This window comes from Gordionus sp. m RMFG-2023, chromosome 3, assembly GCF_954871325.1.
Source record: "Gordionus sp. m RMFG-2023 chromosome 3, tfGorSpeb1-WG-v2, whole genome shotgun sequence".
NCBI classification, from domain to species: Eukaryota; Metazoa; Nematomorpha; class Gordioida; order Chordodea; family Parachordodidae; genus Gordionus; species Gordionus sp. m RMFG-2023.
In genome coordinates, this window is record NC_088777.1 from 8,444,799 (window position 1) to 8,510,874 (window position 66,076).

A 66,076-nucleotide genomic window follows, 5' to 3' on the forward strand; every position below is an offset into this window, starting at 1 on the left:
TAATCTAAATCTAATCTATAATATAATTATATACTAGCTAAATAATTAATTAAATTATATTTTTCGGCTTCATATTATGGCTAATGTGTTTTGCAATAAGCATCTTTATAAAAAAAAAAAATTTAAATTGTCTTTTTTTTTATCAATATAATTCCAAACATGATGGGAAAGCATTTCCGGTAAAATACGAATTTAAATTTTTAAATTTTCTTTCTTTTCTTTCTTTTCTTTCTTCTTTATGCAGGTGTAAATAATCTAATTATTTAAACTAGGGTGCGCTAAAGTTTTAACATTATAAATCACTAAAATATATTCAATAAAATTTACTAGGATTGTTAAAACGGCTCAACAACCGATTTTTAAAAGCCGCTAACTCAATAATTTAATTAGAATAATATTGCCTAAGGCCTTGGGATTTCGCTAATGGATGTCCAAACCTTCGTTCCATCTATGAGCAAGATCTTCGGGCGTGCATAATACTTTTTCTTGATAAAATATCGAGTTTGTCATTCTTAAAAATCGGCGAAAATCAAGCCATTTTAGCTACAAAAAGATTTACCGTACTTTCAAACACCCCAATTTACTAATCATTCCTAATTAAAACACGTATTAGATAAATTTAAAAAAATATAAATTACCTAACTGCTTGTAAATTTGCAAGTAATGAGCGAATAAAGATATCGGATTTTTTACGAGGAAAGACAGTTTATTATGGAGTCTAAAAAAAAAATTTTTATACAGAAAATATATAAATCTAAAAACAAAATTTTAAAAGTATTATAATCTCACATTTTTTTTATAGGAAATATTATTTAAAGAAATTTCACTTTTTCTATCAATTTTTTTTTTAAAAAAGGCAAAATTAAATCACAAAAATTGAAAATGAAAATTTGATAATTACTATTATATATATATTTTTTTAAATATAATAAATGATAACAATAACATTTTCCTTTGTATTGTATATACTTTTTTTTTATTTAACAATTAATAAAAGGTCTCTTAATTTTTTTTTAAATATATTTTTTCAATTCACGATGAAATTCGTATATCGTATATACATAAACTAATATAATATTATCTAATATATTAAAGTAAAAATATAACCTTTGTAATCAAAAGGCAATTTTCCCAAATGTAACTAAAATAAGAAATGATTCACAAAAATACCAAATTTTCCCTTTTTTACAGAAAACACTTTATTAAAAGTTTTATTTTTTTTTTGATTTTGTTTACTTAGCAAAGTTCGATCATTCTAGCCACAAAACTCACCTTCACCTTAATATAATTTATATTTAAAATATAAAAATAGAAATATAGAAAAAAAGAAAAAATCTTTTTACTTTGATAAAGAATTACCGCTTAAGTTAAAAGTCCGATATTTATGGAAAGATTGCTTTCTTTATGTAATTGTTTTGAGGTTGATTTGATTTTTTAAATATATCAGGCTTTGTGGATGGCAATCAAAATATTTAGGTTAATGTTGGAACAAAACTATGAAAGATTCAATCTACAATGATAAAATTCAATCAAAAAGAAGGTTAGGTGGAGACATGGATAGAAATTTAAAGAAATATATATAATTTTTAAAAAGAGTTACGTATATTTATAAAGGATAAAAAGAAGGAGAAGAGAGGATTTGTTGGACAAAGATTTACAAAAAATTCTGCAGTGTATAAATATAATATTTAACAAAAATAGATGACATATTTTTATAAATATATGAATATAAACTAATTGATTTAAATTTTTTTTTTTAATTCTTAGTTATAAAAACAAAATGTACATAAGTAAGAGAAGAGGAGTTATGTTTAGTCAAAGTATCACTGTTTACAATTGTTTTGGAATATTTTGAATCTCTGATCTCAAAGTGACTAGACTCATTTACGTGTTTTATTTATGAGGTATGATGCTAGAGGGCCTAGAATCAATCATACAATTCAATGTTTGATCAGGCAGGCACACAAATATAACTAACCTCATTCTAATTAAGAACACATTACAGGAAAGAGTCTAAAGGATTCGGAAATTAAAAATAATTATCACTTTATATCTTTAATTTAAGACTCGTGTATTAACTCACTTGACAAATCCTTAGATTGTCAGAGGTTTAATATCAAAAATTGGCATCCATCACTCCCTGTCAACTTGCCAACGGTAGGATTTCAGTGTAAACCGAATAGAAAGAATTAGACTTTTTATATGAATCAGTAAACGGGTTAAATGAGAAAACTACAATATTATGAAATTTCTTAAATTCAAAGAAGAATGTTATAATAATATGGGCCTGTCTGCAAATAATAAAAATGATGAAAATAAATTTTAATCATTTTTTAATAATTGTAATTTTATCGTATCTTTTAAAATTCAGGGTTAAACCTTATCTGCCGTTAAATATAACCTCCCTATTCTTTTATTTTAACAATACATTGCAATTATTTTTAAAAAAAATATAATGTAAAATCTTTTTTCCATAACATTTTTTTTGTGAACGAAACTAAATTTTTAAGTTCTTGCATGTCAATATATTAGCGATTTAGTATATTTATGGTTAAAAAAAGAAAAGAAAAATGGACCCTTAGGTTAGACATGGCCAAATAAAAGTAAATATATATATTAAAATTTTACCAATTCATATAATATGACTTTATAATATAATACACAGTTTTTTATACAATTTTAAAACAATTTTTTAAAATTCTATTACAATCCTTCAATTTTTGTAAAAAGTAAAAGTGTCATATATATAATTTTATAGATTATACATATTTTATTAGGATTATCCCAATTAGCAATTAATAAATAATTAGAAATTCTACATTAAGATTTATATATTTCAACACCTTAAATCTATGAAATTGGGATTTTTTGAACCGCAGAACAGTATTAGATGACACCACAAATTTTGCTGTTTTTTTTTAAACTTTACTTTTAATAAATGTTGTTTTTTGAACGCTGCACCCTAAAATTATTGCTTACGAAAATTATATTTAAAAAAAACGGATTTAGACGTTTAAATTTTTCTGAATTTGGTCATATAATTACATTAGAATTTTTATATTCTATATAGAATTTTTATGTTTTTTTAAAAAAACTAATATTTTATTCCGATTTCACGTTACCAATAGGTGGGTAGTAAATAACCTTAAAATGCTAAGCTTTGACAATCGTTTTTTGCCCTCCTTAACCGCATTTCTCTACATAACGTGCTTATTCACATTCAAAAAATCAAACTCTTACTATTTCAAACGTTCAGGTTTGGTCAAAAACGACGAAGATGACGGGTAATATAATTTACATTTATAACGACATGTTGATATTATAAGGTAAAACATCAATGATTTTTATATTCTAAATATAGTATTTATAAAAATGGAAAGATATCAGGCAATAAAAATTGTTTAAAGGCCAAGGTTATAAAAAAAAAATTATTCCTATATTCCTTGAAATTGAAATAAGTAAAAATTAGTCTATCCTTTAAAAACAAATAATACAATCAATCTTAATTGATTTCATATTAGAAGAGCAGCCAATTGATCATAATGATATTAATAATCCCGGCCCCGCTATTATGATTGTTAAATGGCTCAAAATGAGTCGAATTTTTAAGAATGGCTAGATCAATACTTCATCCAGAAAAATATTACGCAGGCCTTATCATTTTGCTCATAGATGGCACAAAGGTTTGTACATTTATAAGCAAAATCTCAGGCTTGAGTAACATTCTTTTCTGGATACAATATATGAGTTAATCACAAAATAGAGGCTGTTTACCAACAACACTAGTCAGAGTATTTATTAAAGCGACTTTTACTTATATAATCTTTATGTATTCATGTGATCCCCTACTTGATCGTAATATACTTTTCATTTTTTAAAAAAATTTCATAGCTCCAATAATAAGTACCCAAGCTTCGCTATCAAATAAATAATTCCTCTAAATGATGAACTCATATAAGTCGCTTTGTAAATTATTCTAGTCATTCTTTAAAAAAAGCAACTTATTTTGAACCCTGCTGACTATTTTTATACACTTTTACTCTCCGTGACTAATAGTGTTATAAAAAATCTATTTATATTATTTACAAACGCTAAATAATTTAGGATATCTAAAAGGCACATACCCTCGGAGTCTGAAGAATGTCAATACGGATTGAAGCCTATGACCGAAGATGAATGGTTGTTTTATATGAGCGGTTTAATAGCTAGGGTAAAAAATGCCTTGATGGAAGCCGAAATGACTCTACACGATGTGGTAATATATATATTTTACATATATTTAATTCGTATGGTACATATATCCTTTATAAATCAATTAAATATTGTATTAAATCCTATAAATCAATTGTATTTTCCCCAACAACAAGAGTATAGTAAAAATATATATATATTTGGGAAATCTGGAAAGTCGATAATTCTTTAAGTATTAAAATATATAATTTAAGCCAAAAATAAAAAGTATCAGAAATATATCAATTTTTCGAAACTAATATAGATTAAATGTATCATGATAAGAATATCGGTATATATAAATATTTTAAAAAGTATCGCGGCCACTTCGATACCTATACAGTATCGTGATACTATAACAACCTTGTATAATTAATAGAAATTTGTTCTGACCTGGAGAATAAATTTGTCGAAATTTTAATAACCATATCTTTTATATTTATTAATATTACATCCTATGCCAAAAAATTGGCTAATTTTGCCGTTTATAATTAATCCTTTTGTAATTTAATCACATCACTAAATCTTACTATCAACGCCAATTCATGTTTGTTAATATTATATAGGAAAAAGATATAACAGTTCCCGATTTCGTAGATACAATTCATATATATGAACTAGATGACGTTTTCCGTTTTACAGAAGACCCTCCAAAAAAGGTGATTTTATTTATTAAAAAAAATGAATTGCCAATTAGATATGAGTAATTTTTTTAATTTATATTTATTAAATAATATGATCTAAGGAATATATGGGGAGACTGGAGCTAGTCAAACTATTTTTGTAAAATCGGCTATAACTCCTATGTTTTTTTAAGATATTTATAACTACATTCTAAAAGATTATTTTATAAAAAAATTTATGATTATTTTTGAAATTTTATTTTTTGTAAGTGAAAATTTTACCCGACATGCCCCAATAGCGGGGTTAGGCAAACCTCTTCAAGGGGCTGCCTAAACCATTCGTTTTTAGCCTATAATGAATTGTAATGCATTTTTATTTATTAACAATGATAAATATAGAATAAGTTTATTTGTTCAAAATATCAATATTTTTAAAATTGAAGCTAATTATATATAAAAATTGAAACTTAATTTTGGTTAATTTAATAAACATTTTGACATAAAAAATAACGTCCTTAAGGAGAGATTATGATTACTTAGCATAATATTAAATATAATGCCCAGCCATGAAAATTTCATTCCAATATTTTTTTTGATATTCATTGACATATGGTAGGCTAATATTTTTTATCTAAAAAACAAAATATAAAATAATAAAATTTATACCTTTTAAATTGAAAGACATAAAATTTTGTAAGTCTGGATTAGATAATTAGCCATGGTTCCTTCTTCTTCGTCTGTGAATATATTCTTTTGATTATTTTGGCCTACACTAGTGAGCCAGTTTATTGATATCTTATAATACTCCATGAAATTTCATCTAGGAATACTTAAAATAAAAATGCCAAAAAAATATTAGATTATATTAATTATAGCTTAAATTATACAAAAATAATATTTTAATTTCTTTTGCCATTATCATTTAGATTTTTAATACAAAATCTTGCTAAAAAATTTGATTATATTGTATAAAAATTACATAAAATTATTGTGATTTTATCTTAGAAATAAGATAGATAACTGCATTGACATTTACTTGTTAGTTGGCTAGTGGTCATGTTGATTTATAGTCTTCATATTTCATTTTAGCTTAATTACATTATAATATAAATTCATCAAATTTTAGTATATTTCTAGAAAATCATTAATATAAAATGAAGGAGCATATGTATTTTTTTGGGATTTGTATTTTCGCACCATATCAAATAATGTAATAATTACAAAAATATCATTCAAATGGATTAAAGTGCATGGTTTAGCAAGTCCTGCTAGCTCTAAATTGACTAATCATGATTAAAATGATATCTAGATAAAGTAAATACCCATAAAACTTAATCAAATTATAAAAGTGGATTAAAACTTAATAAAATATAAGTTATTATGAATGATTATATAACTTTATAAAAATTAAAATTCTGCATGTAAAAATCGTTTTTAATAATTAATTATTTCAAAAGATTTTTTGACTATATATGTATACTAAGAAATATTAGGAAAAAATTTAAACCTTATAGTTTATTTAATTTTAAAATAAGATTAAGTGGTTTGCCAAACCCCAGATTTTAACTAACCCCAGTCTCCTTTAATTTTTCTAATTTTAAATGGATTGTAAATTATATTATGCATACTATTTTTCTTCTTATGACAAGTATCACCATTTGATGATAAACTATTTCAACCTGGTTTAACATATTCTATTCAAACACATTATTCTATTGATCTTATTGCTCTTAATATCTATTTCTATCCAATTATTTAAATTTGGTCATTCTCTCACATTGCTTATCACTCATATTTCAATTCCTTCCTCTCAATTGATAAGTACCAAAGAACTTATCTTTATATTTTTCCCTTTAATATCGATATCATCAGCGTCTACATGACTGAAAATTGAGGGCAATCCCCCAACAATGCCCCTACCAGATCTAAAATATTTTCGGTCTCTTCGGTTGCTATATTTGGCAATCCGTTATATTATAGTAACTACATAATATTAATAACAAAACAATTCATAATACCAATAAAACCCTAATTAAAGCTCTTTCAGACATCATAATTTAGGATAGAAATAACAAATGACCATTATTTATACTAAATGTAATATAAAAATAGCCGTATGTATAAATTCAAACTGTACTAAAAATTTTATTTATAATTTAGTCAACCTTATAATCGAAATAAATAATCATTAATAAATTAGGAACTACCAGTTGTATTTGTCTCTAATCTACAAATGGCATTTATTTTTTCTTTACCCTACCACAGTGGCATAGTCAGAATATAGCCAAGGAGGAGTATCAACCCCCAAAATCTTACGCCACTGCCCAACCCAGCCTATAGATATCTACTACTACCCCCCCCCCCATTTAGTAAAATTGGAAGCAAATGGTTCCTACCACCCTCCTATTGTAGACACTGCATACCATCCTATTTCCGTTCCTATGATCTATTGTGAATGAATTTTTTTACATACTCTTACAGTTTAACAGCCTTGATAATTATTTCCCTTAACTACTATAAAAAACTCTTCCAATATTTGCTTAAAACCTTCTTTTTTTTGTAGACCTCACTTTCTAGATCAGTTCATCATAGTATAATCTAGTGATCATTGTCCTATCATCACCTTTATTACTAACTCAATGACAAGCACAAACCTTTTAAATTCATCACTTATTAAAATATGATTATAATTTTTATTACTTTTTTCATTTCAATAGGTGAAATCATTTCCCATCGATCTATAATTCCAAAATATGCCCTTGGTTAACTTTTAGTTTGTCGATATTTGTCATTTTAAATATTACGACCTGTGCAATCTTTAAGTCGATGTAGTATGTCATAAAATTTTGATAATGGTGCTCATATATTATTCTACATTACGTAAAATAATTTATACTATTTTTAAAACAGAAAATAGAAATGATGTATTCAATATTAAAGGCCTTTGTAACCTTAAAATCTCTTTGGAAAGTGAGCATGTTAACGAGGGATGAAAGTGTCAGCGAATTTGAATTGTCGAATCATTTTATTCATCACAGCCCTATAAAATCTAGAGATAAACCATACAATCTTATTGATAATAATAATAATAATAATACGATTCCAGTAAATGATCGAAACAATTCCAATGCCAAAACTGACAAAGTTAATGCCGTAAATAGTAAAGGTGTGAAAAAAATAATGCGCTACGACAAAACCAAGGTGAGGAGATCGACATCCTTTTTCTTGCATCAAACTTTTATGAATTTGGCCTATTTGATATGTTACATTAAGTCATCCCTAGTCGCTTCTGACAAAATGGTTAACGCTGATCTACCTTCGAATCTCATGAAATACGCTTATATAGAAGAGCGGAGTCAATCTAGTCTCAGGGATACATTACTCATGAAAAAATATATTAGTTTACTAAAATTCATAATGAGAGAAATGGTAGTAAAAAAACAGACATTGACATAATTTTACACACTCTTTCTCTCTCCCTCTTTAATAGTATGATCTTCTTTTTTTTTATAAGAAATTAATTATATATTTTTTATTGTAAATTTTTTTATTAAAAAAAAAATGCAATATGAGCCTATGAGCCAAAAAAAAATTATTATAGAAAGACTATATATGTATATGATTATTTTTAATTAAAAAAAACAACTTAGTTTTTCATTTTTAATCTGGCACTTGAAGGCTATTTCCAAAAATAAAACTCGTCTTAGTTTAATAAACGACCATAATTAAAAAAAAAATTATTATAAATTTTGAAAAGTCAGATTTGGTCCAGTATTTAAAGTGCCTTTACTTCCATCTCTCTGACCTGGTTTAAAGTCTCGATTTAAGAAGGTTTTGCTGTTAAAAGGAATTTGATAATATACGTTGAGTTCCCTAGCTGATTTAAAACTGACGTTTCATTTTTTTTTTCTGTAAGGAATATGATATCAATCTCGAAGTATTTTTTTGGTGAAATCAATAAGTTAAAAGTATTTACATATTATATCAAAAAACATATGTATGGCAGTTAAGTTAAGATAATAACTAAATAGCTATGTTCTGGTTGGGCCTATTTAAAAAAATAATAGTATTCAATTTTTATTTCAAATTCATGAATACGAACATTTTCCATCCAATAGAGGATTCGAATATAAAAATAGTAAGTGAATATTTATTGATTTATTCATAAATATTCAAATTTTTGATAAATAGTTGACCTATTCGTAAATACTTGAATTATATACATAAATATTCAAATTCTTAGAAAATATTTATAAAAATGTATTTATTTCTATATAATTAGTAATAAACGTAAATATTTAAATTATTCGTATACACTATGTTACAATTTAACTGATTCCAATTTTTTCTTAGCAAAATTCTATCAATAGGATCCAAAATTATGGACAAACTATATTCGAATTTTCCCAACATATAAATTTATTTTTTATTTATTATTGAACTTTCATCAACATTAAATTAAATTTGAGTCAAATGTTATTCTTCAAAGCTGATGTTCAAATTACCCGCCTGAATACAAATTCTAAGGCGATGATCTCACCATTCATTAATTGCACAATGACCAAAACAATTATATTCCTCCAGAAGTCACATTTTGAGGTGGTCAACATGATAAACACGTTCTTGATGAGTGTTCCATACCTTGTACTCGATCGTATTGAGATCAGGGCTATTGGGGGGGGGGGGCAAAGAGTAGATTAAATGAAATTTGGAGTTTCTCTATAAAGCAGATCAATAGTTTTTCTGGCTCGGTGAGCTGGAGCATAGTTTTGTTGGAATAGGAAGAATTCACTGCCCGACACTTTTTAATGTCAATATGCCCATTGAATAAAACGTTACGATAGTATGCGGCATTAATTTTTATCCTGATCGATAAAAATGAGCTCTGGGCAGCCTTTACTTAATACCTCTACTAAAACCATGACAGATTTAGAAATGAACAAGTAAGAAGCATTCGAATGACTGATTTTTTTCTTATTCTGAAAGGTACACCTTATCATTTTACATAATTATAGGTGGTGTTATTGTTAACAGCTTTTCCTTCCATGAACCATAAATGAACTACCTCCGAGGGTATTTTCCTAGATGTTGTTTGGGCATTCTCTTATTCGCATTGGTTAGGTTATGGGCTTATTTCTTTTTTAAACTGAATAATCAGATGCACTGGAGTTTGCGATATACCCGTTTCTCAGAATATTTGACGAATTGTTTTGTTGATGTTTATTCGACCTCATGGCTCAATACGACTGTTTCAATAGAATCAACATTCTCCATAGTAAGAGCTTTGCCTGATCTACCTCATATAGCATTTTTGCTGTACTGGTAGCATCAATTTTTTTCGTAATCAATCAATTCAAGGCTCCGACAGAACGATTTCTGTTAGGTCAAACACCTTCTGGCCCCATAATGCCTTTTTGCCATAAAATTTTAATTAATTAAACTCAGGTACCGTTAACAATTTTTTTTATATTATAGTCTGCTTAGATGAAAAGTTTAATGAAAAAATAAAAAATAAATTTTTACATGCTGAAAAGTTCGATTTTGTTTTTTCAACTTTTAATGGGAATATTCTTGGATCCTGATGATAGAATTTAATAAAATTTGGAGATTTATTTGATAAATTTATCCCTCTCTTAATTTATAAAATTTTACTGAATTAATGAATTAATAGATTATTGCTAAAAAAAATGGTATCAGTAACACATTATATATTCAAATTCTTAGCAAATATTTGTAAATATTTATTTATTCTTATATAAAAATTTTTAAAATATTCCTAAATATTGAAATTATTCGCATTAAATTATTATTAAATATTAAATTTATTTGATCCGAATTATTCGTATATTACATTTGGCTTCTAGAAATTTAATCTTACCAAGAGAGTAGTAATAAAGCGCAGCGCCGAATGTGTCTGTATATAAAAATCTTTATATAAATAACCGCGCATAAATATAACCTAGTTTGTTATTCTTTTCATCATTATTATAAACAAATAACTTAGTTATTTCTGAGTAGCACTTGTGGTTCATTCAATGATATAAGATAAGAAAGTGTTTTCAGCTTCGACCTGGATTTAAATCGAGGAAATATTGGGGATTTCTTTGAGTCTAACTACATATTTCTGGGCTACGGGGTATTCTATATTGCAGATCGAATGTTAGCAAATGAGTTAGGGTCAGTAATATATATAAAAAATAGATTTTTGGCATTTTAAATAAAATCTGAGGTTTAAATTGCCATAAATGTCCAGCTGTACCCTATACTTCTTTTTTCTTATTTACCATGGTTATTTTTTAAGAAAAAAGCGATATTTGGCTAATAAATGATTCTAACAGTTGCGTCACTAAATGGGGGCGCAGGGGCTCAAGCCCTCTGAAAAATTTGAATAGCCCCCTGAAGCAAAAAATTTTTTTTTAAATGACTCCTTAATATCCCCTTAAATTTAAAATAAATTTTTTCATTGCCTCCTGAATGATTTCTTATAAATTTAATTTTATTATTTAGAAATTAATAAGACTCTCTAAATTTTTATTAAATGAATACCATTTCAATTATTAGATTAGATTAATACATATAAATTATATTTTCAATGTGTAAGTTTGCAATCGAATTCTGTTAAAAATAGAATATCAATATCACTAACCAAATATTAATTTAGCTTTAATAGTTGAAACTTAATTTATTATTTAATTATTTTATAATCCTAATTAAATAAATATAATCATTTATTAATTGAAAATTAACAAATTTAATATTATAATTAGCCGAGTAAATAAACATAGTTTATAATCCTCTTTTATATATAATTGGTTATTATATATCAGGTAAAATGCCATATTTCCAGAAGTATTTGACGGTTATATAATATATTACAGTTAATATTAATAAATTTTACTAATAAATGCTTTTGATAATAAATATAAGAAACAATTTGCATTTCTTTAACGCCATATATTTATATAAAAATATTATTAACTTATTATTCATCCCACAATAGATGTAATATATTAGATATCTTTTCTTCTCTTTTTTTACATGTTTTTAGTAAAGCAATTTTTTTCTTCTTTGAAAAACATGACTTAATTTTTTAATATGAGTATATTTTTGATATTATTATAAACTACTATTATTTTATGATATCATATACCAACTATGGTGAAACAATAATATATAAAATCGTAATTGCTTTCATCATATCACTCTGGTTCTTATTAAAAAATATTTCATTTCTAATATGGTATCCTTGCCCTGTAAATAACTTAAGGCTTTAATATATTTGCATAATTTTTTCTAAAGATTTTAAGTGTTTTTGCTTTATTAATTTATCAAACATAATAAATTCTGATATGAGTTATCATCGTGAGTGTCATGGCAAGGACTGCAAATTAACCAGCATCTATTATTTGTGTGGCTATATAATTTAAGATTATTACTACAGCTGCTGAGATCAAATGATTGCATATTTTAGATAAGCAATATTTGTCAACTGAAGAGGAAGCTTTAACTACCATATAGTTTTATGATTTGGATTGGTCGTTTATATTCTTTTTTTCAAGAATTGTTGATTTGTTTAGACCTATAAATTTTTCCTTATTATTAGTCCATTTTATAAAAAATTGTCTAAAATGGTAGCAGAGATTTATATTAGTTTAATGACTTTTTCTCAATGCAAGTGGCTAAGAATTATGTATATTATATTATATTGTGGTTTTAAAAAACCATTATCAATTTATGAATTAACCTTTTTATCATTGTAATTCTTTAGACGCAAAATTTTTTATATCAGCAATCAAAAAATTCAATATTGTATTAAAAAATATTATTTATAGAAATTTCTTCTATTGTTTTCATTTTTACATGCTAGTTTATTTTGTATGCATAATATAATATATGAAAAATATGAAATTCGGAATAATTGTTCAGAAAACAAATTTTTAAAAAAGTATGATATATTAATATAAAACCCGGCCGAGGGCTGAACAAAAGCGGGTCGAAGGCCCGCAATAGGGGGTATGGGGTCGAAGCCCCAATAAAAAATTTTTAGTTGAGCCTCCTGAGATAGTAAAGGCTAGCGACGCCCTTGGATTCTAATCATATTTAAATTTATTTTAAAGGTTAATGCTCTTTATAGAAGTGATTCCTATAAATAATAAAAAAGGGTAATGATTAATATCGTTGAACGTTATTTATATTTTAAATCTGTTTTATTATAATATTAGATAGCGTGGATATTTTATGCTTATATACCAAAAAATTTGTATTTATGAGTAGTGTCTGTGGCTTAGTCGGTGTGTGCATGTATCATTAATCCATTCGAATCCAGCAAGGACCATATTTTTTCCATAACTTTGTATACCATTACTCTAATAAAATTAATGTTAATATATGCTCTTTTAGTCAACATCTTCGTTAGAAAAATAGACAATAGGCCCAAATTTACCCTCTATTCACCAAAATCTTTTTTACTAGTACTAACTAGGAGCCTACACCTACCTCCTTAAAAATAGAGAAGAAATGCCTCTTATCATCCCTTCCCCAATCCATGTCATGTAAATATATATTTCCGGAAAACTGAAATGAGGAATTTTAGTTAAAATTTATTTTATATAGTTAGAGCTACGCTTAGATAGAAATATTTCTTAGAGAAAATTGTTTAATCTGTTTTTTGGTAATCAATCAAATATGATTTTTTTAAAAATATTTAACAATGCGAAGAATGTTATTGCATTCAATATATTGGATAACAGTAATTATTAAAATATAAAATATTCATTTTATAAAGAGAAATTATAAAAAATGGAAATTTTATAATCTATCCAACATTGATTAAAACTCTTAGACTTGCCAAACTTTAAGTTAGGTTTTAATAACACGAATGTTAAAAAGTTTCTTTGCCTTTTTTGCTCTATGAAATTACTCAGGCAGACTTAAATACGCTGAAATAATATATACTATATAAGGGCAACAGTTTGAAATTCTAAGCCCGATGGAAAAGTCTATATTGATTAAAATAAATCTCGATCGAAATTGGTGGAAAAAAAATTGAAAAACGTAATTACTAAATTAAAATATTTATTTATAGAGAAAATCTAATGGATGTAAATATCCCGGGAAAATATAATTACGGAAATATCCCTCGAAACTTGAGGAAAAAATTGAAAAATAAAAGGAAGCCAAGAAAAAAATAGGGTAAATTTAAATTAAATATATAATGTGAAATATTAAATTTTTTTTCAGGCTCAAAAATAAATAGACTATTAAAATATCAATGTATACTAGTAGAAAGCCCGTCAAAAATGACAGGGATGAGTAAAAATTAGATGAGATTTTTATTCATTTTTTACGATAGATGTCATGCCAGGTTCAAGCTCACAATATTAGGAAGCAGCCAAGATTTTATAATTTTTAAAAAGTTTATCAAGCCCAGCTCAACCCTTAATAATTTGTATAAGATATTCCCAAGTCAGGTGCAAGCTAGTATTAATTTTGAGGTTCCAAGCCCAGTCCTGCCCATTATAATTTTGAAAATTTTTTCCCGCCTTGGAGATAGTTAAATTTTTAATATCATCACATGAACGGGAAATATCTGATTTACCAATTAGTCTAATATGGAAAAAAACATGTAAATTCCGTATTAAGGGAAACTGGAAAGGCCTGGGAAACCACTTATTAGAGAATCATGACAAATAAAATAAAAATAACCGACTTGTTGTTTTTCAGATAAATTTAATGTATGTCTTGCATTTCTGAAATTATTTGTCAAAGAATTTGCTAAGGGATATAAATTTTTTTATGTTAAGTAAAAAAAAAATGCTGTCTATTTAAATTACAAAAATGCCATTAAACACTAATGAAACTTATATGCAAATTATTTGTATATTTTTTAAGATATTTTTTTTTATTGACATATAAATTTAGGATAATTTTTTTAAAAAATAATGAGGATTATTTATGATGTATTTGATAAAATAAAGAGCAAATCCTTGTTGACATTTTAATTTTTGATGGAAAAAGCGACAAAATAAATCTGGGCGGTCGTCTGGAGAGGAAATAATTAATGTATAATTTTATATCATTTAGGGTTGTATATGAAAGTAATGACGGATTAACAAAGCAGTGACAAAACACATTACGTCCTGATAAAGATAATATGCCTATGCCTTGGGATACTGGTAAAAGAAGAACGCAAAACGATATTTCTTTCAATGTCAGCATTGGTATACCCCTCTAAAATAGAATTATGAATGACAATGTTAATTCAACCATAAAACGGTCGTAAGTATTGTTATAAAGGCCACGACAGAACTACTGCATATTTTTCCATTAATAAAGTTGATGAAGCTAGCCGTACTGTACATTCAAGTTTGCTCTAAATATTCATGAAAGTTTCTGAGAGAATCGGATAAAGTAATATTTATATTAACTCCTAGTGAAGTGAATGATAGTACAGAATTAAAGGTTTATATTTGTTAAAAAATAGGCGGAGGTGGCATAGGGATTGTGGTAGTGGTGATAGAAATATCATTTGGAGAACTGGGTGAATAAAATAAACATAGATATAAAACATAAGATAAAAAAAAAATAAATAAACCTCCAGATGAGTTCATTTCAAGCGTACCACACTCTAGAATAAGTAAGGCGTTTGTTTAATCGTCATTATTTTATTTTTATCTTTAATAATAGATTCATCATGTTTTGTAGCAATGTGAGGGATTAGGGTTAGCCTAGACAATTAAAGAAATCAGGCAAAAATATAAATAAACTATTGTTGAAATTAAACAAACATTAAAATAATGTAAAACCGGTAGATGGGTCAATATTAGATGCATATTTCTAGTAATTGGAGGGCTATCAAAAAATTTTTGGGGGACTTATCAAGCCTATTATGATATTCTAGAAGTTAAAAAATAACATGATGAATTAAATGTTATTAAGATTAAGGTTAATTAATTGTAAAGTAATTAAGAAATAAGATTAAAGGGGGGAAAAAGGGAGGTATAAATTATCATATTATAAAAATAATAAAAATTAAATTAAAGGAATTGAAAAGGTTTTGAGAAATAGTGGTTAATAGATAAGAAAGAGTTATTTATAAGGATTGGAGATTATAAATAGGTTAGGATAAGAATATTTAAATATTTGAATATACTTGGTTATCTACTTAATTATTGGTTATGAAAGAAAAATATGAGTATAAAAAATTGTAATGTAAGTACTGACAAAAATTGTGAGTATGTTCAAAATAAATATACAAGTTGAGTATCTTGTAGAGATTTCATTAAGTAATTGATAATATGATGAAAATTGATAAGGTAATCTAAAAAATAAAGAAAGGATTAAGTGAAATAAAAAGTTAACCTGAATCTTGAGAAATGAAGTAACATTGGAAATGTGAATTATTTTTTTTATTCACATCATTTATTTCATTCATATTTAGAAAGTTGGAATATTGTTTATATCAATTCAAAGACGATTTTTCAAATCTCTCAATCCATGTTAGGTATGTGTACACATCAATTCTCTAAATTCAATTCATCTGTTTGTATAAAATAAATATATACCGATGACATGACGTAGCAATGACATGACGTAGCGATGACATGACGTCACGATGACGTAGTGAGGACATCGGAAAATTATAATATAGATATGATCTAATTTCATATTTTTTATGGTCATATTCAGTTGAGGAGACTCCAGATTAGATCTTGAACATAAAGAATTAACATAAAATGGAATTACTCTTATGGGAAAAAGTTTTCTATGATTTTTAAAATTTCAATTCCAGAATAAATAAATATCTTCAATGTAAATAAATAATTATTTTTATTTTTTTATCTAAATTAATAATGCATATATATTATTAGATCGACAATTTATTGATTAAATAAAGATCTATTGTATATATATAGGAAAGTCAGCTGTAGCTCCATTATGTAATTTCAGGTCGACTAATTGTCTTATCGGTCATTATATTAAGTTATTTAATTGACGTGAAAACCACAAAATGGCGCTAAACTTTCTCCGATGCATATACTAATTATATGCATTTAAAACATGAGTCCAATCTAATAGTATATACACACTATTGTTTTAAGCATAACCTATATAATATTTTTACTTTTTTTCTTTTCTTTTTAGCTTTCCCCTTTTCTGGTGGTAAGATCCTTCAAGATCTCTCTAAACGTTATGTTATTCATGCTATCTCTTTTATCTAATTTATATTTCTTCATATTGGCTCAGAATTCACTTATAAATGCATAAACATAATTGTATGATATGACCCATAATATGATCTATCTGGAGGTCCAAGGTATATTCACTTGCAAACTACAAGCAAATCATTGTGCCATAGTAGACATTAAACATAGTAATAGTGTATATTATTCTGCTTTGTCTTCAATCCATTTATTTACTCCACATCAATTATAGTTTCGTACGCCTACAGAATTTTTATTTCAACCTAAACTTGCCAGCTGCCCGAATAATTATAAAACCATATGGAATAAATCGCAAACATAAAATATTTATTTAATGTTATGCATTGAATTTAAATATACACCATTAACTTGATAAATGAAAATATATTTAATTCTATTTACTATAATATAAAAATTAATATATAATATTTTCCGCCTCCTAATATTTTTTAAGAATATATTTTTCTAAATTCATTTTATAATTATGATGAAGGGGAAAATTTAAAGGAAATATAACTTTAGATCTCTTTTAGGCACGGGCAAGGTTGCCAGGTAAAAAGGATTCATTGTGGTAGATTTTTGGAAAAACCCCCTTTTCACGGCGTGGTTAAAAAGAAACAAATTCCTAGCCATTAGGAAATTAATTTTCTAATATTTATTTAAATATAGTAGAATATTTTTCTTACAATGATGATAGTTTATCATTGTAAAACTTATTATGACCGCTAATTATATAAAATCCTAACTTTCATTGGTTTTCATATAAAGCATAAGAGATTTAAGAACAGGGGATTCTGGATTCAATGGAAAGAGGTATTGTAAATATTTTTTTAGGCAATAAAAAATATTTTTTAAAAATTTTCAAAAACATGATTTTTGAATAAAATTCAGAATGTGGAAGTTTTTTGTGGTTTATTTCCGAAATATAAAAAATGTAGAATTATGGTAGTTACTTTGAGTGTAACAGATGTAGAGCTGACAACCCTGGCTATGGATAGAGCTCTAATTAATAAGAATGTTGCAGGATACGAGCATAATATATACCACGCCAACTTACATTTCCTCATGCCTGACATATCCAAGGATCTAGGGCATCTTATTACTTCATAGACCTATAATTAATATTTTTTCGCCATCGACAAAGACACACCATAAATATAATCAAAATTATATCCGCTGTATAATATATTCATTTTTGGTATTTCAGTAACTTATTAATATATATTACTCTTATTTCTTCTTATCATATTTATTTAGATTGGTTTATGTAGTAATACCAACTACTAATTATAAACAATACGACCACTGATTTATATTTCAATTTATTTTTAAAATCAAATTTTTTATTTTTATTTTTCGAATGTTCGATTCTATTTTTTAATATACAATATACATAATTAATCATTTATTAATTTATTACATTTCCTTCAAACAATTTAAAGTTAGATTTCTTCAATAAACCTCTTTGTAGGTTTACGGTTTCTTGATGAGCAACGTAATGTGGTATTTGTATTTGTGTTTGTATTTGCTTCATTCACTGGCACAACCATTTCTGTAACTTCCAAAGAACTTTCATGATTTGGGATAACTAAACGATTTCTTAACTGATCTGCATGCTTCCGTAATGTTTTCCCGGAAGATTCAACAATATAAGAATAAAGTCCTATTCTTTCTTTAATTACTCCCTCTCTCCAACCATTGGTATTTTCATTATTTAACCATATAGGTTGTGAGATTTCAAATTCTCTTTCCTTTGAATGTAAATCATGATGAAGGCTTTGTTTATCATTAGCCCTTACTATTTCGTGTTCGGCATTTGGTCGGATCCAATCCAGACTTGTTTTCAATTGCCTCCCAAACATAATTTTAGCAGGAGATCTCCCTGTGGAACTATGCTCTCCCAATCGGTAGGTTGTTAAAACCTGTGTCATAGCTTCTTCGGGATCGCTAATTGAATCTCTCGTTGCATAATACCGACCTTTCAAAGTTCGTACTGTACGTTCAGCTAATCCGTTAGTTTTTGGATGATAGGGTGCTGAACGTATATGACGTATGTTATTTAAATCACAATACCTACGGAATTCTCCTGATAAGAATTGTGGTCCTTTGTCTGACACACTGTACTTGGGTATTCCAAACCTAGCAAACCATTTATTTAGTCGTTTTATCATAGCATCAGCAGAGGTATTCTGCATTAGATCAACTTCTAACCATGGTCTATTTTTCTGGCATCCAGAACATATTTTGATAAAATTTTCTATATCAACATCACATCTGGGCCACCAACAATACAATCTAAAAATAGATTTCATTACATTTTCCCCAGGATGTCCCCAGTGAATCATTCCTAACACTGCATTTCTTAATTTATTAGGAATAACCAATCTCCCATTCCATTCTATAATATCACGATTGACAGAAAGCTCTTCCCGTCGATTATAAAAATTAACTATTTCTTTATCTTTATGACGATCAAAGTTTCGCCAACTTTGCTGAATATGTATTGCTACTTTTTTTAATATTAAATCTTGCTTCGACTCTTTTCGTAGAATATTTTCTGACAATTGCATATCATCTAAATTAATACTTCGAATATCCAAAGCATGTTTAGAATCTTGATTCTCTTCCGAAATTTCTTGGTGTTTATTAATCAAATCTCGAATTCTAGGATCTAGTGTTATGCAACATTTTTCTTTTTCAATATTGTTGACCAAATTGCGTACTTGTTTAATCATAACCTGACGAGGCATTTCTAAATTGAATGCTATAATCCATGGTAATCCGAAAAGAGGCACCCCAGTTGTATTCATTATTACCACTGGTAGAGTCCTTGTCTGTGATCCAATCCTAACATTGACTTGGGTCTCGCCCTTGACGTCTAACGGATGATCACCATATGCAGTCAATGGACTGGTTGGCCTAATTTTTGGTCGCCCAATACTTGTCCATATATCAATTCCTATCAATGACGCTTGTGCACCAGTGTCAAAATCAAATTCAACATCTAACCCATTTATCTCTGCAGTTAGTTTTGCTCGATTCTCTCGATTTTGTTGAATCTTCCAAATATTATGAATAGAATCACTTGATGACACTCTTATATAGTTTAAATTCTTTGATTTACAGCAAACTGCAAAATGACCAATTTTTTTACATTTATTACATGCCGCATTTGTAGCTGGACATCTCACTTTTCGGTTATGAATAAAACCACATTTATAACATTTAAGTTTATTATAATCTTTATCATTATTATTATTGTAGTTATTATTCTCTTTATCAAATGTATTATTATACTTGACTTTATTATAGCCTTTATCAATTGTAGTCGTCGTTTTTATTGGATGTTTATAATTATTATCATTATCATTTCTTTTGTTATTAACATTTATCTTATTAACAACTGGCATATTTTTATTTGCCATTTCTTTATCTGCTCGCTCAGAAGCTAATGCCAGATCAAGAATAAATTGAAAAGTCAGTACATTATTATCTCTATCAAGACCGTCGGGATAACATTATTATCTCTATCAAGACCGTCGGGATACAAAGCTCTAAGATCTCTTTCCAATCCCGGTATTTCCATGCCAACCATAAACTGATCACGTAAACGCTCTTCAATATCATTAAGATAATGACAACGCTTGCCAATTTTTCTAATTTTATCTGCAAATTCAGTTATGGTTTCAGTTGTTCTCCGTAATCTAACGAAATCAAATCTAGAAGCAAAAGCTGTTGACGTCGGTTTAAATAGTTTAAAACATATTGACTTAATTTCCTTAAAAGATAAAGTTTCGATCGAATCAGGATAACAAAAACGGTCCACCAACTCAATATTCTTATTGCCAAAAAATGTTAAAAATATATCTTTATATTGACATTCAGATGGGCTTACGTTTTTTAACCGAAAACTGGCTTCCCATTGAGAAAAATATCTGTGAATAGAAGTATCCAACTCGAATTTATCAAATTTAATCGTAGATAAATCCGCTATTTTTTTTGAATCTCCATTTAAGGAATTATTTTCTCCATTTAAGGAATTATTATCTCCATTTAAGGAATTATTTTCTCCATTTATCGTCGCCATTTGTAGTAATACCAACTACTAATTATAAACAATACGACCACTGATTTATATTTCAATTTATTTTAAAAATCAAATTTTTTATTTTTATTTTTCTAATGTTCGATTCTATTTTTTAATATACAATATACATAATTAATCATTTATTAATTTATTACAGTTTATAAATGCTTATGTTTACCTTTTTTGTATTCCTAATTTATTTATAGCGTATTAAAATATATTTAGATAAAAATAACCGATTTGTGAAACATGTTACACAAATATATCATAAAAAAATTATGAAATATGTAAATATTTCAATTAAATAAATTCTATATTTTTAAAAAATTATATTTTATCTTGTTTGTAATTTCAATCGAGATTTCATAAATTATTAGCATGTCAGATTATGTTGAATCAGAAGCTGAACTATCTTTAGATGAAGATGAATTAATTCATCCACAAATCATAGATAAAAATTTATTAAATGATGAGGATGATTCAGAAGAGGAGGAGGGTGAGGATTTGGACAAAGATTTAGAGGATTTAATAGGTTTTTAGAAAAATTTACGATATATTTTATTATCAATAATTGTTTTGGAATGAATAAATTAATCTTAAGACGATAATGAAGATATAGTTGATAATCATTCAGACCTTAGTAGCACAGATGGGGAGAATCTTGAACATAAAAAAAGGAAGAAGAAAAAAAATATTTCTGATGCAGAATTAGAAGAAGAAGACTATGAGCTGATTGAAGAAAATTTGGGAATAAAAGTAACTTATTGCATGTATATTAAATTGTTTCAGCATTTAAATAAAACCTTAATTGCTATAATTTTATATATAAGCTATATCAAAATTTTTTTAAAAAATATTATTGAATCAGCTCTTTAATAATCAAATTGTTATCAATAATGTTTAATTGTAATAGATTTTAAAAATAATTTTTTCCTAGCCTGAATGTGCTCAATCTTTAACATTTATCTATTTACTATTATATGAAGATCATAAATTAGTATTAAGATACTGTTATTAAATCCTAATAATTTTTCTTTTATTTGACTGTTCCAATGCCTTAATATTTATCACTAAATTAGGTAAAAAGGAAAAAATTTAGAAGAATACGGATGGATAGTGGAGATGAAAGTACAGGCCATCACTCAGACAATGAAAAAGGGGCTAAAAAAAGTGACTCCAGAAAAATTATTGCCGAACAATTATTTCAGGTAATATAATACATTAGTTTTCAAATTTATCAATTAGGTATTCTTATTTTAAGCCAATATACTCATAATTATATTCATATTATTACTTATTATAATTTAACCAGATACCTGTAGGTAAGAATTTTAAGCCTGGCCAAGATTTGAAAAAAATCCATTTAAAAGCTTGACCCAGAATTTTTATATTTTTCAAGCCTGGTAGCCAGACCTGGAATTTTATTTTTAATAATTTTTTTTGGCTCAGTATCAAATTCTTAAATTTTTTAAATTTAAATAATTTTGTAGTGTTTTAAAGGGGAATTGAAAATATGCACAGTTAATGATATTAAATACACTATGATATGATTTCAACTGATTAATAGAAACAATTTAAATTTATTATATAAAAAGCTGGACTTAGATTTTTTTCCCTCGTTTGTGTTGGGTTCAGGGCTGGGCCTCTAAGTTTCTGATTTCAACAATTTATTCTTAAGATAATTTTTATTTCATTCTAAATATAATTTTTTCTCTCTTTTTAGTCTTAAATGCAATATGATTAATGCCAAAAATAGTAGTGACCAAGTAATATAAAGCTTGTTATAAAGATTTTTTCATCAGTATTAAACTATATAATTTGAACCCTCCATAAATTTATAAGTGGGCTGATCCATGACAAATTCACCAAGAAAATGAGATATACTTTGAAAAACAAATGAAACTTGAAATGATGTTATATAGAGCCCAACTTAAAAAAGATAAAAATTATGTATGATACTATAAGATCAAAAAACAATAGAAATATATTCATTTTTTTGTAATTTATAATAAAAACGAGTAAATGTTTATATATTATTAAAATCCTTGAAACATTTAGTATGAAGTGTGATTTGACATGTTTGGCATATATATTTTGAGTGCTGGCAATATCTGCATCTACGTCTTTTTCCATCTATAATTTTGGATAAATAATTTCCAGATGAATCAGTAAGGTTTTTGTTCTGTAATGCAAACTGGCTTGTGTGCCCTGTACTTAAATTTTTTTCCATTTTTTATTGGTGTTCAAAGGAATTAGTAACTTCTCGCCTAAATGCAAGCAATCTCTTCTTCCCATCTCAATTCATAAATTTTCCACGTATTTACCAAAGCTACATCGATAAAATTGTTGAATATTGGCCACCACCCTTTTTTTCTCTCTTTTTATTCTATAGTAGATATGGGATTATCACACAGATCAACTCCATCAATGTGTTTGTTATAAGCAGTGATCATATTTGGTTGAGGAATTTTTATTTTAAAAGATATTTTCTTGGAATACCTCGTCACCACTATATTATAATTCCAACAAACTATAAATATTTCGTTTAATTTTTCGAACCTATAATCATAATATCCTCTTTCTTTTTTGCTACAGCATTTATAGATTCAACTGGGCAATGCTACATTCTATTATCCCTCACAGTTCCAATTGTAAAATATCCCATTTGTTTTAAGTATGACAAAAGTTTTGGGGTATAGAAATTATCAAAATATATGATAATTTGGTTTTGTAAGGCCTAACTTTATAAAATCTATCATGTATATGTTTTTAGTATTGTCTGTCAAATGAATATTATATTTCAAATTTAGTAATTTTAATTGGGTCATTGTATTCCGGATTATTGGAATAGAAATATCACTATTATAGACAATACATCTTTTACTGTGGGAACGAATGATATCCAGTAAATAATAGAATTTCAATAAATCTCTTAATATCTGGGATGGTTATACATTATTAGACCTATTCATTTGTTTTGCATAAATATTACTTTGATCTACAATTATGGAATATAAGTCTTCGCCTAAAATTAAAAATATCTGATGGATTTTTATTATGCAAATTGTCTTAAAGTTTTATTTTATCTTCATTTTCTCCATTGAAAGGGATTGTAGAATATAACGTATCTGTTTTCTCCATTTTAAATGGCGAGAAATTACAGAATAGCTTCTTGTAGCAGATGGTTCTGGAATGTCGTCATCAATTGAATTATAAATCTCCAATTCACCGTATCGGAAGGTAAAACTCCGTCATTTGTTAAGTCATTTTAGAAACGATTCATTTAAAAATTTTAATAAAAAATTAAATATTTATTTTATAGAATCTTGATTTTTTAATTAGTCATCTATTATTTTGATAATTTTGATTGAATTGACAAAACATGTTCAGCAAAGAGGGTACAAATAATTTAAAATTTTTATGAATAATTTTAATTTACGAATATTTATGAACCGAATATTTGCGAATAATTTCATATAATTAGGTCGAGATAAAAAATTATAAAAGAAACATATTATTCGATTCTCAGGGGACTCAAAATTATTTTCAAAAGACCTTTTTTTGGGTATAAAAATTTTTTTCAAAACTATCAGGGGGCTCGAGCCACCTCCCCTCTCCCAACCTTAGTAATGGTAATAGTTTTAAGTATAATATAAAAAAATTATAATTCATTATGTTAAATTTGATTTGTTTGAATTTTTTAAAATAGGTTAATGGTGCATATATGCACCCAGGCGCCTAACCAATCCCATTTCAAATTTGACTGTTTTCATAAATATCATTTTAAGCTAATAAAAATTTTACCCTCCACTTCCTCCCCCCCCCCCCAATCAAAATTTTATAAATATTTGAATATCAATTTTCCAACATAAAACTTATTTTTTATAAATAATTTTATTAAAATTTCCTTTCCTTACACTAACATTATTACAAAAATATTAATAAAATGGAAAAATTTTAAGTCAAAGAGATTGAAATCAAATGGTAATTTAGTTTATTATTATATATAATTATTTTATTAAATTCAAAATTATTAGTAAGTTAGAATTAATAAGTATTTTTAATATTAATTATTAATAAATATCTATAATTTTTTTAAATATTTTATTTACTTCGATTTTGTAGAACAGAAGAAATAGAAATACAAAAGTTAAATAAGGCTGAGCATGAAAAAAAGTAATGTGTCTTCAGAAGCGATTACTAAAAAAACTTGTTTTTTAAATTATTTTCTAGTAAATATTTTATAGTTTTGTTAAACGCCTCGTTTTGAGCCGATTTTTAAAAACGGCTAACTCAGTTATTTATCCAGAAAGATATTATGCAAGCCTGAAAATTTTGCTCATAGAAGGAGCAAGGGTCTAGACATATAGTATCGAAATTTCGAGGTTTAGTTAATATTTTTCTGGCGAAAATATTGAGTTAGCCGTTTTTAAAAATCGGCTCAAAACGAGCCGTTTAACAACATTAATATTTTATACACACTACTATTTGTATTTTCAATAAAAAAATTATATTCTACTTATATTGTATGAGATTTTAAGCTGAGGCTAGTTTTAAAGCAAATTTTATAAAAAAATGACATTAAACTTTATTTCAACTTCACATTTAAAAAACTTTATTAAATATACAAAATAGGCTTGTAATATCCATTAGCACGAATTAGTAAATAATAGTTACAAATATAATTATTAAATTATGAATAATTTAATGGAATAGCTAAATTCCCCCCCTTCCCATAAGAAAATCCTGGATACGCCACTGTATGCACCAGTCAACTTTATATGGTTACCAATTAAAATTTTAATTATTTAAAATTTCAAAAATGATTGATAAATATTGATATATTTATAAAAAAAATATATACACTAGTTTTCATCGAAGTAATTTCATAATATGCTCGTGAGATCACCTAGAAGACTTTGCATTTTAGACCTCATAAATTCGCCATGTTTGTGGGCTTCAAAATAAATTTTTTTCTTATTTTTCTTTTCCAGTTTTGAGGTACAATGTCTAAACTATATAAAAACCTTTTTTATTATTTTTTAAAATAAAAACTACTATGTTTAAAAATGATATATAGGAAACGGTGTATATATGCACCGTTAACCAGTAATGGGTTAAATAATTATTAAAGTTATAGGCTCTAGCTCATTATATCCAGTGTTATGGGTTCCAATACTATTACAATCTAGTTTAAAAATCTCAAAGCTCGATAAATATTGTCCAAATGTATAAATTAAAATTATATATATAATTTTTTGGCCCTTAAGATTCACTCAAAAAAATATAAATAATTTCAAAAAATTCTTCAGTCAAAATATCCAGTATAAGAAAAAAGATATTTTGAACTAGCTCCACTTTAGAATCATTAAACTCACCAGATATGTTTATCACCAATATATTCAAGTAAGAATGAGAATGGGGGAAAAGTTATTTCATTTTTTTTGTAATTTTAGGAATTAAAAACTGAATATATAGGCCTTTCTAAACATTATTCAATCATTGTACAATAATAAATATAGTTATATATAACAGAGACCTATTGGGGTAGTGATGCAAAATGCCTCCATTTGTGCCGATTTTCAAAAACGGCTATTACCCAGGATGTAAGCCTCAAAATTTTGTTCATAGACTTAGACAATATTTTTCTGGCTAAAATATTGAGTTAACCGTTTTTAAAAGGTGGCTTAAATGGAACGATGTTGCTCAGGAAATTATAAAAAAAATTGAAATATTTGACTATTTTTCGTAAAAATTTATAATACATTTGATTATTTATAATGTAAAATGAAAAAAATTTACAATTATTTTTTAATGACAGTCTATATTTATTTTTCATTTTTTAATATGAGGTTTTTTTTTATTCCTAAAATTATGAAAAACAAAATAATTTTAAATTTTTTATTTCCTTCATTTTAATTTTTTATTTAAATATATTGGTAATAAGCATATCTACTAGCAAGTTTCGTTGTCTAAAAGTGAGGTATTATCTCATTATTGCCTCAAACGTAAATAATTTGCTAATAATATTTTTAAGGCTTCTTGAATAGTTAGAAAATTTTATTTATTAATTAGAACCATATATTTATGAAGTAATTTTGAAACCGATTTGTATTGGACCTTAAGAGTCTATAACTGGATTCATTTGAGGTAGAGCTTTAAAAATAGATTTTTATACAAATTTTACAACACATGTGTAACACCTCTAAGTTAATTTAATTTAAAAAAATCAGTCAAATTGATGTCCGATTGATATGGAGTCACCATTGTTTTAAAAATTGTTCTCATACTTTTTGAATTCAATATACTTCGAAAGGAAAATAGTGACGATGAACAAAATCCCAAAGAAACTTCTCCAAACCATCCCAAAACATTTTCTCGCAAAAATGGCAATCGTAATATTTCGCGTGACGAAGAATTCGGAATAGATGAGGCAGATTTAGCAGAAGCAGATGATTCGGAAATAGATGTAGACGAAGACGATATGGCTGATTTTATTGTTGATGACGCCGCAGAAAGGAGAAGGTAATTTTTGAAAAGACAATTTTTACTATTTTTCATGGCTTTACCATGTAACTTTTTTAGGATTTTAGACTATATTTATAAATGATTCTCACAGTCAAATGAAAATTTGCTTGAGATGAATAGATATCATGTGGATGAGTACTTAAAATTTTCTTCTATAAATTTTAAGTTTTTTATAAACGAATGCATTATAAATTTCATGGTTCGTGTTATAATACGCAATTTTATAATTATAATGTGAAGAACAATGGACGGTGGTCGCAGGCGCAACCAAGCTGGGCAGGATAAAAGAAGAGGAGGTGGTAAATCCTTGAATCACAAAAAATATGGAGCTGGAGGCTTCAATGGTAAGCCTTATATTTTATAACTTTTTGTGTATGACAATTTAAAAAAAATGGAAGAACTCTGGAACTATTCATTATGATTATAAAAATGTAATGTGAGAGTTTTATTTTTTTAGTACTCAACAATTAGCCAGGCATTCATTGCCTGAAATTCCATCACCTATACAGACTACTTTCCTTGTAATGAAAATGTTTTTGTTCAAAAACTGTTTTAGTATGGTTTATATTATATTATAAAATGAATATTCTTACCTATTTTCTATTAAATTTTTTTAAAAATCGATATATAAAAATGACGATTTAGACGATACTTTGCAACAAGCCCAAGACGTGTTTGGCTGTGATTTCGATTTTGGGGATTTTCCTGGGGGTAAAATCGAAGAAGAGGAACTGGAAGACGATTTGGAAGAAGGTGCGGATGGATATGATTCTGCAGAAGAATTTGATGGCTCTGACCTTGATCAACATGATAGCAACCAAAGGGGAAGACGAAAGAGGACCCAAAGGAAAAAAGGTTTTTTTACTATATAGGAAATGATCATTTTTATTAGTATTATGAAGTAATTTCTCTCCAAAAATTTTTTTATCATTGAGCACCTTATGAAATATGATATGTAAATTTTCTGAAAAGTTTAATATTCTTTCGAATCTAACTATTTTGACTAGTTCTCATTAGATAAAAATTAATTTATATTTCAAACTTTTCACATTTCATACACCAAAAAGAATAGCTGAAGCTGATGCACTACTATAATCCATGTTTGATAGTAATTTTTTTTTTGGTAATATTTTATAAAAAAGTTGTTTCATATAAATGGGTTTGGACATTTAACGTTGAGTTTTAAAAACATAACATAAATCTCAATAATACTCAACGTGATTTGATTTGAAGTGGGTAAATTTATTTGTCCTTAATCGAAATCAAAATAGTGAAGGTCATTGTCCGATTTTTGGTCCTCGCCAATGCACTTGTATAAGACCATTTAAAGGAGACCTATTTAAACCGTTCTACTAAATAAAAAAACTGGTTCAAAGTAACGGTTCGATTTTTGGTCCTGACCAATGCAATCGTATTGGAAGTAAAGACCAATCCAAACTGTAGTCCTAAATATAAAAACCTGTCCAAGGCCGGTCTTTTTATTTATTTTTTGTCATATTTGCAAAATAAAAAGAAACTAAAAATTAAACTAATATAACTCTTCTAGAAATAAAATTTACAAAAAATTATATTAATTGAAAAGTAAAGCAAACTTAAATATTAATAAAAGACAAGTCTGGTCCACAGATTATAATATTGTTATATACTAGAAATTAGTTAAATAGCATGAATATTATACTTCTCCACTGGCTTATCTGATTTTATGTTATTTTGGAAAAAGAGGGCGCATAATGAATTTAAATAGTCATACCTTCACCTGACTTGTTCAAGATTTGAGAAAAATATCTAAGTAATTCGGGAAGACTCATCATAGGACAAGATTCCTTTTCATAAATACCATGAAAAAAAGAAAATTTAAAAATATTATTAGAATCAAAGAACTGATATCACACCGTGGCAAACAATATGAAATTTAATAAAATTTTTAATTTTTTTTGTACCTTAATTTTGAAAAATAATGTATGTTTAAGTTGTAGTTGTACATATATTTATATTCACTCAATAAGATGTAGTAACATCGACCTCTCCTGCTTCCCGTTCACGCCTTCTACAAACGCTATATGAGCCTGCCGAGCTAGAAGCTCGTCACCTAACAGCACGGGATGCTGCTATACGTGCCTCGGATGTGCCAGAGCGATTTCTTACTCGTAGCGGAGGCGTTCGACGAACTGCTGCGGATGCTAACGAATTGGAAAGCGAGGCCGATTGGATATTCGAGCGAGCGTTTTCCTGCGGGCCCTTGTCTATTCAAGAAATACCAATGGGTGTTAATAGCGTTCCTAATGAGGTATATAGTATTAATATTAGGTTAAATAAAAGAAAAAAATAAGACAAGAAATAATGCAGGAAACTGGTAGATATTCAATAGATAGAAATTATATTTGGCCTAAAAGTAAATCTAAAACCTTTGATGGGTTTCTATTAACATAATAGATAATAATAATAGACTTTATAGTTGATCAAAGTGACATGCAAATTTGTTTGTTATTTATGATGCATATTGATAAAGAAAATAAATAAATGTTATAAAAAAAGATACATGGAAAAAATTAGAAATTGATTCATGAGATACCACAAATCATGATCTGAATATCTTAAGAAATAAAGTAAAACGAGAAAGAATAACAGGAAAACTAGATATATTAAGAAAGCTTATAAAATAATTGACCAGACTGCTAATTCTGGCAAATATAAACAAAAAAGTATAAAATCCATTACTCCATCCTTTTTTTCATCTCATTTCAGGATCCCATGAATAACCTGGATTACGATGAAAGAAATAATCCCACCAACCAACCCTCCTCATTATTAGCCAACAGCGACCAGGAATTTTATAAGTATTGTCAAGTCGGATTAGACATTAATTATCAACCCAAACCAGTGACTGCTATAGCCAAGATAAGGGAGGTCTTAAATTTTTTCCGCAATCAATCTCTCGAGGTGCCCTTTGTAGCTCATTATAGGAAGGAGTGTTATGAACCTGAACTTAACCTTAGCGATTTATGGAAGGTTGACAATACTCATTTATCTGCTAATTTCTTATTCCGTTTAACTCTTTCTTTCCATTTCATTCTTTTAATGCACTTGTTAGATAAATATATAGAGAAACCAATAACTAGGAATGAAAAGATTTTATTACTACTACAATTATGGAAATTTACCAATTTTATTTCCTTTTTTAAATATCACAATCAACTTAAATACAATTTAATACTAATATTTTGCTGGAAATTTTTTTTACAATCTTATAACCTTGCTCATTCTGTTAAATTGATAACCTTTTTAATTTTTTACAGGTAAATAAAATTTTATATGTAATTTCTGAGGGTTTCAGAATTTGGTTAAAATAATTTACAAGTATTTTTTTGTTCCTTTTTTTACATTTGAAATAAAAATCTAGTGTTTTTTATGTTTTTAGATATTGTTTTTTTTAAAAAAAGGTAAAATGCAAACATAGAATAGTTAATTAAAAAAAAATTAAAGGTTTTCCATATTGATTTGTATTAAAATATTTTATAATTTGAAAAAAAACACAGATTTATCACTGGGACGAAAGGTGGGTAGGTTTGAGGGACAAGAAAAACAATCTGCTAGCCTCCATGGAACAAATTATGTCCTTTTTGGAAGAAGTTAAATACACGTCCTCTGTTGTCAACCCATCCCAACCTATGAATCACGCCTCACTCTTGTCTATCACTTACGAGGGTAAGAAAAAGCCGATAAATAAAAAGAAATAAAGAATAAGGACTGAAAGAAAGGAAGGAAATTAGAGCAAAAGGGAAGAAATTTAATATTTCAAAACATTAGGCCTCCAATTTTATACCCTAAAATAATTTCTAAAATGAATGTTTAAAAAAAAATTTTTTTCCCCAGACCTGCCCATTATAACCGATATCGACTTAATCAAGGTTAAGGCTGCACAGACCATCGAAGAGGTCGAAGACTACAGACATTGGTTCGCGCTTTATTTTGGCCCTCTGATTGAACATATAAAGAAGCTTTCCTTGAATAAGCAAAAGAGAACTACAAAGGATAACGAACAAGAATCCTTAAATATATTCGAATCACTGGATACGGACGCAAACAAAGATAAAGATATAAGCGGTATAGTTTTTCTAATTATATATTAACAGGAGAAAGAAAGAAAGATATTTAAGGTAAAGAAAATTAAATGTTAATTAATAAATTTAAAATATGAATTTTATTTTTTATAAAATTGACAACTCTTCAAGGAAAATTGGAGATACAAATAATATCTCCTTTTTTTATTAATTGCTTTAAATTTATTCATTTCTTTTTATAATATAGTTTTTTTTGACAAAGCGCAGTAGATACATTTTAATACATGCCAAATGTTGATTATTTATTAAACATTTAATGTGTTTGTAAACGTTTGCAGATGACATCGAAGATATAATTCTAGAGAAAGATGGTTCAAGAGTTACAGAACACGTGCTCAAAAAGGTATGTCTTAATTAATTTATTAACCTCTAAAAATTATACAGCCCCCCCCCTTAAACGTGGCTCCCCCTGGATTCCTCACCCCCCCCCCCCCCCTCCCCCAATACCCAAATTTATAATTAAATATTCGCCACAAGATTTTCAAAGGCGTTTGTGACAGATATGGGTTTTTTTTTATAAAAAGTGGAATAATGATAAATACAAATATTATAAACTGGAGGCTTGCAAAGATCGAAATTTTAGGCCCAGCCAGAATCTTGTCAGGGGTTTTTTTTTGAAAGTTTTCTTAGCCTGTCTCTATGGCCCTTTTACCTCAAATTTCCATATTTTGAATAACTTTGCTACATATTTTATGAATTGTTACCGAGAAATAAATGATGCCCGAGTTCTGTAAAAAAAATAAATAAAATTTTTAAGTTTTGGCCGGGTAAGTATATTTTTTTTTGATTTATAAGCCTGGCCCATATTTGACAAAAAAAATGGGCAAGTTTTGGATCGATCTTGCAGGTTTCTGGTATAAACATGCGTAATTACCCAAATTTTATTATATGGCTTTTTTCCCATAAAATGAATAAACATTTCCTTACGACATTTGCATGATAAAGTCGAAGAAAAGAGACTTTTATTCCACTTGCCTGCGTATGGGTTTGGGTCGGGTTGTTACTTCACATTTTGGGATAGCTGCTTGGCAATTCGGTGAAAATTTGAGGGACAATTACCAAAAACATGAGGTCACCCAAACCAACTTGGAACTAACCAAAGCCTTCAGTGCGGAAACTCTTCTAACCACTCATTCCGAAATGATAATTAAAAGTTAGTTGTTTTATTTAACCTTAGGATACATGCTACTTTTTGTAATTTTTATCTATATAAGGAGGTTAAACACATTCTTAAATATGCTATTTAAAATAGAATTTAAATAAAATGATTAAAATTAACGTGAGAAATTTTTAAAAGGATATTTTTTTGTCCCTCATTTATGATAGAAGAAAAAGAAGAGGATATGACCGAAAACAATAACGAGATGCGAGAAATCCAAGTATTTCTAGCTCGAATGGCTCAAAGTTCGGATACAGACGTAGACATTGGCTTGAGCGAGGAAGATAAGTTAGTTCTTTAATACTGTTCGCTTGGCATAATTATAGTTTATAGATATGGAATAGAAAAATAGCAGCTAACTTCTTTTTGTTCTTGTTAAAAAGTTTAAATTGGGGTTGTGTATTTTATCGATCAAATACGATTTGGTCAATTGACTAATAGACCAGTCAAATTCAAATAATGTTTTTTAAGACAATATTGACTTTATTTTGTATATAAAAGTAAAATAAATCTGAAATATCAATTTTATAATATTGGTAAATTCATTGTTACTCTATAATTAATGTTTACTTTCCCTGGCAGAGTCTTGTTTTGATTCATATTCAATATTATCATTTTCTTTAATATTTTTAATCAATTTTCCGGTTGTTGAGGCCTTCAATCGATTTCTTTTTTACGTTTGAACACCAATTTGGGTCGAAATCTGATTGTTTCTTATAGAAGTTAGTAAAATGCCTAATTCTAGTGGTATATCACTACTTCAATAAATTAAATCCACTATTAGTAAGATGCTCTACTTGATATTGGAGATCCAATAGCAGCATTGTGATCACATGCATTTATATGATTTTTATTTTTTCAAACATATTTTTTTACATTTTCTTCACATTTTTTTGGAATATTTGACCAGAACCAAAACTTTCGGTAGAATTTGACCAGTTAATTGACCAACCTGCCAACCCTGGTTTAAGTAAAGCAAATATTTTCTTAATAAGCCTGTTTAATAGTGTGGGGAGAATTAAAAATAAATTCAAACATTTATACATTTTTTTAAAAACTTTATTTTATTAGGCTAACTAGCCGACTCATAATCGCTGCTCGTCGAATTATAGCCACGCGTATAGCCGCCGACCCCTCTGTTCGTCGCTCGGTCCGAACCGCATTTTTTGAACGGGCAAAAATTTCGGTCCACCCTGCCCCAGCCCTTCTTTCCTCTATCGCTTCCTTGACATCTGGCCCTGAATCAGAAACCGACCCCCTTTACGGCTGTCGGTATTTGAAAGGAAAACCGGTGCGGGATTTAATAGGCGATCAATTCTTGAGGATGGCTTGGGGACGGACTCAAGGATACATATCCATAGATTTAGGTTTTTTTTAACAATATATTTAATTGTGGTTTTTTGTAATTTAGGTTGTAAAGTTGAATATATTTTACTTGTAGCTGTGTTAACTACTTTTAACCCTACAAAAATAGTCAAAATTTCATTTAATGATAACTTAATTTTCACTATTAAGATTTATATAATTTCACTATGAATATTTATATTTATTCATTATTTCAGGTATATCAGTTTATCACAATAATTCAATCCAAATATCAACTTTTAGTTCAAAATAAAAATATATTTTACAATAATTTAATAATTCAATTAATGGCGAATCAATTTTTTTCTTTCTTTTAAATTATCCCTCCACGATTAAAATCAACAAAAATAATAACTCTGTTTTTTAATCAATATCTAAAATTTTTCTAAAATATAAAATTATTCAACTGATTGACATTTATCAATCATTTAAAAATAATATTTAAAATATATATGAAATATACGCAATATATATGAAATATACCTCACGTCCGCCTTACAAAAGACCAAGACGTGGAAAAAAAACGCGGAAAATTAAAACTTTTTACATATTTATACGTTCTCTTTTTCTTCCTTTAACATTTCTTCTTCTTCGGTCTCCATAGGATTGTATTTCTTTTTCAAGCCATTATTGTTGATCACTTTAGATATGGTTGTTCCCACTTTGATCGAATTCTGGCTTGTAGTTGATATTCCTCCCACTGTCCTAGCTTGTATACCATGTGATCTTTTAACTATTCCATCATAGTTATTAGGTGGCCACTGCCTATTTCCATATTGTTTACTTCTAGATGCAATCTCGTGTATTTTATTGTAGTTTTGGTAAGCTACCTCCGGCTGTACCCTATTATTTTTCCCACAAAAATAACTAGTTCCCGGAACTTCATCTGTGTCACTAAGATGATCCTCGCGTTCCTGATTTTGTAGCACATGAGTCGGAATATTGCAGTCCTTTATTTGATGTCCGAAACTTTGACAATGGAAGCATCTTTTGAATACATCAGATTTAGGTTTTTTTATTCCCAATTTCTTTTTTTTTTATTATCCTCACATAGATTATTTGTTCGTGCGTCTCAATTTTGTAACTCATTACAAGTTATAGATATTTATTTTTTATTTTAAATAAATACTCAAATTTATTTTAATACAATCAATTAATTTTCTCTTTTAAAATAAAATTACTATTTATTAATTATTTTTTTTAATAATTTTTTTTTAAAATACATAATTATTTATATATGGCCCCTATATAATTCAAATTAAAAGAAAAACAATTTTTACAAAAAACACCACTCGTGTTATTTTCTTAACAAAAATATGTTACTTTTCACTTTTCTTTCCCTAAAATAAGAAAATCACTAATTATTAATAATCATTTTTAATAATCTTTCTCTTTATTAACACATAAATTATTTACTATTACCCCTATGCCATTCAAATTAAAAGACAATTTTCACGAAAACACCATTCGTTTATTTTCTTTTAAAAAAAATATATTTTACTCTTCACTTTTCTTTCCCTAAAAGAAAAAAAAATCAAACATGTATGTTATTTTAAAATAACATAAAAAAAAATTATTTATAAAATAATTTATTCTTTGTTTGTCCCACAAGTGTACATTCCATTAAAATTCGATTTAAATCAAATTAGTGATAATCTTCTCTATATCACATTAACATGATATTAAACAAAATTTCTTTTAAAATGCGACTGATATTAGATTGATTTTAATAAATTACTTTTGGTTCACATAGCTTTATATTAATATTTAAAAAAATGATACATATATCAGATAATTCCAATTAAGTATTTTACTTTCAACAGCAGAAGTATTCTCTCTTCTCTAAGATGATATGTACCCTCTTTCTTTAAATATTTTTTCTCAGTTCTTCATTCATATATTTTTTTTAAATATATATATATACTTTTAATTATCTAGGGTATATTTCTCATTGTTTTTTTTATTTGTATAAATTTTACCACTAAAATTATTTAAGTTTACAAAGAGTTCTGTCCTAAAAAATTCTAGGAACCACAATTCCGTTTTTTATGGACTAATTTAATTCCCCTCTTTATTATATACCCTAATAAAATCGTTATGATGTACTCCCACAGTACCATCATCAAATCGTATGTTACATAATTTATTTCCAATATTATCTATCACACAACCTTTCTCCCACTTCTTTTTATGGTCAAAAAGTCTTCCCCAAATAATTTTCCCCACAGGAAATTTTACATTGATTTTTCCATAAGATACTATATTTTCAATCTCTTTTGACTTAAGAAAACCTAAGCATAATTTGGTTCTTCTACCCAAAAACAATTCAACAGGAGTAACCCCCTCCTTATTCCTTGAATTATTATAATATAACTGGGCTAACCAGACTTCATTTTTTTCTTGTTTAGATTTTCTTAACCAATTTTTCAATATTGCTACCATCCTTTCAGCCTGGCCATTTGAGCTAGGATGATAGGGTGGAGTAAGTATATGTTGTATTTTTAATTCATCACAGAATTGTTTAAAATTTTCACTTATGAAGGCTGGACCTCCATCAGACACTATTTTGTCCGGCAAATCAAATTTTGCAAATAATTCACTTAATTTATTATTAACAATTTTAGTTGTATACCCATGTACTTCAGTATATTCAATCCACTTTGAATATGAATCCACCACTAAAAAATATGATTTTTTATCCAAATCAAAAAAATCAATATGTATACCTTCCCACGGTTTCTTTGATTTTGGCCATACTTGTCCCATCTCTTTACGGGGCATAACGGCACAGGTATTACATGGAACACATTCCCTTGTATTTTTTTCTCTATCATTACCCATCCCAGGCCACCATACATATTCACAAGCCCAAGATTTCATTTTAACTTGACCCTGGTGTCCTGCATGTAATAAATTAATTATTTTAGCACGTAATTTCACCGGAATTACTGCCCTATTTCCCCTTATTACACAATCATCCACCACGGATAATTCTTTTTCATATCTTTGATAAATTTTATAATTATTTTTCATGGTTTTTTTCCCATTAAAAATAATTTTGTTTGTCTCAATACTTTATCTTTTAAAGTATATGATTTGAGATTTTCCCAAGTTGTAGGACCTCCTTTTAACATATACGATAGAGTTCGCACCAATGCATCAGTGACACAGATGAAGTTCCGGGAACTAGTTATTTTTGTGGGAAAAATAATAGGGTACAGCCGGAGGTAGCGTACCAAAACTACAATAAAATAAACGAGATAGAATCTAGAAGTAAACAATATGGAAATAGGCAGTGGCCATCTAATAATTATGATGGAATAGTTAAAAGATCACATGGTATACAAGCTAGGACAGTGGGAGGAATATCAACTACAAGCCAGAATTCGATCAAAGTGGGAACAACCATATCTAAAGTGATCAACAATAATGGCTTGAAAAAGAAATACAATCCTATGGAGACCGAAGAAGAAGAAATGTTAAAGGAAGAAAAAGAGAACGTATAAATATGTAAAAAGTTTTAATTTTCCGCGTTTTTTTTCCACGTCTTGGTCTTTTGTAAGGCGGACGTGAGGTATATTTCATATATATTTCGTATATTTCATATATATTTCGTATATTTCATATATATTTAAGATATTATTTTTAAATGATTGATAAATGTCAATCAGTTGAATAATTTTATATTTTAGAAAAATTTTAGATATTGATTAAAAAACAGAGTTATTATTTTTGTTGATTTTAATCGTGGAGGGATAATTTAAAAGAAAGAAAAAAATTGATTCGCCATTAATTGAATTATTAAATTATTGTAAAATATATTTTTATTTGTACTAAAAGTTGATATTTGGATTGAATTATTGTGAATAAACTGATATACCATAAATAATTGAATAAATATAAATATTCATAGTGAAATTATCTAAATCTTAATAGTGAAAATTAAGTTAATTGAGTAATATTTTAATATTTTTTTTCAAGTTTCCCTTAAGTTTATCCACGTAATATCAAAAAGTGACTAAAATATTACAATTCTTATAAAATTTTTGCTTACCACTATGCTTAAATATTTGAAAATATTTATTTATTTTAGCTCGAAATTTTTTAAATTCGTATTTTATCCTATTTCTAATTCTACTTTTAATTTTGAGATTCACGGAAAATTAGGAAAGTTATCTAGTAGAAATTTATAAAAAAACAAATGATTTACAATTGCTGGTTTTTAAATATTTAACCCGCCATATTACACGTTGGCATTTATCAATTATTAGGCATGACGGAAGAGGATCACTCAAGCTTTTTCGAAGAACTTCGCCCCCTAATTGAAAAAGATGAATTTGGTATAAACGCCAGGTCATGGAATGAGCAAAGGTCCTTGGCGCTCAATGAATGCCTCACCAAATTTCTATACCCAATATTTTCCCAGGAATTGGGAATGAAATTGCTAAGGGAATCGGCAGACAGTGTACTAAATAGTTATGCTTTTAAGTTAGTTTTTGAAATTTTTGCTTTTATAAAATATTTATCCTCACTTTTTAGGTCTTGTAGCGAATAATAAACTATTCATAGATGTTTCTGATCACATTAAAAGAGGTTTGAAGGTGTAAAAAGAATGGCAGCTATGATATAGTGATCAAATAGTCCTCTTTCTATATTTGCTAATTATTTTCTTGTTCTTGGAATCGTATACATTTTTTTTAAGTTATTTGTTTCCATCTATATTTTTCTATTCTTGAACTTTATAGCCTTCTTCATTATCTATACCTTTAAGTTTGTGAATTTTTTTTTAAGAAAAATTGCAAAGGAACAATTTATTTCATTTTATTTTACTTGCATTTTTCTCTCACTTTTTTTATGTCTATTGTTTCTGCTAGTATCTATATCAAACAGCTGATGGATAGGCTACTACTATGCTATATACCTATCCCTCCAAGCATGTACTCTAAAAAAATATTGTACTTATATAATTGCATATATAAAAATATTTCTTATATTTAATGACCTCCCAGGCTGTACTCGGCTCTCAAGGTAGGCCCCTATAAGATAGAGGGACCTCTGTTGGACGAACATCCCGATGAAGGTCCAAACGCTGGAAGGTATCACGCAAACGAAGTCCGGGTTCTGGGACTAGCATATTCGCTCAATAAAATTAACGGGGTGGAAGTAGGAGGGGTGGCGACCGTCGTCGACAGAGATGGTGCTCTAACTGCTACTCTGAGATTGCCGAATATACTTAAAAAGTTTTTAAAAAAAACAAACCCTTTATATGTGTGTTTTTTAAAATAAATATATTCAGACAGGACAAGACCTACAAAGTCAAATTTTTGAATCCTTTTTAAAATTTATAAATAAAGGTGCCTCCATCAAGATATCTTTAACTAATTTTTTAATTATATTAAAGTTATATATTTTTTTCATTATTCTTTCACTTCGGACGTTAATTTACATTCCATATCCATCAAACCTAATTATTAATCCGTGCACCCTTTGTTATAAACCTTTTAGCAAGAGATCGAACTTTTCTGCTCGTGATCGAACCCTGAAAGAAAGCGAGCTGGCCAAGTTACGTACATTTCTGGGTGAACATAGGCCTCACGTTATAGCGGTAGGTACTTGTGAATCTTCACGCCTTTGCTTGACCCTGAGAGAGGAATTAAAAGATATTTGTCTCGATCTCGAACAAACCCTCGAAAATTTTCCTCCAGTGGCGGTCGTGTTAGTTGAAGAAGATCTAGCTAATATAGTTCAACAGAAAAGTAATATATTTTTTTTAAATATTAGGAAATAAATCTCATTTTCAATTGCAACCTAAGCTTAAATATCTTGCAAATAAGTTGCTTAATCTATTTTTTAATACTCTAATTTAATAAACTTTTTTTAAAATTCAGTCTCCCCAAAAGAAAACATACCTAACAAATCCGCTGCCACTATGGCCGCTTCCCAATCCAAAGACCTGAGTTCCGACAGTATACTCAAACATTCCACAAACTCTTCCCTTCTCAAAAAGTCTGCCTCATTGGCCAGGCGCGTTCAAGACCCTCTATTAGAATTCGCTCAGCTTTTTCCTGATTCTAGTCCTTCGGCTAATTGCATGCAATCCAATGATATATTTTGTTTGAAATTAGAACCCCTTCAAGAATTGCTTACAGATTTTACCAACGTGAGGGCGTTTAGTAATAACGATTACGTAACCCCGCAAAATGAGGGTTCTAACGCCACCGAAATAGCTAGGAAACGTCTCGAAAGTTTGAATATTTAATTTTATTCTTCGAAGTTTATATTAGGATCAGTGATGAACTCAATATATAATTTTTCCGTATATTCAATATTCACATCAAGAAATAATTTTTTTTCTTCATTAAATATTAAAACTCATGCCAACACAGTTAATATCAAAGTCCTATATCTTAACCGAATCTTTAAAACTATTATTAAATATGTTCCACAAAAAGTTGAGATCGGCATACATAATGACCCTACAATTTTTCACATTTTCATCACCCATAATCATGCTATTTATTATTTCTGGGGTTTAATATGATATAAAAACCAGCCAAATAATCGCATCTTTTCTTATATATATTTATATTTACTAAGGAGTTTGGCCTATATTATTCAAGGATTAATAGTTTTTTAATTACATTGCCTTATAACAGATCTAGCTTTTACGACAACAAGCCCTACAACTACATCCGATAACTCGCTTTTCGCCTCCGACCTGCATCGGGCTGCTGTTCGTTGCTTCGTTGATCGTATCAACGAGACCGGGGTAGATTTAAACCGTCTCCTGATTCGAGCCCAGGCTCGAACCAGCTCTGAACTTTCCGAAGGGCTTACCCCCAGAGACTGGGCCAACTCTATAGTTCAGTTTGTGTCGGGGCTTGGGCCCAGAAAGGGTGCAGAACTTGTGAAAACGCTTGAGAAACGTCAACAATCTCTAAAATCTGCCGCAGGTTCAGTATTTTTATTTAGACATTGATTCCTAACACATATTATTTAATTTAAAAATTTGTTTGCAAGTAATAGTGGGATATAGTGGGGTGCATGTATTTTAATGTCATAAATAAAACTACTTTCAGTGATATGAACAAATTTTTTGGAATGATTATACTTTAATATTTATAAAAAAATTTTACCTTCTTTGTTCAGGTCTACATCAAGGGATAAGTTACAGTGGTTCAGGTCCTATAGCAGCTTTGCAAAATAGGACGCAACTTGTTACCATGTGTAGCATGGGGCCCAAAGTTTTCGTTAATTGCGCTGGGTTCATCAAAATTGACACGACCGCCTTATCTGCTGCTGAAGAGGAAGGCAGAAACGGTAAGAAACCTGATAAGTTAAAGTTACATACTCTGCTTACACATAATCTAATTTAGTTCTAAAAGCATACAAATCCATTTCTTAAATGACTAGTGCATGGTCTTTACACTTTTATAATGTATCTAAGGGTTTATCTCTGAAAAGAAACAATTATAGCATTTATAAAGTTGTAGTACCAATAATATTACATAGCTAGTTAAATATCCAATTTTTGTATAAATTAATTCCTCATTTCAATAATAAAAAGCCGGTTCAGACTATTATGTAGAAATTCTTGATTCAACCAGAATCCACCCTGAAACTTATGAATGGGCACGTAAGATGGCGGTCGATGCTTTGGAGTACGATGAAGACGAGGAAGAGAATGAAGAAGCTGAAGAGGAGAATGAGGAGGACGAAGAAGAATATGAACGAAAGAAAGGAAAGACTGGAAAGAAAAATAAGGTTATATATGAAATAAACTAATTAGTATTACTGAAAATGGAAACCATTATACAATTTTTTTTGGATAACCTATAAAGTTGATCCTTTTTTTGAAATAATAAGCTTAGCAATTTTTAAAAGTCAATTGAAAAATAATAACTAGTTCTATATTTTTAATCAATTCAATATGATCAATATTATGTAAAAAGATTTTAAAAGAAATAAATATGAGGATTTTTTTTACAAGATTTCGATTCATTAATTAAAACGTATTTCCTTTCAAATTTTTTCATAAAAAATAGAAAGCCACAAAGCCTCGAGGCCCACTCGATCCGGCTTCAGCCCTAGAAGAAATATTCGAATGCCCCGACAAGCTAAAAGATTTAGACCTAGACGCCTTCGCCGAAGAGTTAACCCGCCAGGGCTTTGGCAATAAAACAGCCACGTTGTACGATATACGATCTGAACTCACTAATCGGTTAATTAAAAAAAAACTTGTATGAGAAATTCGTGTAAAATGTTTAACAACTTTCAAAGAATTGAATTTGAATGACGTAAGCGAGGGATGCATATCCCCTAAAAAGAATATTTCAACCTCAATAAATCTATAGAGCCTTTTTATGGTCTTTCAATATTCTTTTATTTAAACGGGAGTGGTGGTCAGTTTTTTTAAGAATCGCTTATATTAAGTTTTGCGCAACCAATCATTGAGGCCTAATTCCAGCCCTCACGTGATTTTAGTAATTAATAATGGTCAGCAATTTTTGTATTAATGCATTAAAAAAAATTTCAGCTACAAAGACACTCGTATCCCTCCTATGGAGCCCACGCTGGAAGAAAGGTTCAACATGGTCACTAAGGAAACCCCCCAGACCTTTTACATAGGGAAACTCTTATCCGTGCGAGTTTTAGGCTTAGCCTACGTAAACCCCAAAAAGGCCCTGGAGAGATTATCAGGAAATTACGATGGAGGAAACAACGATAATTTCGATGTTAGTCGTAACTTCAACCCAGTTAGGAATGAGGAAACTGGCCTATGGACTTGCCCGATATGTTACAAAGCCGACTTTGGAGAGCTCAGCGAAGTTTGGCAGCATTTCGATTGTCAATACTGCCCTGGCCAACCCGTTGGCATTAAGTAATATGAAGGATCATTATAGCTTTTTATTTCAACATCTTCATTGTTTTATGTTTATTTCTTCTTTTATTTTCAGTTTTGCATTTATTATTTATATAAGCTTTTGCATTTTAATTTTAACCAGGGCATAGCGCCCGGTTAGCTCCATTCCGGTTATTTTTAAACAAATTTATATCGGTTCAGTTTAAAAATTCATACCGGTTATTTCCGGTTCGTTCTGGATTTTTATTGAAAGATTAATAACCCACGGATAATTAATCTAATAAAAAATATTTTGAAAACTTTTAAAAATCAAAGATTTCTACAAAAAGTTTAATGACAAATTTGTAGTTTGTAAAATTTATTTTTTAATCGAATTAGAGAGCATTTAGCGAAATGTATTTTATTAAAAAATAAATAATATTGTTTAATATGAAAATTAAAATAAAATTTAAACCCCTTTATGAATCAGTTTAAACAGGTTTCTAAGTATTTAATTAACGGTCAGGAAATTATAACTATTCACTGGTTTTATTAGTTGATTCGCCAGATTTTAATGCAACAAAACAAGGTTCCTTGCATCATCTAAAATAGCATAAATTGTATAGAGTGAATTTGAGATTAATTATCTTCTCCGTTTAATGCCCAGGTTTACCCGGGTAAACCCGTTTCCCCTCTGATTTTCCTTCTCCAAATTATATTACGGTATGTCATATTTAAATGTTAAACTTGACATTTTTATCGATAATTCTTTTTTATCCCTTCCTACTTTTTAAACTTATTTAAATTAATTATTTTTTTTATTTTGTAAGATTACATTTATTTGCATTTTATAACATAATATTGTGGTTGTCAAAAATCATGATTTTTTCAAAAAAAATTGATTTATTTGATAAAATCAAATTTTATAATGTTCCTGGAAGAAAATAACTTCTGAAGTTATTGATCGGCCATATGCATTCATTTTATTCATCATAATTTTATCTATATTATGTTAATTGCCCGTTTGCGATGATTTAATTCACCTAAGTAAATAATGTGTTATTAAAAAAATTAAATTTTACAAGTTAACATGACTAGATTATTTTAATTAATATTTTACATAAACTATTAATATTTATAAACCGCATCTTTTATTAATTAATTCTATTATCATCCAGGGACCGGAATATAGTCCAGCGATTAATATAAAATTATTTTAAAATTTAAGAGTTTTATAATATTAAAAATATACATTATACTAAAATGAGTAATAATTATTGTTATGTGAAGAAAGAAAACGGATATTTTTAACTGTATTTATAATTCAATAAATTAAAAATTTTATATTCTTTTTCAGCCAGAAATTTTCCTGGGACGTTTCTTTACATAATAATTTCCCAATCCGTTCCATGTCCCTGAAATCAACAAAATATAGAATAAATATTTATTAAATAGGACAAAAATACGGTTCCCACACTAAATCGCCAAGTTCAAAATAGCCAAATATTTTTGTACGTAATTTAAAACACCACAAGTAATATAATATTTTATATATAATACAACCCTAATATATCATGATACTAATATAATGTAATAAAAGGAATTATAATACAAATATAATATAATACTAATATAATGATATTATAATATAATAAAACACTAACATATAACATAGTGTAATACAATATAAAATTAAAATAATAATATAATACAAATATAATATAATATGATACTAATTATAATTTTAATATTATAATATAATAAAATACTAACATATAATATAGTCTAATATAATATAAAATATATAATAATATATAATAATATATAATACTAATATAATTAAAATATATGATATTATAATAATATATATAATTATAATATAATGATATTATAATATGAAAAAATAATATATAATATAATATATAATAATAATATAATCTAATATAATATAATTTGATACTAATAATGTAATACACTATAATAAATATAATAATATATAATACTAATATAATTAAAATATAATGATATTATAATAATATATATAATTATAATATAATGATATTATAATATGAAAAAATAACTAATATATAATATAATGTAATATAATATAAAATATATAATAAGAATATAATCTAATATAATATAATACTAATATGTAATACAGTATAATATTAATATAACGTTATATTATAATATAATAAAAATCCTAATATAAGTCTAATATAATATAAAATATATATAATAATATAATATAAAATGTATAATAATAATATAATATAAAATATATAATAAGAATATAATCTAATATAATATAATACTAATATGTAATATAATATAATACTAATATGTAATATAATATAATACTAATATGTAATACAGTATAATATTAATATAACGTTATATTATAATATAATATAAATCCTAATATAAGTCTAATATAATATAAAATATATATAATAATATAATATAAAATGTATAATAATAATATAATATAAAATATATAATAATAATATAATGTAATATAAAATATGTAATAATAATAAAATAAAATTATAATTAAAAATAAAAATAAAATTTTGTTTAATCAGGCGTCCTAGATTTTGAATCCTAATAGTTTATTTTTTAAGGTTTATATTGATTCATAAGTATATGGAACTCACTTTTCTTACTATAAGCTTCATGAATAAATTTTTTTATCTTAGTTAATTTAACTTTTACTCCTATAAATATCTGATATCTTAATATTTTATTTTTTTTAAATTTATATTGATTCATAAGTATAAGAAACTCACTTGTCTTATTGGAAACTTTATGAATAAATTTTTTTGTCGTAGTTAATTTAACTTTTACTCCTATAAATATCTGATATCTTAATATTATATTTTTTTAAGGTATATATTGATTCATAAGTATATGAAACTCACTTGTCTTACTGGAAACTTTATGAATAAATTTTTTATCATAGTTAATTTAACTTTTACTCCTATAAATATCTGATATCTTAATATTTTATTTTTTTTGAGGTTTTGTATACTTAGGTCTTTGTAAAAAAAAGTACTAATATTTATTATAATATCGGATTAAATAAATATAATAAAAAACAAAAGTAATAATGTACAATTTAATATATACGTATATTTTTGTAAAATATAAAAAAAGTAGTAATATTTTAAAATACAATTTAATATATACGTATAATTTTATAAAATATAAAAAAGTAGTAATATTTTAATGTACAATTTAATATATATTTATATTTTTGTAAAATATAAAAAGTAGTAGTAATATTTATTATATTATCGGATTAAATAAATATAATAAAAAAACAAAAGTAATAATGTACAATTTAATAAGTATAATTTTGTAAAAATATAAGAAAGTACTAATATTTATTATATTATATTAAATAAATATAATAAAAAAACAAAATTAATAATGTACAATTAAATATATGAGTAAAATTTACTCAGAATAACTTGAATATATATTATTCGATTGAAAATTTACCAAAAATGATATTTTGTCTAAAAAGGAAAACAAATTTAAGATTACTCTATCATACATAGACGTTAGATTGTCTATTTTATGATTTAATCTTTCATAAGTCCGATTTGCTCGCCAAACAATCGATCCATTATGAATTTGTAAGAGTTTAAATATCGTTCGAATTTTCGATCAATATTTTTATAAGAACGTACACTTTCGGGTGCACTGCTGGTTTTCCTTTTTAGAGCATGATGGAACCCCTCGAGGTGGTTATTTGTGCGGGGCCCATCTACATGATATCTAAAATAAATATTGAAAAATAATTATTTTAAGTTTTTATAACTTGTCCATATAGTATGGGGGAATAAGGCAGTTTCACCAAGCCACGTATGATCCATATACTCCATAAAACGAAGTAGGGATGGATTGTTAGTTGCCATTGAGTAGCAAGATAAACGAACCTCGGCCAAATGCTCCTCCTTGCAAAATGGTAAATTTGTCATCCGCCTAACAACTATATGGACATGGGACGTTCAGGTAGTCCCTAACTAAACCCAAAGCTTGACATTTCAGCCATAAAGCTTAAGAATAATGGAAGAAACATCCGAAATATTTTAAATTATAATTTACATATATTATAATTTAACCTTTGATCACTATATTCGGAAATACAAATCGAAGAGCAGATATAGCCGCTGCCTCAAAATCTGTTTGATCATTTGGAGGATTGAAATTGATGCCTTCCAGGGTACAAAAATTTCTGACTATATGAAATAGTTGAATATATGTCTCCCTTGATTTATCTGGAAGGAGAGCATGTATAACTGGTATCATGACGTTTTCATACATCACGTGTATGGTATAGAGCTGACAATATAATCTCGGAACTATGTAGAAAGTTCCGTCCATATATATTGTCGTAGCAGCTCCCAACAATTTTAACATATCCGTAGTCCCAATAAATTAACTATAGATGATTATGAAATTATGGATGCAGCATATGCTATGCTTGACATAAATCAAAATATTTATAGTAAAAACATAATATAATATATATATATATATGTTTAAAGGTCAATTTGTCAATGGTCAAAAGGGAAAACCTTTCCTTTTTTATCAAGATCATCTCTACCGGTTTCACTATGAAAGGGGGGATGTTGTTCATTACCGTTGCAGGAAACCAGGCTGTTCTGCAAAATGTAAATATGATCATATTTACATTTCATCAGGTGTACATGAACACCAACCTGATGTCGTTTGAGCTTCTCAAAACAAAAGAGGTTCTTGAAAGAACGATCCAAGATCCTACCGAAACAAGGATGAGGATTTATAAAAAAACTATCGATATTAGATGTTTAGAGACTACTCACATCGAAAATTATCCAGAGGCAATCCCCCCTTTCATATCAATTAGGGGTCATATTGACAGACTTCTAAAGAAATATAGGCATTCCATGCCTCATTCAATTGAGGATATAATATTAACGCCTGTATATGCAACCTCTACCAGATCTCAAAGATTTCACATCCCTACTGAATCTAATAGGATATTGGTCTTTGGGACTACGGATATGTTAAAATTGTTGGGAGCTGCTACGACAATATATATGGACGGAACTTTCTACATAGTTCCGAGATTATATTGTCAGCTCTATACCATACACGTGATGTATGAAAAATGATACCAGTTATATATGCTCTCCTTCCAGATAAATCAAGGGAGACATATATTCAACTATTTCATATAGTCAGAAATTTTTGTACCCTGGAAGGCATCAATTTCAATCCTCCAAATGGTCAAACAGATTTTGAGGCAGCGGCTATATCTGCTCTTCGATTTGTATTTCCGAATATAGTGATCAAAGGTTAAATTATAATATATGTAAATTATAATTTAAAATATTTCGGATGTTTCTTCCATTATTCTCAAGCTTTCGGAAATGTCAAGCTTTGGGTTTAGTTAGGGACTACCTGAACGACTCCCATGTCCATATAGTTGTTAGGCGGATGACAACTTTACCATTTTGTAAGGAGGAGCATTTGGCCGAGGTTCGTTTATCTTGCTACTCAATGGCAACTAACAATCCATCCCTACTTCGTTTTATGGAGTATATGGATCATACGTGGCTTGGTGAAACTGCCTTATTCCCCCATACTATATGGACAAGGTATAAAAACTTAAAATAATTATTTTTCAATATTTATTTTAGATATCATGTAGATGGGCCCTGCACAAATAACCACCTCGAGGGGTTCCATCATGCTCTAAAAAGGAAAACCAGCAGTGCACATCCGAAAGTGTACGTTCTTATAAAAATATTGATCGAAAATCAAAAATCGAACGATATTAAACTCTTACAAATTCATAATGGATCGATTGTTTGGCGAGCAAATCGGACTTATGAAAGATTAAATCATAAAATAGACAATCTAACGTCTATGTATGATAGAGTAATCTTAAATTTGTTTTCCTTTTTAGACAAAATATCATTTTTGGTAAATTTTCAATCAAATAATATATATTCAAGTTATTCTGATTAAATTTTACTTATATATTTAATTGTACATTATTAATTTTGTTTTTTTATTATATTTATTTAATACGATAATATAATAAATATTAGTACTTTCTTATATTTTTACAAAATTATACTCATTAAATTGTACATTATTACTTTTGTTTTTTTATTATATTTATTTAATCCTATAATATAATAAATATTACTACTACTTTTTATATTTTACAAAAATATAAATATATATTAAATTGTACATTAAAATATTACTACTTTTTTATATTTTATAAAAATATACGTATATATTAAATTGTACATTATTACTTTTGTTTTTTATTATATTTATTTAATCCGATATTATAATAAATATTAGTACTTTTTTTTACAAAGACCTAAGTATATAAAACCTTAAAAAAATAAAATATTAAGATATCAGATATTTATAGGAGTAAAAGTTAAATTATCTACGACAAAAAAATTTATTCATAAAGTTTCCAATAAGATAAGTGAGTTTTATATACTTATGAATCAATATAATCCTTAAAAAATAATAAAATATTAAGATATCAGATATTTATAGGAGTAAAAGTTAAATTAACTAAGATAAAAAAATTTATTTATGAAGCTTATAGTAAGAAAAGTGAGTTCCATATACTTATGAATCAATATAAACCTTAAAAAATAAACTATTAGGATGTCAAAATCTAGGACGCCTGATACATAATTTTATTTTATTTTTAATTATAATTTTATTTTATTATTATTACATATTTTATATTACATTATACTATTATTATATATTTTATATTATATTATTATTATACATTTTATATTATATTATATTATTATTTATATTTTATATTATATTAGACTTATATTAGGATTTTTATTATATTATAATATAACGTTATATTAATATTATACTGTATTACATATTAGTATTATATTTATTATAGTGTATTACATTATTAGTATCAAATTATATTATATTAGTATTATATTATTATTATATATTTTATATTGTATTAGACTATATTATATGTTAGTATTTTATTATATTATATTATAATATTAAAATTATAATTGGTATCATATTATATTATTATTTTAATTTTATATTGTATTACACTATGTTATATGTTAGTGTTTTATTATATTATAATATCATTATATTATAATTATATTATATTTGTATTATAATTCCTTTTATTACATTATATTAGTATCATGATATATTAGGGTTGTATTATATATAAAATATTATATTACTTGTGGTGTTTTAAATTACGTACAAAAATATTTGGCTATTTTGAACTTGGCGATTTATTGTGGGAACCTTAAATTGAGTCCATTATTTAAATTTTGGCGGTCATTTTTTGTAGATGTTTTGGCTATTATGAGCTCGGCGATTTAGTGGTTATACAAAAAATACTTAGTGATTTTTTGATATCTCCATTATTTTTATATAAAATTATTTATATAGGAGTTTGTTATGTCAAAAATAAATATTATCTAGGGATTTGTCTAACATAAAATTTTAATAATTAAAATGCGGAAATAATTTAAATCATGAATTTTATTCAGAAAATCATCGATTTAAAGTACCAATTTATATCGATTTTAATATAACATATATATATATATATATATATATGAAATAGGGTGCGATTGGAGAATGGCCTAAATGGATTCATCCACGTTAAAAACATATCCGACAAAATGGTCAAAAACCCTGAAGACAGAGTCAAGAATGGAATGTCTCTGTATGCTAGAATCCTTAAAATTGACATTGAGAGATTTTCGGTTTAGATTTAATTAATTAATTTAACTGACTAGTGATCACCTTATATACAATGATCGCTGGTCAATTATGATTGATTGATATCATCTTGAAATCTATTACAAAACCTTTCTTTCCTTTGATCGTTTTGGATATATGATAGTTTTTTAAACCAAATTTGGTATAACTTTTGTGAACTTTTTAAATTTGCCCTCCCCCAACCCGCCAAAATAGATATTTATAAATTATCATTTTTTTACAGGTTGAACTAACGTGCAAATCATCAGACTTAGCCGACATTAATAACGAATTCAAACCTCCCAAAGATTTGTATTATGACTACGATGAAGAAGCGGCAGACATTAAAAAAGCCACCAGCTTGGCCCAGCTTCAGAAAAACGAAGTACATTTTTTTAGATTTGTAACTTTAAAAAAACGTGATAATAGAACGTGACTAAAACCCTAGTAATTTTAGCACTCCTAATTTACAAGATCTAATTATGCATTAAAGATGGAGTCATTTTATTAACAATATCCAAAATGACGAAATTTTTTATTTAAATTCTCATATCGTTCTAGATAGTGATTAAAACTTCCCCAACTGAAAATGGTAATAATTTGATAATTTTTTTAAAAGGGAAAATCGAAAAACTCATCCGGCTACATTATATGCAAACGCGTTATATCTCATCCTAACTTCAAAAACGTCACATTTTCTCAGGCCCAAAGTTTGCTCGAAGCGATGCCCGCCGGGGAAGCTCTTATAAGGCCTAGTACATCTAAAGGCAGCGATCATCTAACCTTGACATGGAAAATCGTTGAGGGAATTTATCAACACATAGGTTCGTTAAAATAATTTTTTGTGGGCTAGATTTCTCTGTAAATTTTTCTTTTTTAGCTAAGCACACAAAACAGATATTATATTTTCGTAACTTGTAACGCTCAATCTTTAAAATATTGTTATAAATCAATTACATAACTAAAATATTAGATTGCTAATCGCCATTTTGGAATATTTTGAAACGGGTATTTTTGACTAAGATATATGCTTGAAAATCTTGCTAAGATCATTCCATGACAAATCGACCAAAAAACGAGATTTTTGATCACCATACCTGTAAAGGAATTAAATTTACTTCTTATTTTGTAGTGTTGTTAAAGTAGCGCGTTACTTTTTTTAGTAGCGGTAGTTTTAGCGCGTTATTTAAAAAAATATCGTTAGTAGTAGCTCGTTACTAATTTCGGTTTTATAATAAATGCCCACAAAATTGTTAAAATATATTTATAATTAATTCTATAATCATAATCTTTATATTCTTGAAATTTATATTATTTTAAATTTTCAACGCATATATACCAAGTCCGATTAATTTAAAGGTCAGTCAAATCGTTGATTGATTTAACATGGAATAGCCTTTCATCATATAATATTTTTCTTAGTAAATAATATATAAAGAGTTACTTTATGATGGCGATTAAACTTCGATTTTAATACTTTAAAATACCGTCCAACAAAACAACTGATTTTAAAAGGATTCTAGTTTAACGGCATTAAATTCATTGCTCTTAACGTTATTATCTTTAGCTTTATTCATAAAACAATCATTAATCCGAATTGTATAAAATTACAATCCACTAATGTTTCTTTGAATTCACAAATACAAATTCTTCTCATTTAAAAATAATAAAGATATCAAAGAAGAAGGAAAGGACAAACCTTTTACCCTTGGCAAATCTCTGTGGATAGGTAACGAAGAATTCGAGGATTTGGACGAGATCATTGCCCGTCACATAACCCCCATGGCTGCTCTAGCACGTGACTTAACTTCCCACAAGTATTATTATGAAGATCCTACAGCGACAGCTGCAACTGGTAAATATTGTTTTTTATTTCATGTTTTTTGTAATTTTTTAAAATTAAATCAGGCCCTATGTGTATCATTCAAAGAATTTTTTTTTATTTAGTGAAATTAATTCTAAATAATACACAACGACCCCTGAACCCCCTTGTTTTTTTGGTTATAATTAACCAATCAGTTAAATATTATGTTTGCATTCTTATTCATATTTGGCTAGTTTTTAATATATTCGCATTTTTTATATGTGGTGGAGCTATTTTAATTTCTTTCTAATTGGGAAGAGTATTTGTGTTAATTTTTTTATCAAATAAAATCATTGGTATTAATCAAGCTCATATAAAATTTAAAAGTATATAATTTAATCTCAATTTAAAATGATAATGATAGGCAATTTTAATCAGAATGGGGAAGAAAGTGAAGCAGAAGGAGGCGTTAAACGGTTGTTAGAATATTTGTTACGCGAGACCAAAAAGGGGGCCCCACTTCGTATACCATACGCTTTTGGACCCTCCAAGGATTATCCTGGTAAATAAATTAATCTTTAAAGACCACATATATGACGTTATGTGTTCAACAACTTGTATAAGGGAGATTATATCATATTAAATTTTTAAAATTCATAATATTTCAAAAAAGTATCATTTTTATACTTTACTTGTAGATATTCATTTTACATTATGCAAATTAATTCCATGTTTATTTAAAATTAAAGGCAAATTTCTTTTAGCCTACATGCCACGCACCAATCCCCATTACGAATACGTTACCATAACATCTCAAGGTTTAAGATATAGGAGTCGCATATTTGGTTCGCTGAATAGCTTGATTCATTGGTTTAAAGAACATTTTAGGGAGGCCCCTCCTTCCTATCAATACACTCGAGCCAACGATAATAATAATCTCAGAAACGATTACAACACTTCAGCAAACCAATATTTCCCTGAGGGCGGAAATAACACGAATGATTATAATACAGCCAGCAATTATACTCCATCTAATTGGTCCACTAATATTAGGAATTATTAAATATGGTATTTTGGGTGTTAGAAGTATGATATAACTAAATACTTTTTAATGTATTCGCTTACCAAATCAATTATATTTAAAATTAGGAATCTTGTAAATGTATTAATTATAATATTTCCACTTATATTATGAATTAAATTATTTATAAACGTTGTTTTTATATATTATATAATATATCAGCTCAAAAACAAACAAAATAACCAACTATATATTTATTTTATCAAATAGAAAATTAAATAGTGCATGTAATAGAATAACGTATTCCCTAAGATATATAGGAATATATTCATAGTTGGGCCATTCCATGTCAAATCGATCAAAAAAGGCACTTTTTCGGCCGAGCCCTTTGAAAATTGGAGCCCCTATATCTCGAGAACCAGGTGTGCTAGCGAGCTAAAATAAACGGCTTTCTCACTCTTTTACCTATCTAAATAATTCCAGAAATTTTAAACAAATTTAAAGGGGGTCGGCCGAATCGTGATCGATTTGACGTGGAATGGCTCAGTTAAAAAATGCATTTTAGTCATTTAGAGTCGAATATTTCCCATCGAAGCGGGTTCTAGTAACAAGTTGATAATTTTCTTTTATGCTTTACCATAAATTATTTCGAAAATTTAAAGAAAAGAAATCATAAAATTTACTTCAAATTCGCCATAGCGTTAAGTTTCAAATAAAATTTGATTCATTCAAAAATAAGAGTGCTTACATTCTTAAAGTTGTGTTGTACCTTTTAATTAAATATAAAGAAAATAGACCCTTTATATTTTTATATGAGGCTTTGATATCCCCCCCCCCCCTACTTTTTGAGATGATAAAGGTTATATCATCTTATGGCCAATTCGGTACTTTGCTATTATCATTTCGTTATAATTTTTTTTCGCTTTATTCAAATACGATCTTGCCACTAGTTTTTTTTAAAGATAATTTTATCTTTCAGGAATATACTAAGGGGTTGTAAGAGTTTTAGTGGTTAAAATTATTGTGCTCTATAGAGTTAACAACTTAAGAGAATATTAGGTAAATTCTATTTTATCGATTCTGCAATAGTTCATCTTGACAAAGTTGAATAATAAAAGGAAAAAAATTCTAAGACTCTAAATTTATACTTTGAAGATCGAGATATCTTTGATCATTTTAATTTTTTTTAATATACATCTTAATGAAATTAAGATAATTATATTTTTTAAAAAAATCATTTTATAACTTTCATTTCCTTTTTTAATATAAAATTTGATAATATTTTTATTATCGATTATAATATTGTTCTGGTAAAACCCATAAAATCTAAAGTAGAGACGATAGTACATACGTGTGTGGAAAATATTTACATTAAGAATATTACTAAGTTATTTGCGTACAACCTCAAGGTAAATTACTTAAAAAAATAATTTTAACCTTACCAAGCAATGCATTTTTTAAATCTAATTTAAAAAAATTTTTAATTTAATTTTTTATATTATATAATTTATTACATTTTCTTCTTAAACATACAAAAAACAATAAGTAGTAATATAAATTTAATTATTTTAAGATTAAAAAATTTCAACATCATTTTAAAATCCATTAATATTAATAAATTAGAAATTTTGTTTAATCTCATTTTAAACTTTATAATTTATCATATTTAAAAAAAATGTTGGTTTCTTTTTTAACAATTTTCTTATTAGCAACTTTATATTCCAAAGTTGAAGGTAATTATTATAATAAATTGAAAAAAATTTGATTTTTTGAAATAAATGATAACTAATTTGAGTGAATATATCAGGGATTCTAACCCGTCAAAATTTTTGCCCGGGTTAAGTTCAGGGAAATATTTTTGAACCCGGGTTCAGCTTGGGCTTAAGAATTTTTAAATTGATAAAAAAAAATATTTTATTATATCAAAATTAAAAAACTAGACATAAATTTTTTATTTTATTTATAGGCAAAATATAGTTAAAAATACAAAGCATAGTCATGTATAGATTTAAAAATTATTTAGATGTATTACTTTAAATTAACAATATCCAATATAATAACTTTGACTTGTAAATGGCGTAAATGAATTCAATTGTTTGAAATTTATTAACAATCCAATACGAATCTTTGAGAATAAATTTAAAAATGGAGTAAATGAATTAAGTTGTTTAAAATTTATTAACACTTCACTTAATTGAAAAATATTATAAAATATCAAGTAAATTATTATTTACAATTATACAAATATCTTATATTTTAAGCATTACACTGTTCCCAGGTTCGATTCGGTTTAGGGGTTTCGAAAATTTTATAAAAAGGGGTTTAGGTTCGGTTCGGGTTCAAATTTTTTCCCAAAAACCCGGGTTCGGTTCGAACCCCTAGAAAATTCTATAAGGCCTCATAACAACCGTGATGATGATAAAGCGATATAAGGATCATGGATAAAAGATAGAATAGCTTACTGGTGCCTTTTTGTTACTACAAATTTTACCAGACTTTTTGAATAATTTTTTGCCGGTGCATACATGGTTATTAAAAATTTATGAATAATATTTAGGAAAATTAATAAATTCAATATGGGGTATTGATTTCCCGTTTATTCACTTGTTACATCAATTGTACAGCTGTAAAATTACATGATTACACTTTGTAATTTAAGTAGCGTGATGCGATGTCGAGCTATTTTTGAAGGTGCTCTAAACGAGCCGTGAGGTTTGGGCTCAGATATTTTCAGGCTTCAAATATGTTATAATTTACCGAAAATCCTACATTGGCCAATATATATATATTGTTCATTTGCCATGGAAATCTATCAATTTCTGGAAGGATCTCAATATGAGAAGTTAGCATTCACAAATATCCTAGATAGTATTTAAGATGATTTTAAATAAAATGTTTATATGTTTTTTTTTGATAGTTTTGTATAAATGAGTATACGCGCTTATTGATAAATGCTCTTCTTTCAAATTTTTGATTTAAGCATAAAATAATTTACAAACTTGCTTAATTTATTTATATTTGATCATTAGGGAATGCTGATCCACAATTAGGAATGGGTCAAACTATTTATGAGCGGGTTCAACAACTCAGACGTTTAAGAACCTATGTTAGAGATGGTAATAGAAAATGAAAATGGATTATTAAATTATTTTACAAAAAAAAACAATTATTTTTAGAAGTCCGCACTTTTTGTTTGAATAACTGTCCAAATTCAAGAATGAATTGCTCAATTTGTGATAGAAATGCTACATAAATATTTATGATAATTTTATTATTATCATATGCATTTTTAGGGTTCTTATAAAAATTATACATTTAGGGTTGTTAAAAATTACACATTTATAATTGAATAAATCTATATTTAAATAAGGTTCAAATAAAAATATATAAATAAAAATTGACACCGTGCTCTGACTCTGCTAAGGGATACTACTATTAAAATAATCATAACTGAAATGTTTCTTATCCAAATTTTAAAAAAAATTATTATGTCAGAAGAATATCAATAAATACGATGTTTTACTAATTTTAATTTATTTGTATTAATCTAAATTCTTATACAATCTATGAAACATGATCTAATCTTTGTTCTAACAATGGTTTAAGTTAGGAGACATCTTATGCCTTTAAATAAATTTTATTAAAGAATAACTCAATATAATATTTTTAATATATTTCACCGGAAAACATTGCTAGAAATCCCTGCAACCATGGTTTTGGAAAACGTAGGCTTATAGATTTAGAAAAGGAATTAAAATGTAACCTTTAAAAAAAATAACCAGTAATGCCTAATTTTGCAATAAAAAGGGGTTTCTGTTATTTTTTTTCTTTACAAGGGAAAGACAAATAAAAATTATTTGAAAACAAAATTTCTAGTATATTTAACATGAAATGCAGGGTAGACGAACAAATATCAATTTGATAATAATCAAACTTTATTTTTTCCTTTTATTAATAAGTTGGACAAACTAATGAAATGTTTCTCGAATAATTAATAGATTATGATAATAAAACTTAACATTTTATTTAATTACTAGCTAATAACCCGTCAAGAATGACGGGGTAGAGGGGTAATTAGTACTAAATATGCTTTTTAGTATTAGGAGAAAAAGATATAAAATTGTTGCAATGTAAACCGTGAGCATTAAGGGTATTAGAAATATCAAAATATTTGTGATAGGAATCATATTGGGTAAAATTAAAAATATGGGCTCTTTGGTCTCAAAATTTTGTTTTGCAGACACAGCAGGCCTGATCAAAAAACCACGTCCCATGCAACTTACCCAATATTTTGCCATTTATTTATATTGTAATTTAATAATAATGTCTTAAATTTAATCTTATATTTAGAATAAAATTTAAATTTGTGATAGAAATCATATTGAATAAAATTTAAAATAGAGATGCTTGGGAATTTTTTAATTTTAAATATGGGGTAGACATTGACCTGAAATTTTTTTTTGCAGACATAGCTAGGCCTGATCAAAAAACGTCCCATGCAACTTTCATAAAATTTTGCCATTTATTTCTGTTGTAATTTAATAACAATGTTTTAAATTTAATTTTATATTCCATTTATTTCTATTGTAATTTAATAATATCTTAAATTTAATTTTATATTTAGAATAAAATTATAATTTGTGATAGAAATCATATTAGATAAAATTTAAAATATTGAAATTTTTTAATTTTAAATATGTACCAGACATTGGCCTGAAATTTTTTTTCTCAAACCTGGCCAACCCATAATAATTTTGTAATTTTTTCCCAAGCCTGGAGATAGGTAAATCTCTGAAAACTATATAGTTGGGAAAATTTTCTTAAGCCTGCCAAAGACCATAGTAATTTTGTTAGTTAAGAACTGAAATAAAATATATAAAAGTCATAATTCAATTAAAAATAAAATCAATGAAAGTTGCATTAACTTGGTTTTTTAATCAGGCCTGGTGATTTCTGTAAAAAAAATTTTCAGGCTAATGTCTAGCCTATATTTAAAATTAAAAAATTTTCAAGCATTTCTATTTTATATTTTACCCAATATGATTTATATCATAAATCTAAATTTTATTCTAAATATAAAATTAAATTTATAACATGTTAAGGATGTTGAAGCAATGTTATATTGATCTTGATTTTCAGTACTACTACACTTTGATATTGATGCAATAAGACTTTTCTCTTGTATTTTCTTGCTTCGACAAAGTTCCTGTCTCCGTCTGGCTTTCTCCTTATGCTGATAAATTATTAAAATTTGAAAATATATACCTATTAAATAGTTTGAATTTTAACTTATATACACTAAAAAAGTTATGCATAACTTATTTTGGTAAATTATCATTTTTAGCCCCCATAGAATGTCTAAATTTGAGACAAAAATTTACTGTTAAGGATCTTGAAACAACATTGCTCTTGATTTTCAGTACTACAATTTGATTGTTGATTTTCAGTACTACAATTTGATTGTTGATTTTCACTATCTTTTTGTTGAATGGCAGAAATCTGCAAATATAATATAATATATCAGTTATGTCTAAATTTGAAACAAAAATTTATTGTTAAGGATCTTGAAACAATAATACATTGCTTTTGATTTTCAGTACAATTTGATAGTTGATTTTCAGTATCTTTTTGTTGAATGGTATCTCGTGCAGGAATCTAAAAATATAATAAAATAGTAATTAAATCAAAATATATGAATATCTATTGTATAAGTTAGTTTCAGTTCAGTTGTTTGATTTATTAGTTATTGGTAATGGAAGATGAATAAATGTTTAATATGATTTTAAAAAGAATGTAAAAAATTTAAAAATATCAGAATACCAATTTAATAGTTTGAATTTTAAAGTAGCTAAAAATTTTGAATCGTATCTTCTATTTGATTAATTTTGTCAGATCAAGAAAAAAAATCATTTTGCCAGATTAAGAAAAAAAATCTTTGCCGGGATTCGAACCTAAGTCCATTAATCTATTAGATTTGTAAGCTGAAATATATAAACCCAGGGATTCGAACCGAACCCGAACCCGGAGAAGTGAACCCGGGTTTTTAGAAAAAACTCTAAACCCGAACCGAACCTGAACCCCATTTATAAAATTTTCAAAACCCCGAACCGAACCCAAGAATTTTATTTGAACCCGGGTTCAACCGGGTTCAGTGTATTATTTAAAATCATATATTAATATATGTAAATACAAATATTATATTTTCAATTTCCAATTAAATGAAGTGTTAATAAATTTTAAACAACTTAATTCATTTATGCCATTTTTAAATTTATTCTCGATTCCTATTGGAGTGTTAAAAAATTTTAAAAAATTGAATTAATTTACGCCATTTATTTTTAAATTTTTATCTTATTATTCTTAAAGATTATTAATTAGAAGAAAATGGTTAACAAATCAAAGTAAAAATTATTATATTGTTAATTTAAAAAATTCTAAACATCTAACTTAAAAATTGTTAAATATAGGGCAGTTTTTGTGAACTTATTAAAATGATTTTAAAATTTATATATGCTAATCATTTATTTTTGGTTCAGATTAATTTTTACAAGATATTAATGAAGTGCATATTATAAATTAAATTAAATTTATAAATATCTCTTTTTTAATTCTGAAATCATTGCTATTTAAAAAAATTGTTCTCTTTTTATAGATTTAAGATTAAAGATAAAGTCATATTTGATAAGCATTTTACCCTTAATACAATAGAAAAAAAATCAATATGTTCATATTGCAAAGTAAAAATGTCTGGTAATCTATTGTCAAATTTAGAAAGACACCTGGAAAGAAATCACAACAATGAATATTTAAATTATTTAAATGAAAAAACAAAATATCAGGAATTGTTATTGGCAAAAAAGCCTAAAATTAATATAGAAACCTTTTATCCAAAAAAGCATATAAGTATAAATATATCATCTAATGATTTGATGAGTTCTATACTAGAACTTGTCACTGTAAATGGCCGGCCTTTATCAATTATTGAAGATTCGGGATTTCAAAGAATTATAAATCCACTCCTATCTGGGCTCAATTTAGTTATAAACAAAGAAAATTTATCCAGATGTATTAATAAAACAGCCCAATCAATTAGAGACAAAATATCGAGATGTGGTAGAAGGAAAATTAATAAGTTTAAAAGTTGATGCAGTTCAACGATTAGATAGGTCAATTCTTGGTGTAAATATATCAATTTATATCAAAGTCCATTATAAATTTGAGGACTCTTGGAATTGTAGCTGAAAGAGAGATTTACAGGAGAATATATAAAAGAGAATATATTAAAAACTTTACTGAAATTTAAAATTAATATTGAACAAATATACACAATTACTTCTGATAATGGTTGTAATTTTTTAAGAGCTATAAAGCTCCTGCAACCTGAAACTGATTATGATATAAGGAGTTAATCAACAGATGAGGAAAATATGGATGTAAATGTATATAAATATGATATTGATGATATACAAAATACTTTTTTATCAACTATTATATCCTATCCGATTTATAGTGTACGGTGTGCAGCTCACACACTTCCGCTGGCATTTCAAGATGCTATAAAATTATCACCTATTGTGGAAACCATTGCAAAAGCTAGGAGCCTAAATTTAAAATTAAGACATCCCACTTACCAAAAGTTATTAAAAAATATGAAACTCCCTAAGCCTGTGTTAGATTGCCACAGATGGCATTCAACCCATGATATGTTAGAAAGGCTGATTTTACTAAACCAATATCGAAGATTTTTTTCAGAGCAATCTGATTATTTATTGACTGAAGATTGGAAAGAGATAATAACGATTGTTGAAATTTTAAAACCGCTAAAAATCGCAACCAAACAATTCCAATCTGAACAGTTAACACTGACAGATTTTTATGCAGCATGGTTAAGATGCTGCATCGAACTGGAAAAAAATCCAAACCATTTTGCTCAATTACTATATTCTTGTCTTAAGAACAGAGAAGAAAGGTTTATAAAGAACGAAATTCTCTTAGCTACCATATACATGGACCCAAGATACAAGGTTAATTAAAAGCTTAGTAAATTAATTATTTTAGATTTATATTAAATGTTATTTTATGGAATATTTAAATATTTATTTTATAATTCACATTTGTTTTATAGTTTTTCAATGCTGGTTATATATATAATTTTTTATAATTCACATAATTTAAAATTGCGTATATAAATTTATGTTTAATATTTTTAAATAACTACATAAATCCTTAAATATTACAGGTATTACTTAGTGATGATGATAAGATTTGTGCGAAAAGGCATCTTGTCAATTTATGGAGACGAATTAAAAGCTTAACAACGCCGATTTTATCTGATGATATTAGTTCCGATGAAGTTATTGAACAAGAAGATGATTTAGAGAAATTGATACAACTTAAAGAAAGGCAGGAGAAAATACTTAAAAGAGTGCCAACGATTGCTGAGAAAAGTATTGGAACAATAATTACTGGATTTAGCGATTATAAAAGATTAGATAAGAAGGAAAATATTTTGCATTTTTGGGAGTCTGCTAAGCTGGAACACCCTGAATTATATATTTTATCTAAAATCTTATTTGCTGTTCCTGCAACCCAAGTTAATTTTTCATATTTTCACATATAAATACATTTAACATAGGTTAGCGTTGAACGATCTTTTTCACATTTGAAATTCATTCTTTCACCACATAGATCGAGGATGAGTGAACAACTCTTGAAAGATATTATGCTAATACGTCTAAATAAAATTTTTAAAATTGATACATGACTATATGCTTTGTATTTTTAACTATATTTGCCTATAAATAAAATAAAAAATTTATTTTTTATATCAAATTTATGTCTAGTTTTTTATTATGATTTAAATATAGAATTTTTTTTATCAACTCAAAAATTCTTGAACCCGAACCAAACCTTGGTTCAAAAATATTTTCCTGAACCGAACCCGAACAGAACTCACCTTTTTTTTATACCCCGAACCCGAACCGAACCCGGGCAAAAATTTTGTCGGGTTCGCATCCCTGTATAAACCTTTTAAATTACATTTAAAAGGATAGCAGAAAGTTTTATTTGGAAAACAATGTTTATGATTCTTTGCTATATAGATTTGGTCGATGAATTGTATTATAATAATTCTATGATAAAAGTATTAATTTTACTGCAATAAATGTTGTCCTATTTCATCTCAAAATTTAATAGATAATCCCCCAAAAAATTTATCTTACCCACATTAAAACAGCCTACCCCTACCCCCCCCCCCCCACCCCCCACAAAAAAAATATGATGCAAACTGTTCCTACCCCTCCCATTCATGTAGACGCTGGATAGACTAGAAGATAGCCCGTCAAAAATGACATGGAATGAGAATTTTCTTCTTACCTTTATGATAGTTGTTACATCTTATTTGAAGATAATATCCAAATAATATTCTTTTACTCCCCCCCCCCCTTCAATCCAGGTTTAATCCATTAAAACTAAGTGTAAATACTCTGGTTTGGTAAAATTAAATTTAAAGCTTTTACTTGATAATACCAATATTATGTGTTAAATATTACTGATCATTTATACCTAATATTTAATATTAAAAAAATTCCCAGGCAAAATACAAAGCCATATAATTTTTAAAATTCTTCCAAGCCCAATGAATATAATAATTTTGGTAGTTGAGAACTGAAATAAAATATTTAAATAACCATAATGTTAAAAATACAATCAAAATCATATTTTCATGGGCCTAGGTTTATTGATCAGGCCGAGCCCAGGCCTGCAAAAAAATTCTTTTAGCCCAATGACTGACTCATAGTTAATAATAAAAAAATTCTCAAGCATTCTAGCTCATAATATTTTTGAAAAATTTTCCCCAAGCCAGGCCTAATATAAAATAGGAAAAATAAAAAGATATTCTAAGTTAACAAATAATAGGAGGTTAACTTTAATCATAGTTAAATTATATATAAGTTAAACAAAAAAGTTATACATTTAATCAAAAATGTTATAAGTTATGAAAAATATACATTCTACAAATAAATTATGAAGTTATGAGAAAATAAACAAAACTATGGAATGCATGTAGAAAGGCCAATTTCAGAAAAGATAAGAGATGCAAATATTTACTTATGCATAAAAATTACCTAATTAAGAGATATTAAGTTGTATAAAATTCAATGTGGAATGGATAAGGGTTTTAACATAAAACTCTCATCTGCAAGAATAAATTTTTTAGATTATAAAATACAAATGAATAAAAATTTATTTTAAAAGACTTTTTAATTGTACCAATAAATTAAAATTACTAAATATATACTCCATTAACATATTTTATAAAAATAATGGAAAATTTTAGAATAACCCTAAATAAATATAATTTTTTAAATAACACCTCATAAGATAGGAAAATTTCTGATTCATCCCTCATCAAATAAAAGAGAAAATTCTGATTCCCCATATAATGGTTTAAATTTAAATTGTACATAAATTCAAGAATTAAAAAAGTATTTAAATAAATCTCGAACTTGAATTGGTACTTGATGCATATAAAGTTCTAATGTTCCCTAAATATTAAGGAATAGGTATAATATTAGATGGTATTCAATGTATTTAATTATCTTGTGCAGGAAAATAGTTTGAATTTTAAAGTAGCTACAAACTTTGAATCGTATCTATTTGATTAATTTTGTCAGATTAAGAAAAAAAAATATTTTACCAGATTAAGTATAAAAAGAATTTGCAAGGATTCGAACCCAAGTCTAATAATCTATCTAGATTTGTAAGCGAAGTTCTTGCCCGATTGGGCCATAGGCACTTTTCATATTTAAAGATTTTTTAAATATATATTATAAAGTGTGATATAAAAAGTGGGACATGAAAAATGTGACATGAGAGCGTAACGCTATTTTTGTGACAAGGCTTTTATATATATTATAGATGTTGAAAAAGGTTAATAGTATATTTTTAAGGTGTGCTAAAAATAATGTCTCGGCAATATGAAAATAATTATAATTTTAAATTCTTGATATTAGTTAGCGTACATTATTTTGTAAATTTAAATAAATTAGCTGATTCAATTTAAAATTTATATATCAACATCTTTAAAATTCGCAATTAGAATATGTGTATAAGCTAAATCGTCAATAGAGAGACCCTTTCTAAATTCTTTAATAATTTTTTTTAAATTATATACACGAAAGTGAATTATAAGACATAATTGAAAACAAATTTGATGAATAAATTCGGAGACCTGCAGACCAGGCCCTAAGCCCGGGTATGTGGACGGGTCATATTTTAATTTTTAATATACCTGGGCCGGGCCTAAAATTCTTTTTTAAAAAAATACAGGCCATGTCAATCCGGGCCTAAGAATATAAAACCCGGGTCGGGTTGAAAATTAAAAAAATCCAGGTCGGTTTCAAATGGTACCTCTGCAGGTCTCTGATAAATCTATTACTTCTCATTTACAGGATTTGAATATTTTAAATATCGATTTTTAACTATTTTGGCCAAATATAATTTTAAAAAGTTTCAAAATAAAATTATGGCAAACATTTTTACTTGCGTTTGCATTTATTTGCATCATATTACTTTATTTAGATAGTGACTTAAAGAAAATCAAAAAAAAAAAGTTGGAGTTTCATCATTAATTTTATTGGGTATTATTGCAGGCCTTTGGCTATATATATTTTTTTTAAAGAATAATTTTGTCATCTTCTTTAAAATAGAAATACTTTTTTTCTAAAAATTTTCTATTTATGCATTATTTGAAAACATTAACATTTACTAATATTTTATTTAAATAATTGCTTATAGTGATATATTAAATATATTGGGAAGGTGGGGGGGGGGGGGGTATTATTTGAAAATGATATTTTACGAGAACAGGAAAAATTTTGAAGGAGAGGGTTTCCTTACCAACCCACCCCCCCCCCCTCACTCCTGGCTGCGCCTAAATTATTATAATTAAATAATTGGAGGTACAATTTAATTTTTTTTAAAATTATATTTTTAACTAAACGTTAAATTTTTTTGTTGGTTTTTTTTTAAATTTCAAATTTCTAATGAGTTTTAGCATATTACATTTCTAAGATTTATGAACTCCGACCTTTAATATAAGTTAGATATAATATCTTAATAGACGTTAAAATTTATAAAACAATGGGCAGGTAGGCGGAGAAGGGGGTAAAAAAATATTTTTTATAAAATAGGCGGTCAGACCGGTAAATTCTACATATTTTTTGGAGAACATGAGCGAAACAGACAGACCTAAATTTGTTAAAAGTAACTTTTTTTTATTTCATATTATT

General features: G+C 27.0%; 3 protein-coding genes across 5 annotated transcripts in view; 2 read left to right on the forward strand and 1 right to left on the reverse strand.

Moving 5' to 3' along the window:
* Positions 1–867, reverse strand: part of LOC135926433 (uncharacterized) — a 1,735-nt gene extending 868 nt beyond the window's left edge. The window contains exons 1-3 of one of the 3 annotated variants that reach the window (XM_065462319.1): positions 828–867; positions 639–718; positions 565–593 (exon numbers count right to left, since the gene is read on the reverse strand). The gene's annotated coding sequence lies outside the window, so the exon portion shown is untranslated. Of the gene's footprint in view, positions 1–564; positions 594–638; positions 719–789 lie in introns of all 3 variants that reach the window. The other 2 variants (XM_065462318.1, XM_065462320.1) reach the window with 2 other exon arrangements.
* Positions 143–5,017, forward strand: LOC135926689 (uncharacterized). Its single transcript, XM_065462619.1, has 5 exons — positions 143–179; positions 3,129–3,284; positions 4,105–4,255; positions 4,797–4,889; positions 4,976–5,017. The coding sequence occupies exons 1-5, from the start codon at positions 160–162 to the stop codon at positions 5,015–5,017; spliced, it is 462 nt and encodes a 153-aa protein (XP_065318691.1). The 5' UTR covers positions 143–159.
* Positions 5,018–21,475: 16,458 nt separating this feature from the next.
* LOC135927273 (transcription elongation factor SPT6-like) lies at positions 21,476–53,992 on the forward strand. Its single transcript, XM_065463228.1, has 29 exons — positions 21,476–21,675; positions 21,745–21,899; positions 22,223–22,351; positions 27,460–27,668; positions 27,912–28,015; positions 28,317–28,526; positions 29,678–29,958; positions 30,417–30,680; positions 31,208–31,376; positions 31,545–31,775; positions 32,071–32,135; positions 32,738–32,945; positions 33,119–33,239; positions 34,023–34,318; positions 38,588–38,804; positions 39,326–39,556; positions 39,822–40,072; positions 40,205–40,561; positions 40,973–41,269; positions 41,466–41,636; positions 41,884–42,080; positions 42,362–42,537; positions 42,853–43,197; positions 50,822–50,963; positions 51,203–51,343; positions 51,578–51,782; positions 52,631–52,813; positions 53,187–53,324; positions 53,512–53,992. The coding sequence occupies exons 1-29, from the start codon at positions 21,522–21,524 to the stop codon at positions 53,823–53,825; spliced, it is 5,961 nt and encodes a 1,986-aa protein (XP_065319300.1). The 5' UTR covers positions 21,476–21,521; the 3' UTR covers positions 53,826–53,992.
* Positions 53,993–66,076: the final 12,084 nt, after the last annotated feature.

Bases quoted from the DNA above. Each gene is read 5' to 3' on its own strand.
- LOC135926689 (XM_065462619.1), top strand. From the start codon at position 160: ATGATGGGAAAGCATTTCCG. The intron at 4,256-4,796 runs GTAATATATATA...AATATTATATAG, and splicing joins AAATGACTCTACACGATGTG to GAAAAAGATATAACAGTTCC. The intron at 4,890-4,975 runs GTGATTTTATTT...ATATGATCTAAG, and splicing joins CAGAAGACCCTCCAAAAAAG to GAATATATGGGGAGACTGGA.
- LOC135927273 (XM_065463228.1), top strand. From the start codon at position 21,522: ATGTCAGATTATGTTGAATCAGAAGCTGAACTATCTTTAGATGAAGAT. The intron at 21,676-21,744 runs GTTTTTAGAAAA...ATTAATCTTAAG, and splicing joins AGATTTAGAGGATTTAATAG to ACGATAATGAAGATATAGTT. The intron at 41,637-41,883 runs GTAAGAAACCTG...AATAATAAAAAG, and splicing joins TGAAGAGGAAGGCAGAAACG to CCGGTTCAGACTATTATGTA.